General features: G+C 46.6%; 2 protein-coding genes across 2 annotated transcripts; one reads left to right on the forward strand and one right to left on the reverse strand.

Moving 5' to 3' along the window:
- Positions 1 to 5,763: 5,763 nt before the first annotated feature.
- On the reverse strand, positions 5,764 to 16,238 carry ZGPAT (zinc finger CCCH-type and G-patch domain containing). Its single transcript, XM_033153796.1, has 6 exons — positions 15,559 to 16,238; positions 14,638 to 14,771; positions 11,092 to 11,250; positions 9,475 to 9,606; positions 7,377 to 7,794; positions 5,764 to 6,006 (listed from the first exon to the last, which is right to left on the reverse strand). Exons 1-6 carry the CDS (start codon positions 16,134 to 16,136, stop codon positions 5,868 to 5,870), a joined length of 1,560 nt encoding a protein of 519 aa, XP_033009687.1. The 5' UTR covers positions 16,137 to 16,238; the 3' UTR covers positions 5,764 to 5,867.
- A 2,127-nt stretch (positions 16,239 to 18,365) lies between these two features.
- On the forward strand, positions 18,366 to 36,850 carry ARFRP1 (ADP ribosylation factor related protein 1). Its single transcript, XM_033153797.1, has 8 exons — positions 18,366 to 18,436; positions 22,166 to 22,265; positions 23,739 to 23,826; positions 24,632 to 24,714; positions 26,204 to 26,285; positions 28,557 to 28,627; positions 34,047 to 34,147; positions 35,847 to 36,850. Exons 2-8 carry the CDS (start codon positions 22,173 to 22,175, stop codon positions 35,932 to 35,934), a joined length of 606 nt encoding a protein of 201 aa, XP_033009688.1. The 5' UTR covers positions 18,366 to 18,436; positions 22,166 to 22,172; the 3' UTR covers positions 35,935 to 36,850.
- The last annotated feature ends 34,456 nt before the right edge of the window (positions 36,851 to 71,306 follow it).

Below are 71,306 nucleotides of genomic sequence, written 5' to 3' on the forward strand. Positions count from 1 at the left end.
ATTTTCCGCACCGGGTACCAACTGACCTTCCTACGCCTCTGGCTGGCAGACTGGCCGGCTGGGCTCCCTCAGCCGCTTGCTTGCTTACTCTGAGGCTGCCTCAGCTCCTGGTAACCAGCACCCACTGACCAGCCCCAGAGGCAACATTCGCACGCGGAGCTTGTAGCCAGGGCTGCTGCAACAAACAGCTGTGCAAGGCAGAGTCGCGAGAGGGCATCAGAGGAGGGACGGAAGGAAAGAGGGACAGAGGCCAGTGTTGCCCGCAGCACCCCTGACCATCATTCAAGGCACCCCAGGGTGCCACGGCACACGGGTTGAAAACCACTGACGTAACTAAACTGGCCCGTTTCCGAAGATAAACCCACTCAGTCTTGCCACAGCCCGATGGTTATCAGCTTGCGGTGACACAGAGGCGGAATTTTTCATTGCTTGCCCCGGCGTTACAAAATGCAGTCCCTGCTCCATCAGTTTGGGTCGTTTTGATGGTTTTGAAGACTTACCTGCTTACGGAAATTCCCTTGCTTTCTCAACCCAAGTCTCCTGTTTTAATAGCTGCGTTTTAAAGGGATTGTCTTACTGCACGTTCCAATTGCAGATGCTTCTGTTTAGTGTTTGTGTAACTGGTTTTTGCACTTTGAAAACCACTGGGAAGCCCCCCCCCTTTTTTACACCGAACACCACATTTTTTATTTTATTTTCTTGACCTTGCCTTTTTGTTGTTGTTAGCAGCTGAGAAAATACTTTTGGAAAAGGAAAGGAAGATGGTGAAGTCAAATGAATTTTAAAAATGCAGTTACGAGGGTTAGTATCGCAGGATGTTGATGACCAAAAACTGGAGCCTGAAGCAGCCCTGGTCCCAACACAAGTCTCCCATCGACTCATCTCCTCCTAACAAAACGAAGTCACAGTCGCTGCCCCTCATGAAGATGCTGGGGTTGGACTAGATGACCCTTTGGATCCCTTCTAACTCTACAATTCCGACATTAAATCAGACTGGATAATCCAACCTCTCGTCCATAGAGACTCAAGATCAAGAAACATTTATTGACCGGAATTGTGTTGATAGAACACGAGGCTCTTAATCGCAAGGCTGTGGGTTCGAGCCCAGCATTGGGCGAAAGATTCCTGCACTGCACATGGTTGGACTAGATGAGCCTTGTGGTCCCTTCCAAGTGTAATTCTATAGTTCTATGATATCCCTCCACCTCCCTTCTTATAAAAAAGCTAATGGGACATAAGTGATTCATCCCCTCATTTTAGCCTCACAGCAGGATTTAAAGCCTCAAAGAGCATAAATTTAGGGCACTTCTCTGACTCTAAAGCAGCTCTTGCCAACCTGGTGCCCTCCAGATGTTTTCCGACTGCAGTTCCTGTCATCCTCAGTCACAGGGTTGTCATGGCTGGTGAGCACTGGAAGCCCAAAACATCTGGGGGGTGTTAGAGGATGCTCTAAAACATTGCCGCCAATTTGGACATTGATGTATTTATGGCATTTATATCTCACTCCCCCCGCAATGAGGAACTTAAGATGGCAACATAGCTCCTGCCCTCCTCATTTGGTCCCCACAGCAACCCTGTGAAAGGCAGGGGCCAGGGCCCCCCACAAGGTCACCTACTGAGCTTCATGGCCGAGTGGGGATTTGAACCCTGGTCTCCCAGGTCCTAGACCGGCACTCTTGGTACACCACACTGGCTCTCCTGAGCTCTTCGCTCCCTCCGCTGCCAAGTCCTGCTTACAAAAGCAGAGAGCCACCTCTGAAAACGTAACATGTTAAATGCATTGCCTGGCCCATAACTGGACAGGTGCTTTGGGCAACTGCAGCAGCATTTCAGCCATTTCATAGAATCCTAGAGTTGGAAGAGACCACCAGGGCCATCCAGTCCAACCCCCTGCCAAGCAGGAAACACCATCAAAGCATTCCTGACAGATGGCTGTCAAGCCTCCGCTTAAAGACCTCCAAAGGAGGAGACTCCACCACACTCCTTGGCAGCAAATTCCACTGTCGAACAGCTCTCACTGTCAGGAAGTTCTTCCTAATGTTTAGGTGGAATCTTCTTTCTTGCAGTTTGAATCCATTGCCCCGTGTCCGCTTCTCTGGAGCAGCAGAAAACAACCTTTCTGCCTCCTCTATATGACATCCTTTTATATATTTGAACATGGCCATCATATCACCCCTTAACCTTCTCTCCTCCAGGCTAAACATACCCAGCTCCCTAAGCCGTTCCTCATTAGGCATTGTTTCCAGGTGGTCCCTACAAGTTTCCATGGAAATAAATCCCCTGGGATGCTCATCCCAAGCCAAGCGTGCCTAGGGCCGCAGCCTTAGACAACTTTTAGAGGCGTGGAGAACCGCCACAGTTCAGGAGGTTACTTGTGAAGGTCACTTACTTTAGCAGTGCAGGAAGTGGGGGGAACAGAGCATCTCTGCAATCTGCCCCAGCGATTGGAATCCCTTGATCGTTTGGGCTTGGCCTCACCGTCTTCTAGAATAAAATGTCAGGTCCTGGCTTTCTGGGTGGCTGCAAGCAGCTCTATCGCACGGCTGACTTTCCCAGGGTGGGTGGCTGCCTCTGAGCGGAGGCCACACGCACCCTGTGGCAGAGCCTGCTTCCTGCCCGCATCGCCCAACGGCACATTGCTTTTCAAAACCAAAAAATGAAAAGCAAAAGTACCAGCGGCAGGTAGATGCGACCAGAAGTGTGCTCCGCTCCCCCCCCCTTTGTGGAACATCTCAGCAGGGCCTCATCCCCTTGGGCGGTAGGTTTATCAACGGCCGAGGTAGCTGAATGGAACTTCCATGTGCAGCAGCAGTGTATCTCTGAAAGTCGGCTGCTGTGAAGGGCTGGGTGTTGTTCCTCCCCACCATGCCTATGTGCTTCCCAGAAGCGGCTGGCCAATATAAAAAACAAGATGCTGTGTTATGTGGACACGTGGTATGACCCAGCAATTGTGAGTTAAATTAAGAGTTCTGTGCAAGTAACCTCATCCTATTTCAGGCCAGAGGAAGAGCAGATCATTTCACTGAGGTTCTCACGGGAGAAGAGAAACGCTCCCATGCTTTCTGGGGCCAAAGAGGGGCCCAGTTTTATTCGGTGGGAAGGAGAAGGCTCCGATATGAAAACCTTTCCCAAATATTATCAGAGAATCACCAATCACCTTTTAAAACATGTTATCTACCACACATAAATGTAGCCTGCAAAATTTATTTTGGATGCAAAATATGAGGCTCCTTTCCAGAACTCAGTTCTTCTTTTGTAAGGCATAGATAACTAACAGACAGACAAAGTAACCTTTAGTTCCCACTTACTAAGGGTAGCAAGCGAGGGTGGTCTAAGGAGTGAATTATGACTGGCACAAAACCTGGGGAATCAGGAATCTTGCATCCATTCCCCAGTTGGGAGCTTTGTCTGGCTTGTCTTCCCCATGAGAACTAGAAACCTGCTCAGCATTTAAGAGCAGGAGAAGCTGGTGCTTCTAACCTTCCATGACGCTTCAGGCATAGCATGTGGACCCAGAAGTAGAACCTGCTGTCATGTACACATCTGTACTGCCCGATCCTGAGCACATTTACTTAGAATAAGCACCACTGGATTGAGTGGTTCTTAGTCCTAGATTTTTTTTTAAAAAAAGCAAAACAAGCATTACAGCCTTAAACAAGAACGCCGGTGTGTTGAAGAACCTGAAAAGACCCAGTGACCCTAGCAAAGTAGTAGCTTTTTCAGATTAAATGAGGATAACATCCCCCGCCCTCTTTTAAACAGAGGGCTGAACAGGCTGGGATTTGGCACCTAGCACAACTACAGCATATTTAGTGGGCACAGATTAGGAGAGACTTCCTTACGTTTGTCTCTATGTCACTGTTCCTCCTTTACTTTACCAAAGGTGTCATGGGCTTTGAAGACGCTCAAACTCGGGACGCAAGGGAGAAACGTGCTAAGAGGAAGGCACGCTTGGCAAATCCACACTGTGATCAACTCCCGTCCGAAAACCTATGTCCCCACTGTGGAAGGACGTGTGGATCCAGAATTGGCCTCCACAGTCATTTATGGGCTCATTGTTAAGACCGTGTTTATGGAAGACAATCTTACTCGGCTACAAGTGATTGCCATAGATTGCTCCTTTAGAAGGAGAGCAAGATGCCTTTCTAACAGAATTCAAGGGTGTGGGGGGAGGGATGTAACAGGAATTTAAACCGTGTGGCTGCTCCTCTTCTGGCCCCCAGTGCTTTTTACAGGGTAGATTTATCTCTATTAGGTGGCCCAAACACAGCTGAAGAATACCAGACCACTGCCTTGCTGGGGAATTATATTTTGCAAGCCCGACTGCAAACGAAGATGCACCGTATATCATACATTCAAAAGCACACACACTATAACCTGAGCTACGTAAAAAGTCCCAAGACCCAGAAAGCAAAGGAGCCAGCATGACAATTGTTCCTTTTAACTCAAAATAATCTTTACAAACCTGAAAGGAAACGTGCACAGGAAGCTACACAGATGTCTAAGCCTGCCCCGAAACACAGAACCCACCATTGCTCTTCACCACCACATACCTCAGCAGAGCATTCTTCCCGAGACCAAACAGTTTACCCACTTCTCTGATGCTATCTCTCCTGTAGGGCTGCAGGGGTGAGCAAGAATGATCGTGGCTTTTCTCTGCTCTGCCGTCAGTTCTGACGGGAGGAAGGCAGATGCTTCAGAAGGGGGTTGCATGAACACAGTTGTTGTTTGGGGGTGGGGGTAGACGTCACCTGAAAGCCTCTTGCACGCCTTCCTCCACCCCGCCCGTAGGATTTCAGGCTAGATTTTGGAGCGTGGCATTGCAAGCTCAGCATGCGCCTGGAGGCCACACGCGGCCAGCTTTGCACACCGTTTCAGACTGCAAAGCACGTGGCTGTCCCCATGTTGTTGGGACTCCAACTCCCATCAGTGGCAGCCAGTGGTCAAGGATGATGGGAGCTAGAGTGCCAACAACATGGGGAGGGCTGCAGATTTCCCCACCTCTGCCTTCAAACTTGCCGGGATTTGATGGGACAGAGCACAGGGACTATAGGCCAAGAATCCTCAAAGAGCTGAACTGCTGCTCATGTGGGCCAGCGAGAATGGCCAGCCTTCCTCCAAGCTTCTTTTCACATGGCTTTTATACCCTCCCTGCCCAGGAGTTGCACAGGAAGGCCACACTTCTAGCACCTGACTATTGGTGCGGATGCCGTGCACGAGACTGCAGCAGTTCCTTCCGCCAAGTCAGGAGGACCGCACAGGGGCTAGAGAACCCGGCACAGCACCGCCTTACCTCTTCCTTCTTCTCGTGGTGCTTTTCTCTGTTGTAAGATGGATTGGGAGATCACCCACCACCAAGACGTTGCCAAGGAATCCTGGCAGGCAGGGAGGGTGAGAGCCGGAGACAGACAAGGAAATGGCCAGCAGGGCAGGAATCTGCTAGCGGCTCCCATGCCTGATTAACGGTCTCTGCAGCGCCATGTAGGTTCATCACCTTGTAGCTTTTCTCTTTAGAAAGCCAATTATGCGTAACAAAAGAGAGGCAACTCTCTGGATGTTGCCAAGCTGCCAACACTCATCAGGCCCTGTCAGGGATGATAGGAGCTCGAGTCCAGAGACACCGAGAATACCCCACGCTGGCTACCTTTGCATTAAGGTGTCCACAGCTTTGGGCTGCCCACCTAGTCCTCAGCACCTGCCTTTCAGCCCTGCTGTGCAGCCAGGACAAAGGAAGAGCAAGGCTAGCTTGTCTGCCAGCTCCTGAGACAGCAAGGTCTCCCTCCCTCCACACCTGTAGAATAGCATGGCTGCTTCCAGACCAGCGAAAATGGCCCGGCCTGACGAAGGGCAGGAGAGAAGAAGAGAGGCTAGAACTCGGTCATTTTCTTGTGCGTGTTGGCTTTCTTCTGCTCTCGCTGGAGACTGGCCTCCTGAGCCCGCAGCTCGCTCAGTCTCTTGTGGGCTCCGGCAAGCTTCTCCTCCAGCTGAGCTGCGGCAACCGTGTGCCTGAAAGCCCCAAACCCAGAGAATTAGAAGGATGTCCTGAGAAGAGGAAAGGAACATGCACAGGGAGGTGCCTACTCTATTCCCCCTCCATCCTTACATCAAACCAATTTCTGGGCAACACAATTTAAGGATACTGACAAGCTGGAACGTGTGCAGAGGAGGGCAACCAAGATAATCAAGGGTCTAGAAGCCAAGCCTTATGAGGAACGGTTGAAGGAGCTGGGTATGTTTACCTGGTTAAGAGGAGACTGGAAGGAGATATGATAGCCATCTTCAATTACCTCAATGGCCGTCCCATGGAAGAGGGAGCAAACTGGTTTTCTCCTGCTCCGGAGGGTAGGACTCGAACCCATGGCTTCAAGTTACAAGAAAGGAGATTCCAACACCAGGGACAACTTTCTGACAGTAAGAGCTGTTGGACAGTGGAACGGTCTCCCTTGGGAGATTGTGGACTCTCCCTTCCTTGGAGGTTTTTAAGCAGAGGTGGGATGGCCATCTGTCATGGATGCTTTAGCTGAGACTCCTGCAAGGCAGGGGGTTGGACTAGATGGCCCTTGGGGCAGGGGGCGGCAAGCCCAGCGGCACCCATAGGGGCGGGGCGTCGCTCCGTGCGCATGACGTCATGACGCATGCGCACGGAACAACGCCTCCGCGCGGGCCAGTTGGCCCACCCCTCTCCCGCTGCGCTCCGTGAGCAGAGCCGTCCCAGGGAAAGGAGAGGGGGTGGGCCAGCAAGGGGGGTGTCATTCCCCTCGCTGGCCTGCCCCTGTCCTTTCCCCCCGGGCTCCGCTCCCTGAGCCCAACGGGCAGGGAGTGGAGCGGCGGCGCGTGGGAGTGGCGGGAGGGGCCGCCGCTTGTCACCTCACGTGCCGCCGTTCGTTCCGTCGCCCCGGGAGCAGCAGCACCGCACACACTGTGCGCTGCTGCTCCCACGGCGACGGAGCGAGCGGCGGTGCGTGGGGGTGACAAGCGCCGGCCCCTCCCACCACTCCCCACGCACCACCGGTCACCCCGGGAGGAGCAGCGCTGCTGCTCCCGGGGTGACGGAGGGAGCGGTGGCGCGTGGGAGTGGCGGGAGGGGCCGCCGCTTGTCACCCCACCCACCGCTTGTCACCATGTCACTGGGGGCATACCGCCCCTACCGCCCCTCCCCAGCGGCGCCCCTGCCTTGGGGGTCCCTTCTAACTCTATAGTTCTGTGATTCTGTAATGCAAGAGCCTGGTGTTCTTCCGGATGTTTTGGACAACTCCCATGAGCCCCAGCCAGCACTACTGAAATATTTCCAGCTAAGCCAGAAATACTGGGAAGCCAAAACCCACGGTCTCCATTCTAGATCAGATGCCACTTGCAGAATCGGAAGGTCTCATTACCTCCCAATGTTGCGTGCCAAGGCTTCCTGGATCCCTCGGATGTCCTTCTGGGTTTGGTCAATTTTCTCCACCGTCTGGAAGAGGCGGACGCTCAGAGCCTTCTTCGTGCTCTTGCTGGCGTGGTAGATCTCCTTGCTGCTCCTCTCTAGGGGCGCCAGACCTGCCTCCTGCTCACCGAGGTCCTGGCCCTGAAGCTTCTCATTCAGGAAGTCAAAGACATTTCGGGAGGGCTTTGGGCCCTGCCGAGTAGCCCGGGAAGCTCGGTTGCCTTTCGTCCGCCGTTTTCTGGGCTTGGCTGGATCAGCCTTCCCCTCCCTCTTCTTCTGGAGGATCTCGGCACACTCGTCCAAGGACTTGCCTTTGGGCAGCACGACTGCTAAGACCGGCTCCACTCTGCCCTCCGAATTCTTCCCCAAACCTGAAGCAGGAGGAGAGTCATGGATGGAGGACTTGACCTGGCATGTGTAACAGAGACTTGGTTGGTTGAAACAGATGGGCCTGTCCTTGCCACTGCTTGTCCACCAGGTTTCTCTTACGCACAGCAACCGAGGTCATATGGGTGGGTGGGGGGTTTGCAGTGATTTTTAGGAAGTCATTAGCTTGCATCAGGTGTCCTACTCATTAACTACTCCTAGTCATTAGTTTGAATCAGGCGTCCCTACTGGGAGTCATTTTGTACTCACAGCTGTCCATGGAGGCACAGGTCAATTCCATGCCCAGGGCAGCTGTCTACCAGCTCCATCTGGTATGCAGGATGAGACCCTACCTGCCCACAGACTGTTTTGCCAGAGTGGTGCATGCTCTGGTTATCTCCCGCTTGGACTACTGCAATGTGTTCTACGTGGGGCTACCTTTGAAGGTGACCCAGAAACTGCAACTAATCCAGACTGCGGCAGCTAGACTGGTGACTGGGAGCGGCTGCCGAGACCATACAACACTGGTCCTGAAAGACCTATATTGGCTCCCAGTAAGTTTCCAAGCACAATTCAAAGTGTTGGTGCTGATCTTCAAAGCTTTAAATGGCTTCGGCTCAGTATTCCTAAAGGAGTGTCTCCAACTCCGTCGTTCAGCCTGGACACTGAGGTCTGGCTCCGAGGGCCTTCTGGCGATTCCCTCCTTGTGAGAAGTGAGGTTATAGGGAACCAGGCAGAGGGCCTTCTCGGTAGTGGCACTTGCCCTGTAGAATGCCCTCCCATCAGATGTCAAGGAAATAAACAACTCTCTGACTTTTAGAAGACATCTGAAGGCAGCCCTGTTTAGTGAAGTTTTTAATGTTTGATGTTTTATTGTGTTTTTAGTGTTCTGTTGGAAGCCACCTAGAGTGGTTGGGGAGGCCTGGCCAGATGGGTGGGGTATAAGTAATAAATTATTAGTATTATATTACTATTATTACTATAGTGGTACCTTGGTTTAAGAACAGCTTAGTTTATGAACAACTTGGATTAAGAATGCTGCAAACCCAGAAGTAGGTGTTTTGGTTTGTGAATTTTGCCTTGAAAGCAGTGTGTTCCATTTGTATATCGAGTCCTCTGGTGCTATGGGAAAGCACGCCTTGATTTAAGAACGGACTTCTGGAACGGATTAAGTTTGTAAACCAAGGTACCACTGTATTATTAATTATTATTATTATTATTATTATTATTATTATTATTATTATTATTATTGGCACAAGCAGAGAAATTACTTGGAGAAGTTGCAGAGATAAACACCTTTTAAAGGTAAAGGGACCCCTGACCATTAGGTCCAGTCGTGTCCGACTTCGAGGTTGCGGCACTCATCTCGCTTTACTGGCCGAGGGAGCTGGCGTACAGCTTCCGGGTCATGTGGCCAGCAAGACTAAACCGCTTCTGGTGAACAAGAGCAGCGCACAGAAACGCCATTTACCGTCCCGCCGGAGCGATACCTATTTATCTACTTGCACTTTGACGCGCTTTCGAACTGCTAGGTTGGCAGGAGCTGGGACCGAGCAACAGGAGCCCACCCCACTGTGGGGATTCGAACCACCGACCTTCCGATCGGCAAGCCCTAGGCTCTGTGGTTTAACCCACAGCGCCACCCGCATCCCCTAAACACCTTTTGCACAAATGCAAATACTTACCTTTGCCAAACTCATACCCCATCTGAGCAAGGAGTTTGGAGCCAATGCCACGAGTATGCGCCTCCCAGCTGCCGAAGGAGGAACTGCAAGAGGAGGGTCCTTCCCCGTTCTCAGGGGTGCTGGAGTCAATAACTGTGAGGGCACAAGAGGAGGTTTAAGTGGGGGAGGGCAGCAGCACTGGCAAAACCAAGCAGGGTGGGATACCTAATGCAGAATCTTGGAAGCAGGAAGAACAACTGGCTTCCCTCTCAACTTTTTGCTGCCTTGGTGACTAGAGTTTGTTAACTACCCCAATCATTCGAGCCAGTGTGGTGTAGTAAGGAGGATGTCAGATTAGGACCTGGGAGGTAAGGTAAAGGTTAAGGGACCCCTGACCATCAGGTCCAGTCATGTCTGACTCTAGGGTTGCGCACTCATCTCGCTCTATAGGCCGAGGGAGCTGGTGTTTGTCCGCAGACAGCTTCCGGGTCATGTGGCCAGCATGACTAAGCCGCTTCTGGAGAACCAGAGCAGCGCACGGAAACGCCATTTACCTTCCCGCTGGAGCGGTACCTATTTATCTACTTGCACTTTGACGTGCTTTTGAACTGCTAGGTGGGCAGGAGCTGGGACCGAGCAATGGGAGCTCACCCCGTCGCAGGGATTCGAACCGCCAACCTTCTGATCAGCAAGCCCTAGGCTCTGTGGTTTAACCCACAGCGCCACCTGGGTCCCATAGGATCTGGGAGACCAGGGTTCAAATCCCCACTCAGCCATGAACCTCACTGGGTGACCCTGGGCCAGTCACATTCTCTCAGACTACACAACAGGGCTGTTTGGGGGAATAAAATGGGGAAGAGGAGAACCATGTATTCCACCTTAAGCTCCTTACATAAATTGCATTTATCATTACATGTATATGGTTTGGCTTTCTGGCTACCAGAAGCAGCTGCCGGCTTGCAGACAGCTTTTATATTACTGCCTGTCACTTACTCTTCAATTTATATGCAGGAGATCCCAGGTTCAATCCCTAGTAAGACCGGGAAAACACTTAACTCTGAAATCCTAGAGAGTCGCTGAGCTAGATGGACAAAGAAAACTTCCTATATTCCCCCCCCTTTTAACAATATTTCCTTCCCCTTGCAAACTTATTTCTATGGGAGTGCTGGCAGAGCATTTTCAGCCTCTTCATAAAACCACAGTTCCCTGGTGTCTTTGGGGCACATGCATTTTTAAAGTTTCCCTAAGTTTACAGCGCAGACACGGCACTACGTTCCAATGATCTTTGAACACCCTTTGCCGTTTCTTCGAAGTCACACTCAAATTTCCTGGAGTTCATTTGCTCCAGAGATTGCTTTGGTTCTTTTTTTAAAGACTGGCTGTGCGCGGAACAAACCTTTACTGTTTTTGAGGGGCAGGTGACCTTGGCTAAAGTGAGCCACTTTGCATATAAAAACGGCACGCAAATCTCCAGCATTCCAACACGTCCACAAGTAGCGGGCCCAAGATGATGGAGACAATCCTTTCCCCGAGAGATTAAAGAGTGCAGTTACACTAAGTGAAAGCAGAAGTTCAGAGCGAAAGGGGAAGCTCCCCCACCAAGAAGCCCTGTGAGGCTTGAATGCCCACACCTTATACCTTTGGCATATCCGGCATCATCCAGTTCACCCCCTTCCGACTCCGATGAGGATGAGCTCTCCTCGCCACGGAGGGGAGGCATAATGCCGTCTCCCTCCACAACCGCTTCTTTCAGGAGCAGCGAATCAAATTTCACCGTGTAGTAACCGCTGTCAATGTCTGAGGAAGGGAAAGCGAAATGGTAAGGCTGCAATTCAGTGCGCCAACCGGGGTACCCATGTGCAATTAGGAGAAACGTTTCCCCCCCATAAAGCTCAAATGTCAAGACACGCATCCCTCACAACTCCTCAGCAAGAGGTGTGTGCAAGAAACCGTTTCAGATCAATACCTTTTGCTGCAACATTGGTCTGGGAGTAAACTCCATTGAACTCAGTAGACCTTGCTTCTGGATAGACGTGAACAAGATTGAACTGTACATTCTGAGTGCTACATTGATTTATACATCCACTATGTACATGAAATGGTATAGCATTGTGACTTTGTTTCCCCAGTTCCTGATGGGGTATTTTAATATCCATTACTTTTTATTTGTTGGAAGCCGCCCAGAGTGGCTGGGGAGACCCAGCCAGATGGGCGGGGTACAAATAATAAATTTATTATTATTATTAGGTATGATATTAAATGCATCCTTAAAGTACAGGAGGCATTTTTTTTTTGGGGGGGGGAACCCCATATACATTGGGAAAAGCACTTTGGTGGAGCAAGTGCACTGCATACGAAATCGTTCAGGTCCCAGTTCTCCAGTTAAAAAGGACTGTGGGTAGAAAGGCCAAAGAAAGAAACACGCACTTTTGCCTGAAATCCTGGAAAGCTGTTGCCAATCAGAGAAAATAAACTGGCTTAGATGGACCAATGAACAAGCTTGGAATAATGCAGCTTAGTTACTACACGTGGAGTAGCAACTGAAACATTTGCAGGCAGCTAAAGTTTGGATTTCTTTGCAAGAGTGCATCATGCAGACACCTGCATCAGAGGGGCCACTGATAGTTCAGGTATGTCTTAGGGTCCCCTCATGCCAGACAGGTATCTTGCCTACCCCATCTGCACTAATGTAAGGACGTTCAGTGGTTGCTCATGAGAAATCAGCCGAACGCAGAACTTCTAAAAACTAAGTTCTTTATTGTGCAGATATTTACAGTGGAGCAAAAGTTCAAACGTTCATCTCATCCCTCCGCAGAGTCCAGGAATGACCCCTTCCGGTTCTTAGTCCAGCAAAAGAGGCGCGGGATTCTGAACCCCCGCCTCCCCCTTCCACGTCTTTCCTTTTTTTTTTAAACAGAATTTATTGACATTTTCACAAAATAACACAAACCCAACCCCCACACCTACAAATATCAAAACAAATACAAATACACATACACATAATGTCAGGATTCTTCTTCTTATCTGTATACCTTACTGAAAAAAAAAATAATTCTAGTTCCAAATCTTGACGTTTGACTTCCCCCGCCTATACACCTTCGGTTTTAAAACAAAACACTATTTCCTTAACAACTTTTCTCTATAAAAATTTAACTTTACTTAAACAAGCAAAAACACCTTTGTCTTAATCTTTGCATTGTAACCTAAAACTTAACCAAATATTCTTACAGCTAAACTTATTTCTTCTATCATTTATCATGCTGCTTTTGACTTAAATTCAATATCTCCTTACTTATATAAAATAAACTTGTAATTAACAGACTTCACACTCCGATCTCGGATGCCATGGCAGACCATCTATATTATACATTGATTAGTTCAACCCACTCCCCTTCTGTCCATTATCTTCTCCTGTCTTTCACCAGAACCGGATCTCCTGTTATATTCTTCTGAATGTCCACAGATCCAGGTTGCAACCACAACAAACCCTGCATCGAGCTCCAAGATGTTCATCCTCTCCATTCTGAGTTTCTCCGTGCCTTTGTGCCATACTTCTTCTTCTTGTAGAAATCTTAATTCTGTGTCCCTCGACCCCGGGCTGCCACCTCGGGGTCTGGATATTAAAAATCTTTCCGTTCCAGGGCTGCTGCCACCCCCTGAAATCGGCCCCTGTTCTATTCGGATTTGCTCAGCCATCTCAAACCATCCTTCCAACACATCTTCCAGCTGTTTGCAAAAGTCTGTTTCCATTGAATGAAACTTTCGAAAAGCCTCCTCTGTGGAAAACAAATTCTTTCCATTTATAATCGCACTCAAGGCTCTTAGTTTTCGATCAAGCAGTTCCAGTTGAAAGACAGTAAGCTTTTCCTCATCCTCCCATTCCTTCAATGCCAACGTAAGCGCATAGCCCAACATCTTCGGGGGGAGGTGGGTATCAAGTTACGTTTCCTGTCTTTCCTTCCTTTGTCTCAATTTTTTCCTACGCAAGTCCAAATCGCCGCCATTTCTTCCGAAGCCGGGGTATAAAGACCAAAACTTCAAATGGAGATATTTTTTCCTCAGTTAACCCCCAAAAGGAGATCTCAACAGACTCAACTTTCAAATTCCAAATACTTTCAATTGATTATTGTAGCAGCAGTCACTTAAAGGGTTAATTTCTTTCACCGCCCGAAGGGAGAGAGGCGGGCTGCCTGTTCTTCTTAATCCCAGAGCTTTCCCGGAATACAAAGAGTCAATCAATTACTCACAGCTTCTGGTTTCTTAGCAACTCCTTAATGACAGGTAGAACAGAGACGCTCATCAGGGACTTTGCCGCCGCATGTAAACATCCCGGTTGGGGCATTTCCCCTGAAGCCCGACTCCGTGGTCCCTTCACCCCCACTCCCCCTTTACAGGGGGCGCGGGGGAAGGGTTCGGAGCGCAACGGGCACTGCCGGGGAGCCCAGGGCACGGGACGCTCTTCCCGCGCCCCAACCGAAGCCCCGCTATGCGGCTGCAGGGCTTCTGACCCCCGGGATGAACTGGGTGCTTCGCAGCCGAAGCAGCCCACGACCATCCATCATGGCGCCAGCCGCCGGAAGCCCTTCCACGTCTTTCCTGTCTGCGAACTCAGGGCGCGGGAACCTGTCCCTGTTCCCCGCTCTCCCCATGGTGTTCAGCTCTGCTATCCCTTCACAGCCCCTGCGCCAACTTCTTCCCTCCAACTCCCCCTCCCCACTGGAGGAATGGTCGCTTCCTCCTGAGGAGGGGGATGATGAGTTGGTGAACAAAGGGGGCGGTTCCCTGTACTGCAAGCGATCCTGGGCTGCTACCTGCCGTGGGGAGGGGGGTTTCCTGACAACTAACAATAATAATAATAATAATAATTTATTATTTATACCCTGCCCATCTGTCTGGGTTTCCCCAGCCACTCTGGGCAGCTTCCAACAAAATATTAAAATACAACAATCCATCAAACATTAAAAGCTTCCCTAAACAGGGCTGCCTTCAAATGTATTCTAAAAGTCTGGTAGTTGTTGTTCTCTTTGACATCTGGTGGGAGGGCGTTCCACAGGGCGGGCGCCACTACCGAGAAGGTCCTCTGCCTGGTTCCCTGTAACTTGGCTTCTCGCATAAGTCAAGTTAGAAATAGGCATAAACCACCCTCCAACCTCACAGCAAACGTGCAAAGTGAAACGAACTCACCTGTGATTTTAGCAGCATACCAGATCCCATCCTGATGCCTTGCCAAGCAAGCTGAGCCCACAGCAAGGCAGCCGAGGTCGGGCTCCTCAAAGGGACGCAGCTCCTCCACAGATACAACTTGCCCATGGGAGAATCTGTCGGAGGGGGGGGGGCAACACAAGGACAATGAATCACGAGCGCCAGCTGCTGGGAATCACAAACGGGGAGAGGACTGCTGCACTCAGGTGCTGTTTTCAGGCATCCCAGTGGGATCTGACTGGCCACTGTGGGAACAGGATTCTAGGCTACCTGGTTGGAGCAAGCAGGGCTCTCCTTATATTCTTATTCAGGACTGTCTATGAGAAACATTTGGCCCACCAGATGTTGATGAACTACGGCTGCCTTCATCCCTGGCCATTGGCCATTTGTGCTGAGGCTCATCGGAGGGCCAAAGGTTCCCTGCACCTGAACTGCAAGCTTCCAAGCTGCACAAAGGATACTGCAAAATTAAACTGCAGAGATGCTGCAGTGCCTTCCAAGTATTGTGGCCTACATAGCCCATTTCTCTAACAGCTGGTCATGCTGGCTGGGGCTCACGGGAGCTGTACTACCAGATATCTAGAGCAGGGTTTCCCAAACTTGAGTCTCCCTCTGTTTCTGGACTACAATTCCCATCGTCCCTGACCACTGGGCCCTGCCAGCTAGGGATGATGGGAGTTGTAGTGCAAAACTGGGGAACAAGTTTGGGAAATCCTGGTGTAGAGGGCAGCAGGTTGGAGAAAGCTGCCCAAAATGAAAGGGGGTATAGGGAATGCAAGCTTGGCATAGCATCCAGGTCCTTGGTGGAGGAGAGGAGGGTGAGGGCAATATTATGAAGACTTCCCTGACTTGTTGGGAACCCCATCCCTATCCCTTACCCAACCCAAGAGTAATCCTAATTACCTGCAATTCTCTTTAAACCGACACTTGTCATCCAGGAAGAAGGGGCATGGCTTCAAGGATTTGTGGGTGGGGTAGAGATAGAGCACTCTGACCCCACGGCTTCCATCTTCCAAAGATTCACTCCCCACAATCATGGCATTATGGTACTCAAGGGTGCCCCAAGAACTGTAGTATGGGGCTTTCACTTTCATCCCACTGGCTTCCTCCTCCTCCTCCTCCTCCTCCTCTCCTTCTTGCTCCACATCTTGAGCGTCTGGGGACTCATCCTCTCCACCCATTTCAGCAATGGCTTCCTTAAAAGCGGCATATTCATCATCTGTGCTCAGCGGAGTGTCTGGCTGGAGAGGATTGGATGAAGATATGGAGAGTGTCCCTGGGTCCAAAGATGCACAGAGCTTGCTCTTTTTCACAGAAACCAGGCTGGATTCTGTCAGCTCTATCAGCTGCTTTAAATCCGCCTGCAGCTGGATCAGGTCAGGTTCCTGTGTTGGGTCCGGCACAGCTCCCAAAGCCAGCTCCACTTGCTGCAGCTGGGCATTATAGGTCTGGATTGCTGCTTCCAAACTCTCTTCATCCATCGCTGCAGAATGAAGAGGTCCCTGCCCCCTTTTGGGCTTCAGCACATCTTCAGCTTGACAGGTAGCAGGAAAGCTCAATGGCAAGATCTTCTCAGCTGTCCAGCAATTCCCTCTCTGTTATCAACCAGGCACACAAACTTCACTGCAGCAAAGGTGGGTTAGTTAAGGTTACAAAGGGTTAGAAATAAGACCACAATATTAAAAACCAGCCCCTAGAAGTTATTCAATAGATCACTTAAGGCAAGGCAGTCATTATTCCACTCTTTCAATGGGTGCAAACTTGCAGCAAAGTATACCCCACAATTACAGCCTCTGCTCTGAGGAAACAATTCACTGGAGCAGCCAGCGTTGCCACCTTTCTTTTACTGGTTTTGCTCCTGTGCCGTTAATGGCAACCTGACTGTAGAAATGAAGCAAGCAAAGCTTTTCCCATCCCTGCCTTGTGGCCTCTAATGTGGAGCCCATAGTAACCACAGCACTCCCAGCCCCCTCTTGACACTCTCCAGGGCAGCCTTTCTCAACCTTGGGTCCCCATATGTTGTTGTACTACAACTCCCATCATCCCTGACCACTGGTCCTGCTAGCTAGGGATGATGGGAGTTGTAGTACAACAACATATGGGGACTTGAGGTTGAGAAGGGCTGCTCCAGGGCCTCCTGCTGCTGCCGCAACATTCAATAGGTACTGTAAGCAGAGCAAGACACCATTCCCTTGTGTCACACGATCAAAGCAGGCTAAAATAAAAATAAAAAACCCTTCCTTTGGGGGGGGGGCGACTTTTCAAACAGGGAAAAAATACATACATAAACACACACACACACTTTAATCTTTACCCTGTGGCAAATTCTTAAAAATCAGTTGTTTTGCTTTACTGTATTCATTTTTCTTTAGACCTGCTTTGGGGCGTCGTCCTGGAGAGCAGGATCTAAACACTCCCCTGAAGTGAAGTAATTATGTTGTGTACCTCCTGGCAAATAGAAGGGGAAGAAATGGAGGCAGTGAGAGATTTTACTTTCTTGGGTTCCATGATCACTGCAGATGGTGACAGCAGTCACGAAATTAGAAGACGCCTGCTTCTTGGGAGAAAAGCAATGACAAACCTAGACAGCATCTTAAAAAGCAGAGACATCACCTTGCAGACAAAGATCTGCATAGTTAAAGCTATAGTTTTCCCAGTAGTAATGTACGGAAGTGAGAGCTGGACCATAAAGAAGGCTGATCGCCGAAGAATTGATGCTTTTGAATTATGGTGCTGGAGGAGACTCTTGAGAGTCCCATGGACTGCAAGAAGATCAAACCTATCCATTCTGAAGGAAATCAGCCCTGAGTGCTCACTGGAAGGACAGATCCTGAAGCTCAGGCTCCAATACTTTGGCTACCTCATGAGAAGAGAAGAAAAGACTCCCTGGAAAAGACCCTGATGTTGGGGAAGATGGAGGGCACAAGGAGAAGGGGACGACAGAGGATGAGATGGTTGGACAGTGTTCTTGAAGCGACTGGCATGAGTTTGGCCAAACTGTGGGAGGCAGGGCAGTGCAGTGGAGGATAGGGGTGCCTGGCGTACTCTGGTCCATGGGATCACGAAGAGTCGGACACGACTGAACAACTGAAGAACAATAATGCTTGCTAGGCTGAAAACCTTTTTGGAGGCGGAGGCTCCATCCCTGCGACAGCCGCTCTCTTCCCTCACCAGGCCCCGTCCCTGCCAAAACCTCCCCGAGAGACCCGGCAACGCCCCCCCCCCACAGGTGGCCTACCTCGCAGGGTTGCTTGCAAGGGTGGCTGGAGTTACAAAAGGTGCAGCTCCTTGAACACCGACGCCAGGCTACGAATGTTCGACGACGGTAGGCCTCGCGCAGATTCCGCCTCCGTGGCCCCGCCAAGCTCCCTCTCAGCCCCCGAGACCCCGGCGACACCAACCACACAGAGGAGGGAAGACCCAACTCTATGCCCGGAAGCCGGAAGTCGCACGAGAGTCGAGCGCCGCCATCTTGGGTCCTCCAGCCTTTCCATTTCCGCTCTCTCTCTCTCTCAGAGGGTGCCCGGCGCGGACGTTGGGGCTTGTGCGCCGTTTATGCGCGTTTTCGCGCGCGATGAACGCTGGGTATTGTAGTGCTGGGCTGGCGGACTACCTCGAAAGCCGCCGCGTCGCGCGGGGGAGAGGAGGACTGCGTTTCCCAGGGTGCTCTGCGCGGGGCGGACTTTACCACAGCTGCAGGAGGAGGAGGAGGAGGAAGAGGAGGGGGGTATGAGGAAGGCGGGCAACAGCCGTTGAAGTCGGCTTGGCTGAGGTGGCTCAGGTAAGTCGTACGTACGGCCTTCCACCGACTCACCTGGGCAGGTGAGCCTGCCCCGCCCCCGCCCCCTCGACCGTTACTCTTCGGCGGCAGCAGATGGAAAGAGGTCCCGGGGCTCACGCCCCAGCCGAGCTGCCTGGAATTGCTCAAACGGGGGCGCGGGGAAGCGCCTTCTGCGCGTGCTCGGGTCCATTCAGGGGGGAAACACTTCGCACATGCTCAGAGGCCCCTCCTTGTCGACGTAAGAAGAGCTCTGCAGGATGAGGCCAGTGGCCCGCCTCTCGTTCCAGCCTCCTGTTCTCACGGTGGTCGACCAGATGCCCATTATGGGGAACCAGCAAGCAGGATCCGAGCCCAAGAGCAGCCCTCTCCCCTCCTGTGGTTTCCACCAACTGGTACTCAGAAGCATGGAGGCAGAGAGCATCATGGCCAGCCGCCTTCGACGACCCCCTCCTCCATGGATTTATCTAATCCTCTTTAAAAGCCGTCCAATTTGGTGGCCACCCGTGCCCCCTGTGGGAGGGAGTTCCACGGTTTAACTTTAGTGGAGTGCTTTTAAGAATCTGCCCTGAACATTACCACACTCGGCTTCCCTGGGCGCCTGCGAGTTCGAGTGTCACAAGAGAGGGAGAAAACCATTTTTTCCCCTCTGTCCACTGTGTCCATCCTATGCATAGTTTTATAAACTTCTATCCTGTTGCCTCTTGTTCACCTTTCCTCTAAGCTGAAAAGTCTGAAACCTTTCTTCATAGGTTAGTTGCTCCATCCCCTTGATCATTTTGGCATCCCTTTTCTGGTTCTTTTCCAACCTTACAATAGCCTTTCTGAGCTTGGGGGGACCAAAGCTGTACACAGTACTCCAATTAAGTTTGCTCTGTAAATTTGTATAACAGCATTATGATACTGGCAGTTTTATTTTCAGTTCTTTTCCTATTCCTAGCATGGAATTTGCCTTTTTCATGACCAATGCACACTGGGTCAACATCTTTATGTATATCACACAAGTACAAGTATGTAAAAAGTGAAATGTAAATTCCTCCATTCCCCACTTTGTTGCTTCACATTTGTTACAGTGCCATGATTTTTATTTAATATATTTGTCACCATTCATCCAAAGATCACAGAGCGTCTGTTATAAAAAGTGTATATGAGAGAGAGAGAGGTCCTGCCTCAAGGAGCTTACAGCCTTAAAATGTATTGCAGGGCTGATAAAGAGGAAATGTGAGGGTAGATGGTCATGCAGAATTCAGTTCATCTTGTGGTGCTGGAAAACAAACTCTGGGTCTGAGTCGTGCATCAAGTTAAGTTCTGGTTGAGCTTAGAGGAGCTGACCAGGGGTGGGAAGCTTCAATATGCCTTGGACCTAGAGGGAGAAAATCCAATTAGCGTTGTCCATGCTAAATCACTTAAATTAACTGACAAATTATTTACATAATTGAAAATTCAGCCCTTTTTAATGGACCGGGGAAGCCCTTTGTCCCACCTCACTAAATATTTGTTCCACCTGAGACCTTAACCCAGATGGAGATAACTTAGCACAGGCATCCCCAAACTCGGCACTCCAGATGTTTTGGGACTACAATTCCCATCATCCCTGACCACTGGTCCTGTTATCTAGGGATGATGGGAGTTGTAGTCCCAAAATATCTGGAGGGCCGAGTTTGGGGGTGCCTGGCTTAGCATCAATTGCAAGTGCTCTGGTAACCTCCCATTCAGGCAATATAGATTTCCAGTCTCCTTAGGATCACCTGTCTCACTGCATGTTTCCTGCAGTGTGGCTCAGCTGCCGTACCTGTGAAAACAAGATTCTGTACAGGGATTGTATTATCATGGTGACTATAAGTTATCAGTGCTTTAATGCACCGTGGGCACTATTCCTCAGGGGGCGATAAATTGTGATGTAAATGAGAGAACAGCCTTGCAAATAATTCAGCAGAAGTTACCAGCCTGCAAAAAGATACCTCCTTGCTTGCTCTGACACAAGCACACTCACTCACTCTTTGCACAGCACCCCCCCCCCCCCGTGGCTACCACAGCATTTCTGTGCACTCTGGTTTCCATCACAGCATCCTGTTGTGCCAGAAGCAGTTTAGTCATGCTGGCCACATACCTGGAAAGCTGTCTGCAGACAAACGCTGACTCCCTCAGCCTGAAAGCGGAGATGAGCGCTAGTCCCCATAGTCGAATTTGACTAGTCTTAACAGTCCAGGGGTCCTTTACCTTTTACCTTTACCTTGAAGCTAGTGCTTCAAGGCTGTGATACAAAGTGGACAACTTGCACTTTATAGAAATGTTTTAAATGCAACTTGCACGTTTCAAGTTTGCAGTCAGCACCTGTAATTAAAACATGATACTTCAGTGACTGCTCAATCATGTACTTGTATTCATGAAATGATCTCACACCTAAAATAATGAATGATTTAATTGCTTTCTCTGTGGTATAGTGATCAAGAGCAGTGGACTCATAATCTGGTGAACCAGGTTCGATTCCCCGCTCCTCCACATGCAGCTGCTGGGTGACTTTGGGCTAGTCACACTTCTCTGAAGTCTCTCATCCCCACTCACCTCACAGAGTGTTTGTTGTGGGGGAGGAAGGGAAAGAAGATTGTTAGCCACTTTGAGACTTCTTAGGGTAGTGATAAAGCGGGATATCAAATCCAAATGTGTATGTAATTAAATACAAATTCTTGCAAAGCAAATCTAGGAATATATGTACTCTTTTCACTAGATGCTAAATATAGTTACATGTATGAAAGAGACCACTTAGGCTTATCTGCCTTGGTTCAGAAGGCTGATGTTATCTTTTTCAAATAGGCTATATATGTTCATGGGGGAAATGCACCACCTGCAGCTGGTTCTTTTTTCTTTGTGTTTTTATTTTCTAGCCGACACTGGTTTTGAAACATCCTCCTACCTACACCACAAGAACATTGGTGTTGTACTCAGATGAGGCTTACTGTAGCTGGGGGTTAAAATGGCCAGGTAGTTGTAAGCGCAACGTTGGTGCTCTCCCTGCAGCACTGGTTGCCTTCCTTCCAGCAGGCAGGTGGCAGCTGACTTGACTGCAGTCTGCATGATTGGCCCCTGCTCACATCAGTGTTTCCCCAAGGTGCAGAAAAGTAGCTCTTATGTTGTTTGGGCAGCATGCATAGGGCCGCAAGTCACGTCCTCCTGAGAGGGCTCAGGAACATAATGTGCTTGTAGGGGAAGGGCACGTTTCTGTTGTTGTTCAGTTGTTCAGTCGTGTCCGACTCTTCGTGACCCCATGGACCAGAGCACGCCAGGCACTCCTGTCTTCCAATGCCTCCCACAGTTTGGCCAAACTCATGCCAGTCGCTTCGAGAACACTGTCCAACCATCTCATCCTCTGTCATCCCCCTCTCCTTGTGCCCTCCATCTTTCCCAACATCAGGGTCTTTTCCAAGGAGTCTTCTCTTCTCATGAGGTGGCCAAAGTACTGGAGCCTCAGCTTCAGGATCTGCCCTTCCAGTGAGCACTCAGGGCTGATTTCTTTAAGGATGGATAAATTTGATCTTCTTGCAGTCCATGGGACTCTCAAGAGTCTCCTCCAGCACCATAATTCAAAAGCATCAATTCTTCGGTGATCAATCTTCTTTATGGTCCAGCTCTCACTTCCATACATTACTACTGGGAAAACCATAGCTTTAACTATACGGACCTTTGTTTCTAGCACATTTCTAGCAATCTAATATTTGATATTTTTGCTTGTAGGGTCAGGATGTATACTCTGCTATCTGGGCTTTACAAGTATATGTTCCGAAGGGATGAATACTGCATCTTGATCCTCGGACTGGACAATGCTGGTAAAACGGTGTGTTCCAATGCTTGTTTGGTGGAGAAGGAAAGAGAACCCTTCTCCTCTTCCTCACTACCTTGTCTGGTTTCATGTATCATGTAGTAATTTCCAAGGTGCTAGGTAAGATGAGTTAATCCCAAATTCTCATTTTAGGAGGATAAATCCTTCAGTCAGAGAGCACACAATTAGCATCATTAGGTCAGCTGTTCACCCGCCCCCCAAGCTCTTCATTGGTTTGAGTTTCTAGTAATTTTCTTGCATAATAATATTTTTGAGAGCCAGTGTGGTGTAGTGGTTAAGAGTGGTAGACTCGTTATCTGGGGAACCGGGTTCGCGTCTCCACTCCTCCACATGCAGCTGCTGGGTGACCTTGGGCTAGTCACACTTCTTTGAAGTCTCTCAGCCCCACTCACCTCACAGAGTGTTTGTTGTGGGGGAGGAAGGGAAAGGAGAATGTTAGCCGCTTTGAGACTCCTTCGGGTAGTGAAAAGCGGGATATCAAATCCAAACTCTTCTTCTTCTTCTTCTTTGCTGCAAGCGGATATAAAATTAAGGGTCTCAATCCTCTTGGGTTTTGCTGGGTAAAAGTTTGCTCAGAATTCCTGTAGCAAAGGAATCCAGTGTTCCAAGAACAGAAGGCAAGAAAGACCTACTGAACACTGTGGACTGTTTCATACAGGACTGCAGTAGAAGGCAGGGGGAAATTGCTTGAACTTGGGTTGAGTCTGTTATGCCTGATTTTGGGTGATTGCCCCCTCATCCACCCACTGCAGTCCCATCCAACATGGCCCATGATGTTTTGTTGGTTTCACCAACCGGCTGAAGAGGCGGGGGGGGGGGGGGGAAAGGCAGGGGAAAATGAGGGGAAATGATAGATCCATTGCATGAACTTGCTTTCTGCTCATGCAGTGTTGGAGTAAAAAATAAGGTGTCTAAGGACTGCCAAACTCTGGCCTGGTTTGAAATGGAAATGGCTTTGCACAAGCTCTGGAAGAGGAAGTTGTAGCTGCCTTTCTCCTTGGTCGTTCTGCTGTGTGCTGAGCTCAGTCAAGGTGTGGCTTAGCATGCCATTTGAATCTGGGCTCATGGTTTACAGACAAACTGTAAGACAAACCATGGCTTAGCTCAGAGAAGCAGCAGAATGATGGTTAGGGTGGGTTGTGAGATTGCACACCTCTGTCTTATTAATACTTTATTCTGTCCCCGGGTTCTTGGTTCTGGATCACTGCTACTATTCCCAGTTTAAATGTTAAACCTCCATAATATTCCATAAAAAGGAAATTCTGATTTCAGTGGAGATTATGTAAGATTGCTAATTTGTCACATAATTTTTTGTTGTTAGCTAGCAGCAGCTAGATTTGATTGATTGATTGCAGAGCTATAAATCTTGGAATTCCAATTTTATAATAAAAATTTCCTGTGTCCCAGAAAGCACTTAGTTTAACAACCTGCTTTCCTTCTCCCTCCCCTGCTTCCATTTTCCCCCAGACCTTCCTTGAACAGACTAAAACAAGATTTAACAGGAACTACAAAGGAATGAGTTTATCCAAAATCACAACTACTGTGGGCTTGAACAGTAAGTGAATCTAGTTTGGTGAAGTGAAAATAAGGTTTAAGATAATAAGAGTTTACCTTGACAGGATGAGTTGGGGAACTACCGGTATTTAGAAAAGTTTAAAAAAGGAAGTTCAAGCAGCTGCTTGAAGTATCCAAGGCCATGATATACATTCAAGATGACAGTGTTTCTCTTAAGATTGCCAGGGGAAAAGGATACAGTCGTACCTCTTGTTACGAATGCTTCAGGATGCGTACAACACGGGTTACGAACGTGCTGAACCTGGAAATAACGGAATGCGTTACTTCCGGGTCGGCGGTTCGCACATGCGCAGATGCATCAAATGACGTCATGTGCATGCGCAGAAGACCGAATCATGTCGCGCACATGCGCAGACGCGGCGCTTCAGGTTACGCACGTCACGGGTTACGAACGGGACTCCGGAATGAATCCCGTTTGTAACCAGAGGTACCACTGTACAGCTGTCTATTCACAGAGCTTTCTAGCCTATCCGATTTAATTAATGACTCTGCACTTTAACAATTTTTTCCCCATTGTGGGCACTGTCAACTCTCCCTCATTGCTTGCCCCCTATTCCTGCTTCAGGTTTCAAGTGTTTTTCATTGGCTTTGGAGCAGTGGTTTTCAAAACCTCTCTTCAGGAAATAAATCAAACTTCTATCTCCCATTGAGGGACCTTTGCATCTTGTGGAGGATTCCGGGTAGTTTTCCAGTGGTGGCTCTTGACAAACATCACCTCTGGGGCACTTTTGGATTTCTCTTTGTACAAAAAAGAGGCTCATATTGGGATATTATCTGTCTTCTAGTTGGCACTATAGATGTGGGCAAAGCCAGGCTAATGTTCTGGGATCTTGGAGGACAAGAGGAGCTTCAATCTCTCTGGGATAAGGTAGGGATGACGGCTGTATGTTCAGAAATGCCTTGCCATCTTAATAATGGTCCCTTTGAAATTTGTAGCAAGAGAGCTCCCCAGTCAGTATGGGCAGCACACAAGGAGTTGCATCCAGATTAAGTTTATTGAACTTGGTCCTCACCGAAACCCAATAGGACAAGTTAATCATGACTTGACTTTTGATTTAATGGGGAATGAAGATCCACAAAGTCCGGATTCAACCCAAAGTGTGTTGGGACCATCAGACAAGACTCATGCAAGGATATAAACTATGCAAATGAAATGTCTTCTCTGTGCAATCCCACTAATTTCTTTATAATAGTGTGGTTTTCTGGCAGTTGAGGACTCTTTCATCATAGTATTTATGTGAGCTTCAACAGTACAGCTGTGCCAGTGTTGCCTAGTGGTTAGGATGTTGGACTAGCACTGGGGAAACCTGGGTTCATATCTTCACTTAGCCATGGGCTAGTCACGACCTGTCAGCCTAACCTACCTGATAGTTACTTGTGAGGATATCCCACACTGAGTTTGGGAAGGGAAAAGGCTGGATATAAATGAAGTAACTGTGTAATTGTAGCATAGAATCAGAGCCTAGTTCAGGTAAGAGCTTTGTAAGAACAATAAATAGCTTTTATCCAGGCTATCAAATATTGAAAATGTAGTGTTGCATTTTTCCTAATAAAAGTAATGTTTTACTGCCCCCATGGTTTTGTTTTAATGACCCAGGAGAGCTTTATGTTTTTGCTCTGAAAAAAGTCAGTAGCCTTGTTGATGTCCATTGGTATGTACCTGTATATATGTATTTATTTTTTTGTTTAACAAACTGTAAAGACTGCTTAATTCTGGGAATTTAACATCTGATTGTTATGTGCAGCTAGTTTGCTTTCTGTGAGCCATTTATAGCTGCATACTTTGTTGCACACTTTTGGCATATGTCTCTGGGGCGTTATGGCGCTCCTTTGGCTTTGCTTGTAGCGCAGAGCGTTCTGAAAGGGCTGTGCTTGCTAATTTGTAGGGAGTTATTTGTGCAGGCGAGGGACCCAGGTGGCGCTGTGGGTTAAACCACAGAGCCTAGGGCTTGCTGATCAGAAGGTTGGCAGTTCGAATCCCCGCGACGGGGTGAGCTCCTGTTGCTCGGTCCCTGCTCCTGCCAACCTAGCAGTTCGAAAGCACCTCAAAGTGCAAGTAAATAAATAGGTACCACTCCGGCGGGAAGGTAAACGGCGTTTCCGTGCGCTGCTCTGGTTCACCAGAAGCGGCTTAGTCATGCTGGCCACATGACCCAGAAGCTGTATGCTGGCTCCCTCGGCCAGTAACACAAGATGAGCGCCACAACCCAGAGGGGTCCCTTTACCTTTACCTTATTTGTGCAGGCAAATGTGAGCGGCAAACAGCTGGGCAGGATGAGGGTTTAGTTTCTTCTGACCCTGCAGTCCCCTGAAATACGTGAGAACAACTTTGTTTAGCTCCTATGTTGTGTTTTCAGTATTATGCAGAGTCCCATGGCGTCATCTACATTATCGACTCCACCGATGAAGAAAGGCTTTCGGAATCAAAACGAGCTTTTGGTGAGCATGTGGGGAGTTTTCCTGGAATTTGTCTGTTTAGGGTGGGAGGGGCTTAAAACAAGCAGAATATTCCTATGACTTTGCCAACTGCAAAGCAAAAGCTGAAGGCCCAAATTAAGTCCAGAGATGTCAAAGCAAAGATATGTGTTTTTCCTCTCTTTCTTCTTGCAGCATAACGTCATTTTAAAGGTCAGTGCAGCTAGCTGGTTACATGATTGGCCTTTTCAACATAGGTTTCCAAATAAGCAGACTCTCTATCATTTATTTATTTAAGAAATCTGTATATATTGCCATTCATCAAAAGGTCACTGGCGCTTTACAATACACATAATAAATTACTAATAAACACATAATGTAATATTTGTACAATACAAAAACCTAAAGCAGTAATATAAATAAAATTCAGAGGGTGGAATTCAGTTTGCAAGCCCCACCACCCCACACAAAGACTTCTGTGTTGCAACAGGACTTTCTCCCTTGCACATTGCTTCCCAAAATTGGCTCTTGGGGTGGGAAAACACCTAGAGCAGCATGTGGGGGAAGGAGAGGGCAGATTGTTCCATGAGACAAGCAGAAATGGACCAGTCTGCTTGGCACTACATGGACTTCTTCCCAGCAGCAGTCCACCCGACAATAAATTCCACAGCTTACCCCCTGTGAAAAAAGACAGTCTGATAACTTCAGTTATTATCTACTCATTTCTGATGAAACTATAAAACAGAACACTTGTTTAACAGCAGTTTTATGAAAAATAGCAGGGTGGGGGAGAGAATCTGCAGCAGGTTACCTAAAGAGCCGAAACAGCGTGCAAACTCCCAGAGTTGCTAGTTTTTCTGGAACCCCTCATTTAACTTTTTTGCTCCAGATGTTCCCCTCGGCTGTGCATAGGCTACAGTTTAGTTGCAGACAATTGGATCAAAAGTGTGCTATGAATGTGTAGGAATATCTAGGTTCCCTTACTGGAAGCCAATAATAGCAAGGCAATGAATCAATAAGCATTTGTTTGCACGTTCAAGGTGGCAGCCCCAATGCAGAAGTCACTCCAAGGGTTCGAATGTAATACAAGGATAGGATAGGATAATCTTTATTGTCATTGTCCAATGCAGAACAACGAAACTGAACATCTACATCAAACTTACGACAACCATCAACCTGCTATCCCCACCCATCCCACCTCTGCATAATATCCCCCTAAAAACTCTGATACCTCCCCTAATTTACCCCTAAAACTCTGATACCCCATATCTGAGTACAGACCCTCCCTCACAGACTGCCTTTCCTTGTATTCAGAACAGAAATCATTCTTGGATAGAAGCTATTTCTCAGGCGGCTGGTCCTGGTCTTTATGACCCTATACCTCCTTCCAGAAGGCAGAAGCTGAAAAAGATCATTTCTGGGGTGCACTCTATCCTGCACAATATCTGTTGCTGTCTTATAGCACCTGGAGGCATAAATTTGGTCCAAAGTGGGAAGAGTGCACCCAATTATCCTCTCCGCTGTCTTTACAACCCTGGACAGCGCTGTTCTTTCCCGGAGGATTCTCACCAAGTATAGCCTCTGCTGTGCTCTCTTCATCTTTACTATTTGCTCCCCACATTAGATCATCTCTCAACTCCGTTCCCAGAAAGCAAAACACCAAGACTTGTTCCACACACTTCCCCTCGATACAGCAGGGTAAAATAATCAAACCCACTTTTTAAGAACACAGTCTTAAAGCATCATTTCAGGAACACTAACCAATTAGCAGCTTGTACCTTTTTATATGCACATTTGCTTCCCTTTGTTGCTACCCTATTTTACACAGCTTTGCAGAAGGGCATAATCTGCCATTTTCATCGAAGCTTCTAAAGCAAGATTTGTTGCATTCTCCTACCTTCTGATGTCTGCAAATGTTTTTCTTATCTGTAACATAGCTTGATCGCTCCCTTTCAACCCTGTCAAATATGGCCTTGTTTTCTTTCCGCCTAGCAGTTTCTCTTCAATACAGTTTAACTAAATGATTTAACTATTTCATTCCCTACAAATGTCCTCTTGTCACTGGGTCCTCAGTGCAAAAGTGTTTTCATTCTGACATACACAGGATCTCCTGTTAATGGCCTGTTCCAGAGAGGAGCTTGTAATCATTTTATTCGTCCCTGGTCTTCTTTTACTCCCATACTTCACTGAGCTAAGCCCAGGTTCGGCTTAACTTGCCATCCAAATGTATGTTTGTGGTTAAGCTGTGGCCAAGGATATAACCCAGTTCTCTTCTCCCTTTCATCTTCCTCACAGAGAAGATGGTAACTAGTGAAGTCCTGGAAGGTGTTCCATTGTTGGTTCTAGCGAACAAGCAAGACGTGGAGGTGAGATCATTATTTGTTTCAAAATAGTTCCCAGTTAGTGGTGTTTTAAAATTTCTAATTAGTATTTCAGGACTACTTTTCTATTGCCCTCTAAAGTAACTAGCAAAGTTGAGCACAGCTAAAATGTAAAAGCAACAATAAGGGGGAACAGAATGGCATCAGAACTTAGCAGCAAAAAAAAATCTATAAAATGGAACAGAAACTAGGTCCCGCTTTCCATAAGGATGCATATGTCTTTTCACTGATACATAATTGGTAACCTCAGCCTTTCCCTCTCTGGCTGCTTCTGTGACTTTCTAGTTACCATAGTTGCCGTGAGCTACACATTTCAGTAACCTCCAGGAAATGTGACCTGAAAATTTTCTGTCCTTTCCTGTGCATTCTGTATAAACTGTGGTTATTGGATGTTTGTTGTGGTCTTATGTCAGGTGACCTCAAACCAGGAGAGGTGGTCTGTGGTGCAAAAAGCAACAACAATGTATTTTCTTGGAGGGGAGCTATCCTGGTCTGTCTTGCTCTTCCCATTGCCTCCAGAAAGTAGGGCCAAATACAGCTTTTTCTGTCTCCTTCCATGGGGAGGAGTTCATGCGCTGGGATTGTATGTGTTTGCCTGGCAAGAGTGTTTTTGGTGACATAGGTATCAGTTTACTGCCCCATGACACAGGAAGCCAGCCCTCCAGTGGTGAGCATAAAAGCAGGTGCATTCAGAGCAAAGTCTTAGGGAGGGAGAAACTGCTGCCCTCCAGTGTTGCTGGATCTGCACTCTAATCCCTCACCCGGAAGCTCAAATCTATCCCAAAGCTGATCTTCTGTTTTGGCTGTAGTGAATGAATATGCAAGAAAAGAAGCGTTGCATGCTAGGGGCAAAAGATATCATACTCTCTGATGCCCTGGCTGTGGTATCCAGTGTACTAGGAATTCTGACGTAGCCTGTCTTCCCTCCCCAAGGCTGTGCTGGTAGGGGATGATGGGAGTTGTAGTTCACAATATCTGGAAGGCACGAGGTTGGGGGAAGACCGGCACTGTAGCTTTTTTAAATCCCAACAGCTGCATTGCCGGCATGCTGTCCTCTAGGGGGAGCCAGTTACTCGTTGAAAACGGGACAGACCCTACAGTTCCGTTAACCTTGAATGTCCTCTCTGACTCTGTGAACATGCGCACACATAATTTGTGCCGGCGGATGCTCACAGTAATCCAGCTGAGACTCTCACTTCATGCACTTGATGGTTTGCAATCCACAAGAGCTTTGGCCAAATAAACATGTCACCCAATTTAATGTGGCAACTAAAGGTCTTCAGAGTTCCCCTGCAGAAACTTTAATGCATACAGAAGTAAAATGTGCATATCGGAAGCTCCGGGATGAAATGCATCTATCATCGAAACAAGGAACAGCAGTCTCCTTATTCACTGTAGATCAAAGATTCTCAGCAGCTTTGGCAGACGGAGAAAACCCTTTTTGGAATTTCCTCTCAGAAGGGTGGTGGCGATTACTGACATACAAACAAAGGAAATGCTATGTTTCTGGCACCATTTTTTTCTGGCATTCCGCTTTCCAAATGCCTTTTGTCTAAAGGTTGTAGCTTGACTCAGCGGCAGTACTAGGTGGGTGCTGCCCAAAGAAGGTGCCTTGCACAGTCTGGAATATGGAAGTGAAAATTAAACAAAGAACTGGGTCATGCTTATGAATTCTTTCGTGCTTGCGTCAGATGTTCCACTCCGGTTTATGTTACGCACGCTTCTGTAACGAATTGGCGAAAATGTTGCAATGAGTGCCTGCGAGGGATGAATTCTGGTGATTTGTCCAAAAAACCAAGAGCATGTGAAGCTGAGGAAGACTGGGTGAAATAGTTTTGGTTTTGGTTTTTTTTACACATTGAGGTTGATGTTAGCTAAAGAGTTGACCTGCTACATACTTAACAAAGCAACCTTTCTTAAACAACAACAAAAAAGCCAGTTATATTTTTTTAAAGAGCAGTCTTCCTTTATTTATGATTTGTCTTCATGTTTTGGAAAGTAAGTAAGTAAGAAAAAACAACCGTAGCCCTGACGGTGCTTTTCCAGGACGGGAGTCAAAAACAACAAAAGAACGAGGAATAAACAAATGAAATCATAAGCTGCGTTTGTCTCGAAGAAATTCCCAGTGAGCCATAAGTTGATTTTATTAGGATCAACCAAAATAGTGCTGAATAATAGTGAGCAAGTTCCTCTGAATTCTTCTTCCTATTGGTGGTTTGCTGGGGGAGGGAGAAGCACAGCAACCCTTCCCAGTAGGTCTTGCCCGAATGAGGCAATTCGAGGACTGAAGGTCTGTTTCTTCCCACTGCTCCCTAAGACTCCTCTTCCCCCAGGTCCTTCCTAAGCAATCTCTGGCTCCGTCATCTAGTCCCTCGTTGCTCTGCCCTCTTCATTCCTCTACTTGTTCTGGGAGACCAGCGGGGAGCGGGGCGGAGAGAAGCTGGTCGCAGCAGGAGGGGAAGATTCCCTGGATTCTTCAGCATCCTGTCTCATCTCTGTCTCCTGGCCTTCCTCCTCTCCTGCCTCTGGGTCTAGACTACCCTCTGGCATAGCCTCCTCCTGTTCACTAAACCCTATTACCTTTTCAGCTTCTGACACTTCCTCCTCCCAGTCTGCTCCCTCTTCTCCATTTGACCGCTCAATGTCGTCCCACCACCACCGATCCCCTGGCTCTGAGCCTTCCCTTGGGGGTTCCCCAGCTGCTGCATCCCAGCACTCCCCTTCGTCCAGCCAGTCCATAACAATTGTCCAGTTACTCCTCTGTAACGGTTGCTTTGGGGAGTGCCAGAACCTCCTCTGAAGACAATTCCTTCAGGCAGTTAAAGATGCTGTAAATGATGCGCTAATCTCCTTTGGAAGGTTCCGTCTGCTATCTTGGTTCAAAATGGTGTCAATGGAGCAAAACATAGACCCAGACGTGCTCCTCGATCTTAGGATCCGTATCGTGCAAAGTTTGCTGACAATATATTAACAGTTGTCTGAATGTATAGAGCAGGGGTTGGCAAACTAAGGCCCATGGGCCGGATCAGGCCCATTTGCCCTCTGGATCCGGCCCACAGACGGTCCTGGAATCACTGCTTGGATTGGCGTGATCGTTTGGGTTGCACCAATTTATTTGCAATTTTTTTACAGGCGCCATTTTTTTGCAGTTCCATCCCTTCCTCCCTCACACACACCGCGGCGGCGCCTCCTCCCTCCTCCCTCCCTCCTCATGGCTTCTCCCTCCCCTGTGGAGGAAGGGAGTTGGGCTTTGATTGGTGCCAGCCAATCCGAAGCCTCGCTGCCTGCGCGCTGAGGCGTGACCCAGACTCGCCACCCACCCGCCGGCCTCTCCGTCCATGGCTGCGCTGTGGGCATTGTGATGGATGTGTTGCGGGGCTTCGGGTGGAGCTTGGCGCGCCTGCTGGCCCCACGCCTGGTGCCCGGGAAAGCTGGCCTGGAAAGGAGAGGTGCCCCCACCGGCCTGCCACAAGGTCTGAGGGACGGTGAACCGGCCCCCTCCTAAAAAAGTTTGCTGACCCATGGTATAGAGAACAGACGGACAAACAACTTTCTGAGCTTAGAGATTTAGTACTGTTGAGTCTAGAAACCCACAGGCACACGGCTGACTGTGTTAATGGATCTGTCTGGAAAAGGTTTCGTTGGCGTGTTTCCTAAGAAATGTGCGACGTCTAATATGCAGCATGCTGGTTCTTTTACAGGGACACCTTTGTTCTCTTGAGTACTTATTGTTATAACGTCATGCTGCTCCATTAGCTAAGTGGGGCCGGTTCCAATCCCTTTGTCCTTAGATGACCTGGAGGCTTTTACGGGAAGAAATGTTTTAGACTTGAGTTCCAAGCATTCTGTGTCAACCAGCCCACCACCCCAGCACACAAACACTACAAAGATGATATCCACAATGCCACACACAGACTTAAGAGACGGACACAGGAGCCTATCCGGTCTCCTTTGGCATTCAGAGTTCCAGTTCTGACTTTTAAAAAAAGCCAAGCTGTTCAGTATCCATATACCTATGTTGTTGTTTAGTCGTTTAGTCGTGTCCGACTCTTTGTGACCCCATGGACCAGAGCATGCCAGGCACTCCTGTCTTCCACTGCCTCCCGCAGTTTGGTCAGACTCATGTTAGTAGCTTCGAGAACACTGAACAACCATCTCATCCTCTGTCGTCCCCTTCTTCTTGTGCCCTCCATCTTTCCCAACATCAGGGTCTTTTCGAGGGAGTCTTCTCTTCTCATGAGGTGGCCAAAGTATTGGAACCTCAGCTTCAGGATCTGTCCTTCCAGTGAGCACTCAGGGCTGTTTCCTTAACAATTGATAGGTTTGATCTTATTGCAGTCCATGGGACTCTCAAGTGTCTCCTCCAGCACCATAATTAAAAAGCATCAATTCTTTGGCGATCAGCCTTCTTTATGGTCCAGCTCTCACTTCCATACCTCACTACTGGGAAAACCATAGCTTTAACTATACGGACCTTTGTCGGTAAGGTGATGTCTCTGCTTTTTAAGATGCTGTCTAGGTTTGTCGTTGCTTTTCTCCAAAGAAGCAGGTGACTTTTAATTTCGTCTTATTTGCCAAAATAAAATTGCATTAAAAGGTTGGCACACACATTTGCAATGTGCACTGACAGGGTTCTAGGCTATTAAGAAACCTGAAAATGCAGAGTTCCCAGTTGCATGGCACTCCAGTGCCACATGTGCATTTGTTTACAGATGTCCTTGTTTCTGCAGAGAATAGCCTTAATGACTAAAAGGGGCTTGGCATTGCAATGCCTCCTAAATATGAACAGACTCATGCTTTGGCTAGGCTTCTGAGTAAAGTAAAGGTAAAGGTAAAGGGACCCCTGACCATTAGGTCCAGTCGCGGACGACTCTGGGGTTGCGGCGCTCATCTCACTTTATTAGCCAAGGGAGATGGCGTACAGATTCCGGGTCATTTGGCCAGCATGACTAAGCTGCTTCTGGCGAACCAGAGCAACACACAGAAACGCTGTTTACCTTCCCGCTGGAGCGGTACCTATGTATCTACTTGCATTTTGACGTGCTTTCAAACTGCTAGGTGGGCAGGAGCTGGGACCGAGCAACAGGAGCTCACCCTGTCGTGGGGATTCGAACCGCCGACCTTCTGATCGGCAAGCCCTAGGCTCTGTGGTTTAACCCACAGCGCCACCCATGTCCCGCTTCTGAGTAAAGTAGAGTTGCACAATTCTCTCTGTGGCTTGTGTCTGGCAGTGAGTGTGGGCTAGATGAATTTCAGGGTCCTTAGAGTTTGGCTCAGTGCATAAGCTGATCCAATATATCTTGCCCTGGCTTACAAGTCCAGGGAGACTCGCTGTAGGTGAGCGAAGGAGGTGCTTTGTAAAAGGACAAATCTCTGACAGTTACTCCCTCGTTTACTCCTCCAGAGTTGCCTGTCGATCCCTGACATCAAAACGGCTTTTAGCGACTGCATCAACAAAATCGGGAAGAGAGACTGCCTGACCCAAGCCTGCTCTGCTCTGACAGGGTAAGTGGAGAAGGGCAGCCTGTCCGTGCTCTGTTGCAAAGCAGCGACAAAGGTGGATGCCGTCATAGGCTGAAGAAGTACAAAGCCAGAATCCTTCCACTCATATCATGGTATAGAGAGGAATCACCAGCCCTGGCCTGTGGTTGCACTGTCTGCCCTTGAGGTAGAGGGGGGAGGCCTGTTGCCAGATTGCCTTCTGACCACACCAAAAGAGATGGCTTACATGGGAGGCTGCCTCCTTGAGGCTGCTGAGGCATAGTGGCTGAAGCTGCACCCAATCTCAGCCACAAATTCACTAGCTGGCCCTTAAGATCGCCGAGCGACCGATGTGAGCTGGCAAGGAATGGCTGTGCTGAGCTACAACAACAGCTGGGAGGCAAACACTGGCAAAGAACAAAGGAGTGATTAAGCCAGGCTTATGAACAAGCTCACAAAAGTGGGAAGCCCACAAAGATACTGACTAGCCTGCATTTGTGTGCCGGCTGCAGAGAAGGAGAAGCCAGCACTGACGCACCATCGGGGTGCCTCTGGCAAAGGGCCAAAGGGTTCCATCTCCTTCGCCACCAGCCTGCTAGTTGCGGAATATTAAACCTCCCTTCCTCCATGGCTCACAATGGAAACCTAGAGGGCTGGCAGGGAAGGAAGAGGGAAACCTGGGCCTCCTTCACCCACTCCTGCCCTCACCTGCACTGACTTCCTGGCCACCTGTGGCTACCCAGCAAGGTGACCTCGAATAAAAATGGCCCAGCCTGTGTTATGCAACCTTTTACATTGCATGACCTGGAGCATCAGGAGCCCCTGTGTGATGTTATCCTATTATTATTATTATTATTATTATTATTATTATTATTATTTATTAATATAGCATGTTTGCTCTCAAAATGCACCCTCCTACAGCATAGATGTAGACAGCAGGAGATGGGAAAGGGAAGGGGCTATGGGGAGACCCTAGACCAGGAGTCAGCAACCTTTTGCAGCCGTGGGCCGGTCCACCGTCCCTCAGACCATGTGGTGGGCCGGACTACATTTTGAAAAAAATAATAATGAACGAATTCCTATTCCCCACAAATAACCCAGAGATGCATTTAAAATAAAAGCACACATTCTACTCATGTAAAAACACCAGGCAGGCCCCACAAATAACCCAGAGATGCATTTAAAATAAAAGGACACATTCTGCTCATGTAAAAACATGCTGATTCCCGGACTGTCCGCAGGCTGGATTTAGAAGGCAATTGGGCCGCATCCGGCCCCTGGGCCTTAGGTTGCCTACCACTGCCCTAGACCCATGATTCCCAAATTGGGAGGTACTGGGGGGGGGGGTTCCCTCTAGGGGAGTGCTGGAAGTGTAAATGACAACCAGACTTTGAAAAGCTGGTATCAAGTTTACCGGTTTTGTTAAATGAATAAAACTGAATTATTTTAATTGGATTTTGAATAAATATGCGATGAGTTGTTACTGTTTTGAATTTTAAAGTGTTGTCAGCTTCCTGAGTGCGTCATGCAAACCTGCTATTCTGAATAATGCTTTTTTATAGGGTGAGGGGGGATGAATTTATGGAACCAAGGGGGTGGTAGCATCAAAAGGTTTGGCCTCACTGCCCTAGAGGGTGATGGGAAGGATTTCTGAGGGCAGAAGGAACACTGCAAAGATGGGGATGATAATGGGTGGCCCTGCTCTTTTTTTGTGTGTCCTCAGGAAAGGGGTGAACGAAGGGATCGAATGGATGGTGAAGTGCGTAGTGAGAAATATCCATCGCCCCCCCAGGCAGAAGGACATCACGTAAAGGACCACTGAGGAACTGAGCACTGGACACCTTTGTCCCGCACAGACTCGCTGCTCTTTCTCTTCCTTTCTCCCTCCCTACCCTCTCTCTCCCACCCCCAAAGAGATCTGGCCTGGGCTCAAGGCACGAATGTCCTCTTTCAGTGTCTCACAAGAGAACTCCTTGGCGGGAGAAGTCAGACCGAAGTCTTTACCTTGTGCTCTCTCCTGAGCTCTTAAGGGGTGTGACCATCATCAGCTGTGCTTGTTCACCTGCTCACTGTAAGAGCGCAGGCCTTGAGCTCCTTCTGTATCGCTTTAACCTGTGGAATCGACGGAAGGTCCTCGCGATGGCTAATCAGATGGAAATCGGTGTTTGGATTCGATTGGGGGCGGGGAGGGGCAGGGACTCAAATCCCTATTTGCTGTTGGAAGTTGCCTTCCAAAATCCAGAATTGCATTAAGGGCCGATGCCCAAGAGTGTTTGTAAGGCAAAGAGGGGGTTGGCGTGGGAGATGACGGTTCCTTTGTAACAAAGAGAACATGTCACAAATCCTATGGTGGGACTGAGGCATCGTTGGGGCTAACGGGGAGTTGTGGTCCACAATATCTGAAGGGCACCAGCTTGGCTGAAGCTGCTGTATAGGGTCAAAATTGATCTTTTGGGTCTTCTATTTCCAGTTGGTTTTGCTGATTTGATCTGCAGCATTGCAGAGACCAAAAGCCAAAGCCTGCCCTGTGATGTTGTGCTCCCACAGTTGTCATTGCTAGAGGGAAGCTGCCTTCAGAAGACATTTTGTCTCTTGTCTCAGTTAAATGAGGAAAATTGTGATTCTTCTGTATCTGGCTGGCACTGAGATGCTCTGTGCATTTCCCCGGGGGTCCAGGGAGACCATACAGGGATCCTTGTTTCAATAAAGGTTTCATATTCCTCTGTACAACTTTGCAGAATTCATGGCTACCTCTCTCTGGCAGAGGAGCTGCTCAAGTATCCCTTCTTACGAATGAAAGTTGCTCACCCCAACCTTTGCAGCTTCTGACTCCTGCTTCACCTGGATTATTCATTCGTGATGCAAATGGCCTCTGAAATGCCCTCTCTCTAGGGCAACTTTTGCCAAGCTGGCTTGGCCTGGTGGAAGCTTTAGTCAATGTGAAGCATCTGGGCGGTGCTAGCTTGGCATAGGCGGCCCCAGAGGCACAACTGGTGCCAGCGTTGTCATCATTTTGGTGTCAGGTGGAACCTTTTCGAGTGGGCAGGGAAGAATTTCCATCATGTCTGCAAATGAGGAGCTGTGATTGTAGCTCTGACTGTGTCCCTCCCCCCCCCAACACACACACACAAATGCTGTATCTGCTTTCATAATTTTTGGTTTTACTCTGCTGCAACCCACCCTGAGAGCGTCAGATGATGCAAGGAGAAGGGGCCTAGAAATTACCTTATAAATAAAGTGCGTTTAAATTGTCTTTCTCCTGCTCTTCCGCCAAAAAGAAACAGCTCCCAGGGCAGGTTACAGATCAATACAAACAAGATAAGTCCTTGCCTTCAGGCTTACAGTAATAATAGTATTTTTTTAATAAAAAAAACCACGGCACACAAGGAAAATGGGTTGGGGAGGAGGAGGAAAGAAGCAAACTCAGGTTGAACCTCCTGGTTGCCAGTTCTTTAATGATCAGCCTGCGTCAGCCTGTCCATCCCTCCTTGAACTCTATGCCAGTGCGGCCCCCACTTGAGCCACTCCTACAAAGTAAAATAACTGATTTCTTCACGGGGTCCTCTCAGCCTCCTAAGGACACTACCTTTCCCCCTAAATGACAGTCAACTAGCTTGCAAAAGAGGACACTCTCCTTTGTATCATGGAATGTAGCCGGTATTAAATCTAAGCTTATGGACCCGTCTTTCGTTGACTACGTAAAAGGCAGCCAGATTTTGCTATTCCAAGAGTCATGGGCCGATGAGGACATCTACCTATCAGGATACAAAGGCTTCTACCTGAGTGCAATACGGAATCCCTTATCACCTGGTAGACCGCAAGGTGGCTTGGCCACCTTTGTTTCTCTGGCCTTTAACCTACAGGCCGAAAAAATAGATATTCAGTCTGCACTCATGCTAGCTATAAAGTTACATACAACAGAGGAAACAATAGTGGTGATTAACGTATATTTACGCCCAATTTATCAGAAAAACCTGATCGACCAGAGATGGAATGAAATTCAAAGGACACTTGAAATGCTTATTGAACAATACTCTGAAGCCACCTTTGTGATGGCGGGAGACTTTAATGGTCGCCTTGCACATACTGATCAAATCCTTTTTAATAAATTCAACAATTACCCCTCAACATCTCTGATAACTACTGAGCTTCTACCTAGAAATTTTAAAGATAGCGTTGCTACATACGCTGGTTTTAAATGCAGGCAAACCTTGTCGGCTCTTCACCTATTCCTTCTAAATGGGGCAGTTAAGTCTGACTACCCAGCTGAATTTACTTACTGGACTGGGCTACGGGCCTCCACTATTGACTTTATTTGGATCTCCCCAGAGCTGATTCCAAAGATATCCAGCTTCAAGGTGGCAACGAGGGTAGAGAGTGATCATTTCCCGATAGAACTTTCTTTGACTCTGGCAGATGAATTGGACAGATACGCTTCCGTGCACTTAACAAACGATCATCTACAGATAGGACCCACAGCACTAAAATGGTCTGACAATGTGGCACAACACTTGAATGTGCTTCTTTGGTCCGACCAGCTGAAAAGGACAAGAGATTCCCTTATCATGGCAGAAGATCCGCTACCAATGTATGATAATTTACTTGAAACGTTAAAACCAATATTGGCGCGGACCCCTACAAGGAATAGCAAGCTTTACCACAGAAAATGGTTCGATGAGGAATGTAAGAACCTCAAGAGATACCTGTACAGTGAATACCTGGCTTATAGAGCATCAAACGACCCTGTACCTAACAACCACCTCCTGATCCTTAGGAAGAAATATAAAAACCTATTAAAAGAAAAGAAACACGCAGCTGAAAGGAATAATTGGAGTAAACTGTTGGTAGCAGCGGAAAATAAAAACCAATCTGCTTTTTGGCACCTAATTGCTGGTTACCTGGGCAGGCCATTAGCCAGGATTGAACCACAAATCCCTGCAGATACCTGGGAAAAATACTTCTTTGATCTATACGCAGACCATACTGAAGGTGATGAAATGGTGAATCAGGAACCTTTGCCGGACTGGGAGCCAGTCACCTGCCCCGAAGTTGAAACCCTCATAGATCAATTTAAAACGGGCAAGGCTCCTGGAGACGATCTTATATCTATCGATGCCATTAAAGCTAACAAAGATTGGTGGATTCCACCCTTAGCGGCCCTCTTTACATATATAAACACCACAACAAAATTCCCCCCAAGTTGGAACTCTGCCTTGATTGTATTAATCCATAAGAAAGGACCACGTACAGAGCCAAGCAATTTTAGACCGATTAGCCTGTTAAATGTCATCGGGAAGATCTATGCTAGATACCTGCTAACCAAGCTTTTAAACTGGATGGAGAGTAACAATATTATTGCTGATGAACAGGCAGGTTTTCGCCCTGGAAGATCCACAACTGACCAGATATTAATATTGAACCACCTAGCTGAAAAGTACGCAGACAAAACTCCTAAAAACCCTGCATGTGGCCTTTATTGACTTTAAACAGGCCTTTGATCGGATTTCCAGGAAAAAGCTATGGACAAAACTGGCTGCTACAACAATTGATCGTCGTCTTCTCCTTCTGATAATTAATCTCCACTCGAACACCTTCCTGAGAGTCAGGATAGATAACAAGGGTTTAGTTTCTAACCCTATTGCCACCTCCAGGGGAGTAAGACAGGGCTGCCTTTTGGCCCCTGCTCTATTCAACTTTTATCTTAATTCATTGGTGGCCCATATGGCCAACAATGCTTACCATCCTCCCAAATTAGCTGGCCGGCCTCTAAATGTCCTCCTGTACGCAGATGATGCCGCACTTTTGGCTAGATCCCCGATTGGGTTGAGGAGAATGTTAGTAGCACTTCATGAATACTGTGTACAACATGAGCTGCAACTAAATTATGCTAAGACTAAGGTTATGGTTTGCTCTGCTCGACCAAAATTGCTCTCGTGGTCGATGAATGGTGTTACACTGGAACAGGTTAACAGCTTTAAATATTTGGGCCAAGTGATCCGATCAAATAGGTCCTTTGTAGCTCATAAAGAGTATATATTTGCTAATGCCTCTAAAGCAGCCATGATGATCAGATCTTTATATGCTAAGAACCAGGCCCAATCTGTGAAAGTTGCCTTGAGGCTCTTTCAAATGAAAGTTCTCCCTCTTATGTTGGCGGGCATATCTTTGGGAACACGCAGGGACTTTCTTAGATTGGAAGCTGTCCAAACTCGATTTCTCAGAGCTATTCTCAGGATTCCCCCGTCTGTAGCGGGTGCAGTCATGAGATTAGAAGTGGGTTGGCAAGCCTTTCGATATGTGGCCCTAAAGACCAAGCTTTGGTTATGGCTTAAACTTTGTTTTAACCCGGTAGGTGTAGTGGTGTAGTGGTTAAGAGTGGTAGACTCGTTATCTGGGGAACCGGGTTCGCGTCTCCACTCCTCCACATGCAGCTGCTGGGTGACCTTGGGCTAGTCACACTTCTCTGAAGTCTCTCAGCCCCACTCACCTCACAGAGTGTTTGTTGTGGGGGAGGAAGGGAAAGGAGAATGTTAGCCGCTTTGAGACTCCTTCGGGTAGTGAAAAGCGGGATATCAAATCCAAACTCTTCTTCTTCTTCTTCTTATGTGGGAAAAAGAGATTTTAAACGAAGTGCAGACTTGCGGACTGTCACAGCTCTTTCTGGAGTCCATGACATTCTCTCATGCCAAAGCTGTGATCTCTCAAAGACTGAGGGACATTGCAAGACAAGAGGACATTGCTTGTGTGAAACCAGGGATGTTTTTGGGGGAGCAGATCTTCCGGAATTCACCAGCCCCTTACCTGGTGGAAATCCAATATGTAGAATATCGCAGACTCCTCACAGCAGCAAGATTAAACGTCCTGGAAACAGAGGTCCTGTTGGGAAGATATAAGGGAGTCCCATATGCTCTGAGGGTCTGTCCCTGTGCCTCGGGAAAGGTTGAATCAACCGAACACATTCTCCTGACCTGCCCATTTTATGTTGCTCTTAGACAGAAACTGATAGCTCCACTCTTAGGCCACCTTAGCCTGGTAGATGGAGAATGTCAGGTTTCGTTTTTGCTGAATAATTTTACTGGCACCACAACTTTTGAGGTGGCCAAATTTCTTTTTTTGGCCCTTAAACAGCGTAAGGTCAAAATCGATGGTATCGATATGGGTTTTTATGTATAATTTACTTTTACTGTATGTTTTAGTGTAAACCCCTCTGAGTTGTCTCAGGTTTTTAAAATTTGTATGGATGATTGTGTTCTGACTGACGGTCGAATAAATTGTTATTGATTGATTAATGATCAGCTGGGGTGGATGAGTTCAAGGAGTTGGTGGTCTCTGCTGCAACAGAGTGCTTGCTTCCTATGGTTTTTCTCCTGCTGTAACCTGAGGTGAGAGCTGACAACAGGCAGAGCCTTTGTTTTCAACAGAGCTGGAGATGCTACTGAGCTGGAAAGCTGCTGTCAGTCACCTCTCTGACCTAAAGCCTCTGCTCCTCCTGTTTTGTCAGCTGTGGGTTACCTTTTCCAGGTGGCCCAACAAGCATCTGCCATAATTCTATTTGCTCAGATCCAAATTACTGATTTGGATACGGTGTCATTCATATTTTTTATAAATATTCCTCTCATGAGATGTTGAAACCAGTTCTGTGCTGGCCCCGGGGGTTTGTCCGTGAAGCGAGGTCCAAGTCCAGTCCTGGGTCTAGGGGTCCAAAGGAGGTCAGTCCGGCGGGGAGCGAGGCAGAGAGCAGGTCGAGGTCCAAGGCAGGTTCAGGCACAAGGTTGCAGGTTGAGCACACGCATGCAACTAAGTTGCTCACGCAACTTGGGCTGGGTCTGGCTGGCTTTTATCTGGCCCTATGCTTAGGGCGGCCCCGATCCTCCGGAGACTCGCCTCTCCTCCGGGCCTGGAGGCGAGCACTCCTCCTGTAGGCACTTAACTCCCTTCGCCTCTCTGACCTGAGCCTCTGTAGCTCAGGAGAGGCTGGTGGGTTACTGGACCCAGGGGATGCCTCAGCTTCCTCTGAAGAGGCTGGGAGTGGAGCACCTGCAGGCAATGGGTCCTCCCTCCCATCAGGAGCCAGAGCAGACTCTGCTGATGCCTGCACCTGGGGATCCAGCACAGGTGGGGATCCTTCAGGCTCAAGCCCTGGCCCCGGCTCAGCTGGTTCTGGAGGCGGGGAATCCTGTGCAGGCTGGGATCCCTCAGGTTCAGCATCAGAGTCTGACTCCCAGGCCATCACAAGTTCAGACTCAACCTTGCTATTTTTGAAACCCTACTCTGAAGCAGATTTGCCGTTCCAAATATTTCCCCCCCCCCCAGTAATTTGTACACGCATTCGTGTTTAGAACACAAAGAGCGTTTCTTGCCAGGCTTGGTTGTGCAGAGAGCCTCGTTTTTATAGTATCGCAAGAAGCCCCAAATTGAGTTGCTTCCAGCTGGATTGCGAGAAGAGGGTGGGCAGCAGGGAGTTTGGTTTTTTTTTCTTGATCACGATTTCTCTCGAAAGTGGCTGAGTAAGGTTTACCGGCAACGCTACACACCCTTCTTTCTCTAATGAAAATTATGCATACTGTAGTTGAAAAGCAGATCCCCCCCCCCAAATTTTTTTTTTACTTTTAAAAGACCTTTGGGATTTATTTTTAGTAAGGGGAAGAGGTTGGTGGAGAACAAAACGGGAAAGAAAGTCATTGGTGAGATCAGGGCCAGGAGAGGAATAGCTCTTGGCGATGGAGAGCATTCTACATGCTCCCAGGAGAAGATGATGCAGGAACATAATGTAAAAGTGCTGTCTAAAATATTACTGGAATGGGAGACAAAGGATGAGCAAGTAAAACCCTCAGTGATACATTGGGCAATAGATATTGGTCATAATATAAACATGGAGGCATAGGAACGAATGTGTAATATGGATATAAAATTTACAGCATGTTATGGTCTAAGAGAAAATTATATGAAAATCATATATCGTTGGTATCTAACACCGAGTAAATTGCCAAAAATGTATAAATCTAAATCAAATAAGTGCTGGAAACGTAAAGAGAAAGAAGGTTCTTTTTATCATATGTGGTGGTCTTGTAGTAAGGTTAAAGCTTACTGGGAAATGATATATTACGAATTGGAAAGGATGTTTAAAATAACCTTTGTAAAAAAAAAAAGAAGAAGCTTTTCTTTTGGGAATTATAGGGACAGAACTACCAAATCTGTATAGAAATTTATTCATGTATGCTACTACAGCAGCAAGAATGCTACTTGCCGCAAAGTGGGAAGAAGCAGAAGTCCCAGCAAAGGAAGAATGGATACAAATACTTACGGAATATGCAGAAATGGCAAAACTTACTGGAAGATTAGAAATCAAGATAATTTTTTAAATAAAAGAATGAAAATGGTTTATTGCATACTTACAGATAAATTGTAAACAGATAAGAACATTGGCAGGATTATTGTAATAACCCGCAGTTTCATAAGAGTATATGTGTAAAGTAGATAATTAAATGAACAAATTAAATGAATTTGGATATGCAGAAGATATTAAAAAATAAATTGAAAGAACCACTGAAAGAGGAGGAAGGAAGTCAAGTTTCGAAATGTCAAAACGATGGTAAAATTAGTGAAATGTATAAACTTGAAAAGTATAAATGAAAAATTTAAAGAGAGAGAAGATGATGCAGCGAGGACATGAGCCCAGTTGGCCAGTAGCAGCTGTTTGCAGCCTTGCTGCCTGCTGCCAATCAAGTGAGCATGTGGGTCTATTGTTCCCTCTAAATCAGGGGTCAGCAAACTTTTAGCAGGTCCCTCAGACCTTGGGGGGGGGCGGGCTGGACTATATCTTGACATTATTATGACCCACATTTTTTGCAAAAACCCTTATTTGGGCCAACCCCAATGTTGCCCAAATGTGATTTTGGGGGGGGGGGTGTTCCCTTATACGCCCACGCTGCTTCCTTTGCGTTTTACGCGTTGACAGTTATTTCTCTTGTAAGGCGGGGTGAGGGGTGGGGGGCTGAGGTAAGCGCGCCATTCCTGTCAGCCCTGGAGAGCGTGTGCGCATGCGTGGGTGAAGGGAAAATCAATTGGCCACGCTAAGTCAGGCCGGCGCCACTCCCCATGTGAAGGAAGACGGCAGTAGCAGTGGCTTTTTACCTTTCCATGGCTCGCACCATGTAGCTAACATGCGGCCTCCCCAGCAGAGCGCAGAATTGCTTTGGAGTGCAACCGCCCAGACGTTCCCCGCTTCCTCAGACGGGGAGCACCGCTGCCACAGACACCGGTGGGTGTCGCTCCTGAGGCGCCTCCGAGCCCCTGCCACCGCAATTGCCCTTCCTGAGGTCAGTCGCCGGCAGCTCCATGGTGGAAATCTGAACTGTGGCTCCTTTTCCCTCTTCCCCACCCTGGAAGAAAAGATTGCTGTGCGCACGATGGATGGAGAAGGAGCTTGTACAAGCAGCCGCCCGCCTCACTTTTGACCCCCCCAAGCCTGGCTGAGTTGCAAAAACCATAGAATCCTAGAGTTGGAAGAGACCACAAGGGCCATCCAGTCCAACCCCCTGCCAAGCAGGAAACACCATCAAAGCATTCCTGACAGACGGCTGTCAAGCCTCCGCTTAAAGACCTCCAAAGAAGGAGACTCCACCACACTCCTTGGTAGCAAATTCCACTGTCCAACAGCTCTCACTGTCAGGAAGTTCTTCCTAATGTTTAGGCGGAATCTTCTTTCTTGTAGTTTGAATCCATTGCTCCATGTCCGCTTCTCTGGAGCAGCAGAAAACAACCTTTCACCCTCCTCTATATGACATCCTTTTATATATTTGAACATGGCTATCATGTCACCCCTTAACCTTCTCTTCTCCAGGCTAAACATACCCAGCTCCCTAAGCCGTTCCTCATAAGGCATCGTTTCCAGGCCTTGGACCATTTTGGTTGCCCTCCTCTGGATACGTTCCAGCTTGTCAGTATCCTTCTTGAACTGGGGTGCCCAGAACTGGACACAGTATTCCAGGTGAGGTCTGACCAGAGCGGAATACAGTGGTACTATTACTTCCCTTGATCTAGATGCTATACTCCTATGGATGCAGCCCAGAATTGCATTGGCTTTTTTAGCTGCTGCATCACACTGTTGACTCATGTCAAGTTTATGGTCTACCATCACGCGTGTGCGCGCTATGCCGGCTGCCTGGATTCCCAGACCGTCCACGGGCCAGATGTAGAAGGCATTTGGGCCTATTGATTTGGGGAAAACCATACAATTAGAACAATTGGAAAAATTATGGAAAGAAAGATGGAAATTTACAGCCTCTGAGGGGATTAAAGAAAATATTAAAATGTTCTATAAATGGTATATTACTCCAGTTAAACTACATAAAATGTATAAAACAAAAGATAATTTATGTTGGAGATGCGGAAAGGGAGATAGGGACATTCATATGTGGTGGCACTGTGAGAAAATGTAAAAAAAATTGGAATCAGATTTTTGAAGAAAAATAGTTAAATATAATATTAAGAAAAATCCAGAAGCCTTTTTATTAGGGATATTAGATGAGGGAATAAATAAAGTGGATGAGAAATTATTTCTCTATGCAGTGGTTGCGGCAAGAATATTAATTGCTATGTACCAGAAGAAACAAGAAATCCCAAATATTAGAGAATGGCTAGAGAAATTATTTAGTTATTTGGATTTGGCCAAATTAACACAGTTAGAGGAGGAAGTAATCAAAAATTCCACCAATGTTGGGAGAACATGAAAAAAACAGTGCCCCACCTTAAAAACTTGGATTCATTTCTAATACTTCATATCGATAAAAAAGATAGGAGGATATTAAATAAAATAACTTATACAGTATATAGTTCAGTGGTGAGGGAAAGCAGTAATGAAATGGTTTAATCAAATAACCCGAGAGGACGACAAGTGGAAGTCTGAGAAATGGATAGGACTGAGTGTTGAATGTATGTATGTTTATTTGTTTTGGTGGATTTGTTTGTATTTATTTGTTTTTGTTAAATTGATCGAATGCTTATGATTTATTTTAATGCATTTTGTTTAGTCTGTGTTTGTTATTAGCATGTTGGTTTTTATTTGTATGTTGTGAGATAATTTTCAATAAAGATTATTACAATAGAAAAATAGAAGGCAATTGGGCCTGATCCGGCCTGTGGGCCTTAGTTTGCCGACCGGTGTTCTAAATTACTGGAAGCCTGCAAGGCTCTCTGTGCAGCCGAAGGGAAATATCTGCTCAGGCAATCTAGGAGCTTCCTTGTAAACATGCAAGGCCTTTCCCAAGACCCTTACGATTTATCAGGGATACCTTTGGCCCTCCAGATGTTGTTGTTATTGTTCATTCGTTCAGTCGTGTCCGACTCTTCGTGACCCCATGGACCAGAGCACGCCAGGCACCCCTATCCTCCACTGCCTCCCGCAGTTTGGCCAAACTCATGCCAGTCGCTTCAAGAACACTGTCCAACCATCTCCTCCTCTGTCGTCCCCTTCTCCTTGTGCCCTCCATCTTTCCCAACATCAGGGCCTTTTCCAGGGAGTCTTCTCTTCTCATGAGGCGGCCAAAGTACTGGAGCCTCAACTTCAGGATCTGTCCTTCCAGTGAGCACTCAGGACGGATTTCCTTAAGGATGGATGAGTTTGATCTTTTTGCAGTCTAGATATTGCTGAACCACAACTCCCATTATCCCCAGCAAGCGTTGCCCAGTGGTGATGAGAATCGCAATTCAGAAACAACCCCACCTCTGGTACATCAGAAGGGGTCGTGCAGCTTCTGGCAATGTTAACAGGAATTGCAACACTCTGCCTGAAGCACAGCTTTTGACAAAGAGTTGCTCCTTAACTCCCAAATAAACCTTGCAGTCATGGAAAATGTGGCCTTTTATGAAATCGACAATTGGCAAAAGAACAGGAAGCAGAGAGTAGGAATAAATGGAGCATTCTTGCCATGGAGGGTTGTAAGAAGGGTCACAAAGGAGAACTGAACCACCCCGAGACCTCCGGGTATATATAAATTCAATAATAATAATAATAGCTATGTGAGTATTTGTCACTCAAAGTGGGGCAGAGCAGTTTTAAGTTCTTCCAGGATTCAGTTCTGGAATGTATGAAGCAGTATTGCAAAGGAAATATGTATAAGCTGATTCACAGCTAAGCACAATCGACCTTGTACACAGAAATCATTAAAATGCAAGAGGAAGTAGAAGCTTGTTAAACCCCATTCTGTGGTTAAAAAGATACGTTTTCATCAGGATGTGTTAGTCATATGTCCACACTCATCACATTCATAGTCGTGAAGCGGGATGGGCCGGGAGACAGCATCTGGCCCAAGGCCATCAACCTTTAAGGAACGGAAATGGATTGGAGCTCAAGCCTGCTTTTGATCCCAGGTCACTCGCATCTTGCGCTTTTCTTTTCTTTCTTTTTTTGAAATCCTTTTTATTTGGTTTTACAAATGTAAATTTACAGGTGAATCTCGAAAAATTAAAATATCGTGGCAAAGTCCATTTATGTAAGCAATTGTCTTCATTAGCTACTGGAGTTTAATATATGAGATAGACCCATGACATGCAAAGAGAGATTTGTCAAGCCTTTGTTTGTTACAATTGTAATGATTATGGCGTACAGCTGATGAAAACCCCAAAGTTGAAATTGTTAATTTGGGGTTCTCATCAGCTGTACGCCATAATTGACATATCTCGCTTTGCATGTCATGAGTCTATCTCATATATTAGTTTCACCTTTTGAATTACTGAAAGAAATGAACCTTTCCACGATATTCTAATTTTTTGAGTTTCACCTGTATAACAATACCAAATGCACACCCAAAAATAGAGATTTCTCTGAATCTCAAGACTTTCCACCATTCCTTCCATGGGTCTTACTGTCAACATTTTCAACTGCATATTATTTCCTAATCCTATGTTTTGTATCCGTACATATTGTCCAAAGGGTTTGTTACGTTACAAGCGATATTAAAATCCTGCTATTGTTTTCATCTGCTTACAGTGGTCTCCTAAATAAATTATCTTTTTTCCCCATTCTTTCTTAAAGTTTTTGTCTTCTTGGTTCCTGAGCTTTCTGGTCAGTTTTGCCATTTCAGTGTAGTCCAACAGCTTGATTTGCCATTCTTCTCTGGTAGGGACTCTTCCTTCTTTCCATCTTTGGGCTAGTAGCATCCATGTTGTCGCGTACATGAAAAGTATTTTGTGCTCCTAATAAAATTCCTAATAAAAAAGCTTCTGGTTGTTGTTGTTTTTTTTACAAATGTTATTTTAAACATTTTTTTCAATTCATTATATATCATTTCCCATAAGGCTTTTATTACCTTACACGACCACCACATACGATAGAAGGTATCTTCTCTTTCTTTACATTTCTAGCAGGTATTTGTACTTGCTTTATACATCTTTGCTAACTTACTAGGAGTCAAATACCACCGGAACATCATTTTCATATAGTTTCCTTTCACCGTTCAACATGCTGAGAATTTCAAGTCTGTTTTCCATAACCTTTCCCGATTTGAAAGTTGAATATTATGCCCCAAATCCCTTGCCCAGTGTATCATTACTGATTTAACCTGTTCATCTTTGGTATACTGTTCCAATAGCAATTTATATGTTTTTGACAGTAATTTTATATTGTTTTCTAACAAATCTTTTTGAAATCTTGAGGTCTCATAACTAAAACCTTTTTTTTTTGTCTGTCTTGAAACTAAAGACATCTTGCACTTATTTAGCTTTCATGGTCGCAACTTTGCACGGCTGCGGTGGTGGGCTTACCCAACTTTTGGAAGGTAGCATAAGGGCTCTGGCATTATTCCAGACCCAAGTCTTGCCTCTTTGCCAAAGCCGGGCCAAAGCAGCCCTCCACGTTGCAGGGGAGATGTTCCTGGCTTTATGCGTCTTTGCATATCTGTGTGGACCCCTGGAACCCAAGGCCCTCATGTAAAATGTGAGTTACCTGGAATGAACTCTGGCTGTGAGAAACAAGAAACGGGGAAGGAGAGAGCTGGATCGCCGCCATCCAGAGATTTTTTGAGCCTACAGGTAAAGGGTGGAGTTGCTGCAGAAGGTAAGCAGACATTGGCATGAAGCACACACCGCAGGAGCCTGGGGGGGAAGGAAGGTGGCAGCTCTCTGTGCATTGCTGGAAGGGGGCAAATGAATCACCTGCTGAGCTGTGAGCAAGCGGAATAAGTGCATGGAGGGTGTGGTAGGGAAACGAATGAGCCCCCAACATGCCTGAAAAGCATCCCGGTGTGTGCTTCTTGGCAGTGTTTTGAAAAAATAAAAAGGTTCTGACCTCCTTTGCCTGGTCCTCGGACCCTAAGTCAGCACAAAGAGTCCTTGAAAAAGAGTACTTTGCAGAATGCTGCTTTTAGTACAAAAACAAAAACTTCTCCAACCACGACCAACAGCTTTTCACATCAAACACAACCAGCTTTCTACCATCCTACCAACCAACCCAACCACAAACACCCAAACAGATCGTCCTATACAGGTGAAACTCAAAAAATTATAATATCGTGGAAAGGTTCATTTCTTTCAGTAGTTCAACTTAAAAGGTGAAACTAATATATGAGATAGACTCATGACATGCAAAGCGAGATATGCCAAGCCTTTGTTTGCTATAATTGTGATGATTATGGCGTACAGCTGATGAAAACCCCAAAGCTGAGATTGTTAATTTAGGGTTCTCATCCGCTGTACACCATAATCATCACAATTATAACAAATAAAGGCTTGACATATCTCGCTTTGCATGTCATGAGTCTATCTCATATATTAGTTTCACCTTTTAAGTTGAACTACTGAAAGAAATGAACCTTTCCACGATCTTATAATTTTTTGAGTTCCACCTGTATATACACAAACGTATTTGGGAGAAAGGTTTCATGAGTCATGCAGGCTTTGCCGATTCATTGTAGGCCGCTGACTCATGCTGACTCAGTTCATTTTGTATTAAAGAAACAGCGGCTGGTTTTTAAGCCGTGGCACCTCTAATCCCCTGCTTGCATCATTAATTTGGGGAGACAGCAAGTCATCTCCTTTGCCTGCCTTCCTGGCTGTTTATAAGCAGCCCTGAGCCCCGAATCAGATCTACAAAAACCCACTAGGAGAGGGGAGACTTTCACTTTCTTCAGGTGGCCTGTCCAACCAAGTCCTGATAAACAGGTGGAACGTGTGCTTGCTTCCCATCCCACGCTGTCGGTCCTGAATTCAAGGAAACGGGCAGGGCTTGTTTACACTGCTACGATGCTTTTTGTTTCATTTTCTAGCCCACAAATAGGTCTTTGCAGGTGTGCATCAGAGCAATATGTATGCTTAAGAATTTAAGAAAATCCCCTCCTGGCTCACACCACGGATCTGATTTCATCCAGCATCCTGTCCCCACTGGGACCAGTCATGTGCCGATGAATTGCTCCCCAGGAATTCCTCTCAGCTGCACTGCTTCTCATGATGGCTATTTACCTAATAGCTCCTGATATGAGTGTACATAAGCTCCTTATTAAGCCACTAAAAATTTCATATGCTGCAACATTTCTCCGATGAAAATCTGGACATCCTTAATACTAATAATAATAATAATAATATAATGTCTCAACGACTAAAATTGATCTGTAAAAATGTTTTATGGAAAAATACGAGAGACATTATATACACTTTGTAAAACAAGAAAGTCTTTAATATAATAATAATAATAATAATAATAATAATAACAACAACAACAACAATAATAATTTTGTTGTTGTTGTTCAGTCGTTCAGTCGTGTCCGACTCTTCGTGACCCCATGGACCAGAGCACGCCAGGCACGCCTATCCTCCACTGCCTCCCGCACTTTGGCCAAACTCATGTTAGTAGCTTCGAGAACACTGTCCAACCATCTCATCCTCTGTCGTCCCCTTCTCCTTGTGCCCTCCATTTTCCCCAACATCAGGGTCTTTTCCAGGGAGTCTTCTCTTCTCATGAGGTGGCCAAAGTGTTGGAGCCTCAGCTTCAGGATCTGTCCTTCTAGTGAGTACTCAGGGCTGATTTCTTTGAGAATGGATAGGTTTGATCTTCTTGCAGTCCATGAGACTCTCAAGAGTCTCCTCCAGCACCATAATTCAAAAGCATCAATTCTTCAGCGATCAGCCTTCTTGATGGTCCAGCTCTCACTTCCGTACACTACTACTGGGAAAACCATAGCTTTAACTATACGGACCTTTGTTGGCAAGGTGATGTCTCTGCTTTTTAAGATGCTGTCTAGGTTTGTCATTGCTTTTCTCCCAAGAAGCAGGCGTCTTTTAATTTCGTGACTGCTGTCACCATCTGCAGTGATCATGGAACCCAAGAAAGTAAAATCTCTCACTGCCTCCATTTCTTCCCCTTCTATTTGCCAGGAGGTGATGGGACCAGTGGCCATGAATAATAATAATAATTAATTAATATGTTGTCGGGGTTTGGGTGCTGGAGCTCCTCGTGCACGGCCTTGGACTGGTTATGCACGAGGTACCAGTTGCGGGGAAAGCGGCCAGCGTTCCGCGCGCTTTTGAGCACGGTCGCCGGCCAAGTCTCACAGTCTGAAGGAAGTTGAGTAAGCCAATTGATGACTCCGAAGGTGTGTGAGTTCCTAATTGCCTTCTTTAATGAAAAGTTGCCTCGTGAAATAAAATATATACCCTGACTCTGAATAGACGGACCAACTTATAGAAATTAAAATTTTTACTTTACTCCCCCTTTTAACCCCAAAGGAAGACAGACACCGGTTGTATCTTTAGTGGCTTCGGCAGAACCCGCATAGGCTCGTCCCCTAAGCTAAGTTCTCCTAAGCTTAAAGTCCCTGCGCGCCCAATCTTCCGCGAGGCTAACTAAATAAAACTAAAACCGTAATATCTTCCGCGGGCCTAACCCTAGGCTAACCTAAAGGAACCTATCTAAAACTAAAACTGAATGATCTTCCGCGATCTAACTCTAACTAAAGAAAAACCCATCCAACCCGTCCAGTCCGCTCCTAATCCCTTAAACTAAACTTGACTTCAACTAAAACCCAACTAAAACGAAACGGAAAGAATGCACGAACGAACGTGCCTAACCCAAACTGAACGTGCCTAAGCGGGGTGCCTCTGCCTTTTATTAGGGAACAAACGTGACATCATCATCAATGCCTCAACCAATAAAATCACTGTTGCTGCCTTCCAAAAAGGCAGGAAGCAAGTTTAACGCTCATTAACAACTTTGAACATGACCGGAACTATAAAATAAAGGCGGATTAATCTCATAAGTGAACCACACTATTCATTCATGCTTTCACTTTCACTTTTGTGCGTAGTTATACCAAAAATAGATCTCGAAAACCCTCATTAAATAACTACATAAATATGAATCCATGGCGGATCCGTGAAACGTATTCCGACATATCATCTTTCTTTTTTTGTTTTAAATTAAATTATTTTTGTTTTAGTTATATAAAAAAAGAAAAGTTAAAGACGTCATAAGCATTTATCCTGACATAAACATTACCATTTGTTTTGATATAGACTTTGATATAAACACTACCAACATTATCAACATTCACCTTTTCATAGGAGGAAATACTTGTACAATAATGTAGCAATAAAGTCATGAAAATAACAAACCACTGGCTGAACATAAAAAGTGATCGATCCGATACATTATAAACCTTTTAGGCATACATATCATGCAGCATAAAACAACAAATCACCTCATAAGCATATATACTTTCGCGTGCAGCGTAAAACAACAAATTACTCCCCAAACACAAGAGAGGGCCTGATACAGGTCCAAAATTAAAAATAACGGATAACGACTGCCCAAACATAAGAGAGGTCCCGATCCGGGACCCAAAATAAAATATAACTAGAGCTGGGGCTTATTGCCTACCCAGACCCCTCCCCCATTTTTTTAATTTTTATTTGGAAAACTGAGGAAAAATGGATAAGGTAACAGAAAAGGGTTGTGGCACTGAGGCTACAGAATCGAGGGAACTTTCAGGAAGGTAGATTCTGGACTTACCACAGCGACCACAGGTAACGGGGAACTAGGGTCCGATTCCAGAGAGGGGATTTAAGCCACCTAAGTAATGGCTTTCCAGCCGTGAGTTGGGATTTAAGCCACCTAAGTAAAGGTCTCCCAACCATGAGGAAGGATTTAAGCCATCTACGCAAGGGTTTCCAGCAAAAACGAGATGGGATTTAAACCACCTACATAAGGGTCTCCCATCAACAGCAGGAAACAGAGTGAAGGGAAAAGCTGGGAACCTGGTTTACTGCCAAAGGTAGCATATAGAGGGGGATTTTTTAAAGAAAAAGGGGTACCAAGAGGGTAGGATGTCACCAGACTTGACATATATACTTTGAACAAATCCGAGAATGACCAATTCTTTGACCAAAAGAAAGCATTTCAAATAAGGTATACAAGCATTAAGACGCACATTTTGAACTACAACTTTTGTAAGCACAACGTGGAGATTTAAGATTCTTGAAATGAAGCATATATGCATGAATATGTCTATGACTAGAACTGCACAAAGACGATACTTTGACCTTACATAAACATTTCCACATCATCAAAATTGTGACGCTCTAAATGGAAACCGTTGCAGAAAAGCTTTGTATACATAAACACCCATATTATTAATTACCAAGCTATAAGGAAAACACATGTAACACGCGAGGCGGATATTTCAAGAAGCATACAAAATTGAATATGCAAATTTTTGTAAATACAACAAAAGTACAGGACAGTTTTAGAACTGCAAAATACACTGGAGAGGAAAATGAAGACGATGAATGAGTTGCCGGTCGTCTTCTACTCAGGTATATACGATCCTGGAAGTCAGGAAAAGTTCATGGAACACAGGAAAAGTTCCTGAATAAAGTTCTGCATACGAGGGATACAGGAACACCTGTAGAGGAAAGAAGGTTAAGCAAGCAAATCATAGCGATCTGCTAGTGAGTGTGAGAAAGAGTGAAACTGGAACAAATCCAGGCAGCCAGGAACCAGAGGCCGCCCAGAAGCAAACAAAAGGCCTAGGCAGTAGGAGGATAAAGCAAACTGCCCAGAACTCAACTGGTGCTGTTTGTTGAGCACTTTTGAAGAGTTGCTGCACTTGGCAAGAAGTTGAGAAGTTAGCGAGTAGCTAACAACCAGAGTTAGACATCACGGCTTGCGATGAAAAGGGAGTATCGAATTTCACGCAAAGTTTGTCCAGCGTGTTTCTTGAGTGAAGAATGGAGTTGAACACACAAACAGGTGTGGGAAATAGGGGTTCTTTCCGCAGAAGCAAGGATAGTCCTCCGCTGAGAAGGATTAAGCAACAAGGGGCTACCGTTGAAGATGCAGGTTGGCAAGTACCACGCAAGGGTTACCTGACTTGACTTTTAGATGAAGAATTCCTTGCGGAAGACAGTACTCCTGAGCACAAGGAGGAACCGCCTGAAGAGCCTGTAGTAGAGTTCTTGGCTGATGCAGGAAAAGATACTCCAGAAGAATACCTGGGGAGATGCGGAGCATATTTGCAATCAGGTAGAGAGCAACAGAAAGCAGGTGAAAAGGGTTTGCGGTTTTGGTTGGAAACAGGTATGCTGCAAGAAGTGATGGCAGCAATCTGTAGACACGGTGAGTACCATTCAAAATCAGCCAACAGAATGCCCATGCGAAAGACAGCACGGAACATAGCAAGGAACGTCCCATGGTTGGCGATTGGATCACTGAAACAAAGGAAAGCTTCAACGGCGTGAGAGTGCTTGAAGATGCTGCTGAACAGAACTTGTAGACAGGAGAATTCACCTTACCAAGCAGTGAAACTCTCCAGGAGAACTTTGCAATAGGCTCTCTGCAAAGGACAGTTTTAAGACTATCAAGGGAACGCTCTAAGGTCAATGACTGTGGAGCTTTATCCATGAGGTACTGACGGAGAGTAAAGGGTTGCATACGATCCTGGTGTAGCAGCTCTTTGATTAGGGCCTCTGCTGCAGCGAGCTTTTCTGACGTCAGCGCCCATTGGTCGACCCATACAGGGGGTCCTTCCTTCCATGTGAGTGGAAGAGCATGTACTGGCGCTGATGCAAAGGCCCACATCAAAAATGTGTATGGACAACAGTTCTTGCTTTAGACAATAAGTCTCTACCCCAAAGGGTGATAGGCACATCCATAACAAGTGGACGGAGCTGCACCATGGAGCCTGAGTCTGACTGGAAGGTAATCGGATGCACGCTCTGGTGGGCGGGTTCGAAACCTCCGACTCCGAAGACTTCCTGGGTGACAGTCGTTGCCCACTGGTCAGGCCAATCCTTTCTGGCGATCACTGTGACATCTGTGCCTGTATCAAGAAGACCCTTGATCTTTCGTCCACCCATTTCTAAGACGAGATGAGGGCGTTCTTCTGTAATCTTGATTAGCGCCATTGCTGCCTGAGGAGGCAAAGAGTCTACAGGAGCTGTAGGCGTAGAAGTAAGCAAATAGAGTCTGGCAATCTCCAAACCTTTTGTTAGGACACAAGGAACAGTTGAAAATCCTGGAATCAGCAACTGCGATGAATCTGTGATTCAAACTAGGCCTGCAGTCAGTGTGACTGTGGCAGGGAGGCGATCCATCCTAGGCAGAATAAGGCAAATCGAAGTGTCTGGGAATGGACCACGAATAGATGTTGGCAATTGCTGAGCAAACCATGGATTTGAAAAGTAACAGTCCTCTGTTAAGAAGAGTGGTATACCTGGGACAGAAGAAGCTTCTTGTTCTTCATTGGCAGTGTCTGAAGACATCTTTTTGGCTTCGGGTTTTTTGCACTGCTGGAGTTGGCAACTTTGAAGCTGCTTTGCGTTGAGTTGGCAAACTTGAGGTTCTTCTGTTGGTAAGAGTTGCTGATGCTGTTGAACCTGCTGGCATTCAGTCAGTTGTGCATCAAACTGGCAGGATGGAACTTCTTCTTTTACACAAGGCAGTCGAAGTTTTTGTTCATGATAATTGTTTGGTTGTGGCGGGCTGAGCTTAAAAGCTGGAGGTGACACAAAGGTGTGGACATTGTTAACTGGAGTGATGTTTAAGCTTCCACAAGAGGGAGCTGGCTCACTCACTTGTATTCTTTGGCCACATGGAAAGTGATCATCAGCTGGGTTGCAACTTGAACACTGCTGTTTCACCAAGGGCAAATGTTCTTCAACGATAGGTTGACCTTGATTTGAAGGTGAATAAAGCTCAGGTGCTGCAAGGTTGACTTCAGTAGGATGTTTTCTCAACGTTGAAGGCAATTCTGCGATCAGAGACTTGATTGTGATTGCTTGCTGTGAAGCGGGGGTAACGTCAGTAGGAACTGAAGGGCGGTTAGCAGGAGGTGAACTGAATGCTGTGTTCTCTACTGGAACCCTTTGAATAGGTAAGGCAGACGATGAAACCTCTGGAACCTGAATGTTTGATGAGGTCACATCTTTTCTCTGGACATCTGAAGAGTAGACATCTCTCTGGATCACTCTCTTTTCTTGATGACCTGGATAAGGAGTAGCGTTGTTCATCTTTCTGGGATGGTTGACCTTCATGATGTTCTTGAGCTTGCACCCTATTGTTTTACCGGGGCCGGGGCGCGGCCCGCAGAACCGTTTCCCTGAACTGGAGATGAGGTAGGTGATGTATTTTGTGGATTCAAACGACAATCATTCGCCCAATGAAATCCTTTTTGACAGATGGGACATCTCTCTGGTGGCTTGGCAGAAGGCCTTGGTGTTGCCGTGCATTGCGACCTGAAATGCTCATCGCCTCCACACCCATAGCACTTCTTGACTGGCGTAGAGCTGTCTTGACGTGGCATCTGTACCGCAGCTGCCAAGAGTTGTGCTTTGTAGGAGTGGGTACCAACATTCTGGCAGACGCGTAGCATCTCAGTCAATGTGGCATCTGGACGAGCTGCAACTGCTGTTAGGGCATTCTTGCAGTCATCGTTGGCATTTTCAAAGGCGAGTTGTTTTGTCAGCATGTTTCTGGCATGACGATCTTCTATCTGGCGTTCCACTGCAACAATCAGGCGATCCACGAAGTCCCCATAAGGCTCTTTTGGACCTTGCCTAACTGCAGCGAATCCTGATACTGAGCTGGCATCTGTGCGATTGGGTAATCTGCGCCAAGCTTTGACTACGATGTCTGCTATGGTGACGAGTGCAGCATCAGGTATGGCTAGCTGTTGATTGAGATTGGAGTAATGTCCTGATCCTGTGAGCATATCTTCTGTGGCGAGTGGCGTTGCACGTCTGGCTGCTACTTCTTTCCACTCTTGCAGGCACAGAAGAGCATCTGTAGGCGACAGGAAGGTGCGAAGTATCAACTTCCAATCAGATGGCAGAAGTCTACTAGTGGACAGTCCTTCAAGTAAACTTCTAGTATAAGGAGCTTGAAGTCCATTTTCGCGTATGGCTTTTCGCAGTTCACGTAGTGTTTCAAAAGGGATGGCTTGATATCTTGCAGGTTGTCCTCCATTGGCACGAATCACTGGAAAGATGTGCATTGGATCAGCACTAAAGTCTATTTGTCCCAAAGCTGCTTCCAAAGCTTGAGTTCTGCAGATGGGTTGCATTGCTGTTGGATCTGTAGGTGGCATCAGTGAGTTTAAATCTTCTTGATGCTTTCCAAATGATGAGCCACTAGATGGTGCTAAAGAGTCTTTAACATCTGGATGCCTTGAAGATGGCTGACTATGAAGACAAGATGGCTGACTTGAAGTTGGATGAAGACAAGATGGCTGACTTGAAGTTGGATGAAGACAAGATGGCTGACTTGAAGTTGGATGAAGACAAGATGGCTGACTTGAAGTTGGAGCATAAGGTTGTTGGCTCTGTACTGCAAGTCCTGGCATCTGGATCATCATTGTTTGGCTTTGTTCTTGTCTTGGAATTTGCATTGGCATCGGAGGTGCTGAAGGGTTGGTAAATTGCTGTTGTGCTGCTTGCATTGAAGCTTGGATTGCTGTTGATTGGAAATCAGCTTGCTGCAAAACTGGAGCTGCTGGCTTGAGCGCGGCCTGCAGGGCAGCAGGGTTTGCTGGCAAAAAGGCTGCTTGCTGCTGCTGCTGGATCGCTGGCAAAAGCGCGGCTTGCGATGGAGGAAGCGGGACCGTTGCTTGGAGCGAGGTCCGCGGCTGCTGCTGACTTGAGATCGCTGGCTGGTAAAAGGCCTGCGATGACTGCTGAGCGACTGGCGGTGGGGCAGTCCGCGGCGGGGCTTGAAAGGCCGACGGCGTCTGCTGCACCGGCACAGGCGGCAATGAATCTGGCAATGACAAATTGGACAAGGGCGAGTGCGTGTACGACAACGGGGCCTGAACTGGCTGCTGCGAGGGGGCCGAAAATGGCACAACCGCAAGCGGCAGCACAGGGGCACTATTAAGAGCAGTATTTCCTAAATTCACTGTTCCATTAAGCAAAACATTTCTTGGAGCGATTTGTTGAAAGCAGTTTCTTACTTTGCTCCATACCAATTGTACAGGAATTCCGATTTTCGGGTTGGCCATAAATTCTAACCCGATCCTTTCCCATGAAGCTAGATCTTTCGTTCCCTCCTTAGGGACCCAAGGGCAAACTTCCCCAATAGTTTTAACTAAAAGCTCTACTTCTGATTCAGAGACAGGGTGACCATTTCTTTTCAAAAGGTACAATAAATCTTCACAAAATTTAATTTGAGCAGTTGAGAGTGAGGAGCCCATTTTTAACACTTTTCCAAAACTTTTCCTCCCCCACCCGTAGGCTTCTACTAGGGGACACCGGTTCTACCCGTAGGCTTTAACCGAAAAACCTGGCACCCGTAGGCTTTCGCCAGAAAACCTCCACCCCCACCCGTGGGCTTCTACTAGGGGCTACCGGCCCTACCCGTAGGCTTTGACCGAAAAACCTGGCACCCGTAGGCTTTTGCCAGAAAACCTTTCCCTCCCACCCGTAGGCTTTTTCGGGAGACACCGGCCCTACCCGTAGGCTTTGACCGAAAAACCCTGGCACCCGTAGGCTTTTGCCAGAAACCCTTTCCCTCCCACCCGTAGGCTTTTTCGGGAGACACCGGCCCTACCCGTAGGCTTTGACCGAAAAACCCTGGCACCCGTAGGCTTTTGCCAGAAACCCTTCCCACCCGTAGGCTTTTTCGGGAAGACCTTACCCTGCCCGTAGGCTTACACTAAACTCCTTGCCGCTCTACCCGGGGACCCCTTGGGGCAAATTTTACTCTATTTTGGGCAAGCGGTGGATTCGCGCTACTGCAGCGAAATCCTGGAGAAACCGGGCCGTTATACCTCACCTCTCAACGTCTGTTTCCGAGCCACTTCCGATATGTTGCCTTTAACCGGAGTCTTCGTGGAAGCGATTTTCGACTACGCTTTGCCTCACACGGGGCACCACTTGTCGGGGTTTGGGTGCTGGAGCTCCTCGTGCACGGCCTTGGACTGGTTATGCACGAGGTACCAGTTGCGGGGAAAGCGGCCAGCGTTCCGCGCGCTTTTGAGCACGGTCGCCGGCCAAGTCTCACAGTCTGAAGGAAGTTGAGTAAGCCAATTGATGACTCCGAAGGTGTGTGAGTTCCTAATTGCCTTCTTTAATGAAAAGTTGCCTCGTGAAATAAAATATATACCCTGACTCTGAATAGACGGACCAACTTATAGAAATTAAAATTTTTACTTTACTCCCCCTTTTAACCCCAAAGGAAGACAGACACCGGTTGTATCTTTAGTGGCTTCGGCAGAACCCGCATAGGCTCGTCCCCTAAGCTAAGTTCTCCTAAGCTTAAAGTCCCTGCGCGCCCAATCTTCCGCGAGGCTAACTAAATAAAACTAAAACCGTAATATCTTCCGCGGGCCTAACCCTAGGCTAACCTAAAGGAACCTATCTAAAACTAAAACCGAATGATCTTCCGCGATCTAACTCTAACTAAAGAAAAACCCATCCAACCCGTCCAGTCCGCTCCTAATCCCTTAAACTAAACTTGACTTCAACTAAAACCCAACTAAAACGAAACGGAAAGAATGCACGAACGAACGTGCCTAACCCAAACTGAACGTGCCTAAGCGGGGTGCCTCTGCCTTTTATTAGGGAACAAACGTGACATCATCATCAATGCCTCAACCAATAAAATTCCAAAAAGGCGGGAAGCAAGTTTAACGCTCATTAACAACTTTGAACATGACCGGAACTATAAAATAAAGGCGGATTAATCTCATAAGTGAACCACACTATTCATTCATGCTTTCACTTTCACTTTTGTGCGTAGTTATACCAAAAATAGATCTCGAAAACCCTCATTAAATAACTACATAAATATGAATCCATGGCGGATCCGTGAAACGTATTCCGACAATATGTGTTTGGTCTATTAGTGAATTTTTGCTTTGGTAGATTTAGCTCATTGCTACAAGGAACACATGGTTTGTTTACAGAAGATTTGGTATTCAATCCATTTCCTGGCCTGGAAGCCAAATAGACCAACCATCTGAATGCATGGATGGATGTCTTCATGACTCAGTTGATAATTAATAGTGATCTGATGAATCAAACCAGTAATTCCTTGAAATGCAAACCAGGTTGGAAGAAAGGGTACTTTTTATTTTACTACTACTACTATTATTATTATTATTATTATTATTATTATTATTATTATTATTATTATATCATTTATTTAATTTATATACCGCCCTATACCCAGAGGTCTCAGGGCGGTTCACAGAAGATAATCAAAATATAAAACCACAAAATACATAATCAAAATAAAAAGAACTACCCAATATCATCCCCCCCAAAAAACCCCACACTTTAAAAGGGCATAGGATTTTAGTCGGTTTAGATTTCCTGAAGGCACAAAATGAACCATTACATTCCTTCCTTCTAATTAACTGAGTCATCTCAGGAACTTCCACACTCCTGTTTAATATGTTATCCAGGTGGACTTATTTAACTAGGAGGGGAAAGCTTTCAAACAGTGAAACAGCTACACAAAAGCAAGGAAGTTGTTTCTGTTTGGGCGGGAGACTTTCAAGGTTTTCAGAAGTGTGTAGCTGTTCTTTAAAAAAAAAAAAAAAAATCCACCACAACTTCCTATTCTCATGGCTATTCTTGGATTGAATCTTCTTACGTTCCAAAGTCATATCTAACCACACATTTGTTGTTGTTCAGTCGTGTCCGACTCTTCGTGACCCCATGGACCAGAGCACGCCAGGCACACCTATTTTTCACTGCCTCCCGCAGTTTGGCCAAACTCATGCTAGTCGCTTCGAGAACACTGTCCAACCATCTCATTCTCTGTCATCCTGGCAACTATGTCTCCGCTTGGTTCTTTGTTCTGCCGTGCTATAAAATGTTTTAGCTACTCAATGAAGTCTTTAAACAATTTAAAAAAATAACAACCACCACAATAGCCTGATAACCCCCTGTGTCCCTACAGAATGCTGATGGCAGTGAAACCGAAGGGGGGGGGACTAGACTTCATCCAGATTGTGCAAGTTTTATCAGCTAAAATCTATGACTAGGAGCATCTGAGGCACAAAACATTGAACATAAGAGTATCAGTTGAAAATAACCTCCTGAGGCTGCTGTATATCTTGCTGTCTGAGTCTTCTACGGCCTGAGGGTATGCGGCAGTGCTTTTTCCCTTAAAAATGTTTAGGGTACTCTCATTTACCTACTCATATAGAAATACTGCCCCTCAATGAGGCCAAACTTAGATTCACAAAATGTTTAGGGTATGCGTACCCCTGCGTCCTGCCAGAAAGAAAGCACTGGTATGTGGTCAGGTCCATCTTAAGTAAATCCGGCGCCGTGGCGCGAAGATCCCTCCGGCGCCCCTCGCGCTCCGCCGGGCAGGGCCAGGCGCAGCGGGCAGCGGGCAGCCGGAGGGTGCAGAGGGGCGGGTGGGGCCGCTGCCAGTTGTGCTCCACCTACGCCTCTGCCTGCTCGGCCAAAGCGGCGGCACGGCGCTGCCATCCAGGGAGCCCGGGCTGCAGTGCCCACGGGAGGCTCGCCGACAGCTTCCCCGCATCCGCAGCCCGAGAAGAGGTGGGCGAGAGCGGCGCTGCCAGTGGGGCTGGAGGGCACAGGCGCCCTCCTCAGGCCGTGGCACCATGGCGCCTTGCACCAGTAGCCTCAATGGCTAAGACGTCCCTGTATGTGGTAACATTTTGCTGCCGGTTCCGTTTGCAAATGTGCGCGTGTTGCAAGCTTGTGGCTTGCACATTCCTGGAAATGAATTGTTTCAGCGCCAGGTGTCTTTACCTAACCTCGTATCTTATCTCGAAACATGTAGGAGTAAATTTACCTGGGGCTGCAATTTGACGTGAGCCCCACTGAACTTGGCAGGGCTCGCTTCTGTGTAAAATACGCGTAATATCATCTGGTGCCCTTGCTCACTAGGTGATGTCTGACGCATCCATTAGGATAAGTATCTGTTTAGCAAGCTCCGCTCCACTTACAGTTACAGAAAACGAAACTGTGCATAAAGCTTGCTTTTATACAGCTGTTTTGTACTACAACAGCCTCTGTCAGCTGAGCCATTGATGGATCTGACTGGTGGGAGTTGTAGTTCAAAGAACTGGAGGGCACCAGGTAGGGGAACGTTGGTCTAAGACAAACCCAATATAGAAGCAAGTTTTTTGGACAGCTTCCTTTTTTGTTGCTATAGAAAGGATGTTAGCAAGAGTAAGCCACAAACTATTCTGGAAGACATATGTGATTTATTTCTCTAAACATTTTGTACACCGTATCCCATTACGAAGTGAGCCCAGAGAGGTTTCGATGTCTCAACAACAATCTGTTTAAATAAGAAGAAGAAGCAAATTTCATGTTTCACGTAGTTTATAAATGTTTGGGCCATAGGTCATTCACATATAAGATAAATAAGTACAGTACAGAACCCAGCAGTTCAAAATACTCCATAAAACCATACTGCTGCCTAGACTCATACACAAAACCTTCGTCTTTAAAATACTACGTAAATCACATGATCATGATGATGTTGATAATTTTATTATTTATACCCTGCCCATCCGGCTGGATTTCCCCAGCCACATATATAGAATTTACAAATTGAAAAGGTAAGATTTAATACAGATTAAAAAATCAATTTTTCAAAGATATTATGGTTAAATAAGTAGTTGACTGCAATCTGCTTAATAATTCTTGCCTGGATTTTCTTTGTTGCTAGCGAGAAAGAGAGACCTTGTGGGAATAAAAGAATTTCACCAGTAATAAACAAACACAGGCAGCCTGCTGCATTTCCATGCTAGCTGTGGAAGAGAGGAGTCTTCTTCCCCATATACCAGCATAGAAACCAGCCTGTTTACTTCCATGGGATCTATACTGCAAACTCAAAGTAGGGTCAGGCAAGCTCTTCAGATCTTGCGAATAGCTCATCGTGTGATTCAGAGCAAACTTGAAGAGAACAGAGTCCAAATGATGATTGCCTACTTCCTGGAGCAAATAATTAGACTAAGACACAGAGATGGGGGCTGAGGGTGGGAAAACCTCTTTCTGATCTTTCCTGCCCCTGCTGCCTGAGTCGATGATACCATGAGCGGTTTCTGAGGTCTGGCTGGTGTGACTGAAAGCTTAGTCAAAGTATCTGCAGCTCATTGCCCCCTGGAAGGAACATGGTGAGCTCTGTGTTGTGCTAACCAATTGGGGGTGTGTGGAAGGATGGATGGATTGTATTTCTGTGCCGGTCTAAGACGTTTTGGCACCTGAGGTGAACCACGGCCTCCCTACCCATTTAGTGAGATTGAGGTGATGGTACAGGGGGGAAAGTACAAAACCAGACTTCTAAACACAACTCCAATACACACTGCTCTGTAGTCCCCACACAATGAAGTCCAGAAAATTCAAGTTGCGGTGCCTTGTGCCCTCTGGAACTCTCAAGAGGTTACACACTTCCAGCATTCCTGTTTCAATGCCAAGGATCATTGTTTGAGCTCTGTGTTGCCCCCATTCTGCCTGCCCAATGAACACAGCAATGCATTGATATCTATCAGGTTCAAATCCCAGTTTCCCCATAAACCACATGTGACCATCTTGAGACAATTACAAGATAGTTGCGAGGAGAAAAATGTGTGTGGAAAGGGATTGTGTACAATACCTTCAACAGCTACAGTAAATGGAAATAAAATTTTAGCTGTAGGCTGCCTTGAGTTCCTGTCAGGGAAAAAGGTGGGATATCTATCATTCATTCGATTTCTATTCATTCAAAGCACTTTGGCCCTCCGTACTTTCAGCTCCCCAAAACTCCAAACCTTGTAACTTGCCTCATGAGGGAGTGGTTCTGACTGCCTTGATCCATTTGGTTGTCCTTTTCTGAACCTTTCCCAGTTCTGTGGTATCCTGTTCAAGGTGAGGTAACCAGAAGTCATGGTTGTGTGATAGATGTGCACAAAGGCATTGTGAAACACTGACCCTTTAATTTTCACCATGTGACAGCCTTCCCGCTCCACACTGGGTCAACATCTCCAGGGAGTCATCAACCACAACCTCAAGATCCCTCGGGAGTTCATGATTGCTGTGAGAGCCATGACGCTTTCTAAATCCAATGTCAGCAGCTCAAATGTAGACTCAGGGTCATGCCCTAGACCTGACATTCTCGACCAGGCAGAGAGGTGATGGGGAAATTCTTGGGAATTCATTCGTCATGGGTGGGTCAGTTCCTGGTGAGGTTTATGCCCTTTGTGGGTAGACTGTCCCAAGAAGCTGATGAATCCAGATGGATTCTGAATGGCTCTGAGGGGATTTCCATTCCACATGACTGGTGCTCCTGTTGAAACCCTGCGGAGCACTGAGTTTGACCCAGACACTGGATTTTATCACTTCCAACATCCTCCCACTGATTCCAGGTCTGCCAGACCATTCATACACCAGGGAGCTGGGGTTTATGGAACCGCAATAGGGAAACAAATAAAGGCAGATGTGGGCTACATCTGACTGAACGCAAGTCAGGTCCCACTCTAGGGCCCATCATGGGGTGGTAATGGTTTGGAAGCTCAGTTCCAGCCATTCTTACTTCATTGTGGTTTCTGATCTAGAAGCAAAATAGCCTTGGTCACCTTGATGGGTGACTTGTACGAGATGATGCAGCTTAAAGCATTTACAAATGTTTCAGGACCCCGGAGAGCTCCGAGTGAAGCAAGGCCTGGAGACCAAATGAGGCCTCTTATTCTCAGTCCAGACTTTCCTTCATCTCCTCTCCAATACAATCTGATTCGTTGCCTGCACAAACGATCCAGTGTTGAGGAGCGTTCATCCCACACCTGTCTTGGTGGACAGGATCTGGCTAGACCCAGTGTTGGTCTTCCATAATCTTCACTCCTAGTCCTGATCCAGGTCAAAGCTCAAACTGCTGCCCAGGAGAGGAATCAAGACATACAAAGTCATGGGTAGCCAATGTGGTGCCCTTCAGATGTTGATGGTTAAACTCGATGACTCTTGGGGCCCCTTCCAACTCTACAATTCTATGATTCTATGAATCCTCATTATCTCTGACCATTGAGAACACTGCCTGGGTCTGAAGGAGGCAGTAGGTTTCTGAACCCCAGTTGCTGGAGACCTCAGGAGAGAAAGGTGCTGTTGGGATTGAATTTCTGTTTGTATGCTTCTTTTGGGTCTATTTGGGGGCCACTGGGAGAACAGGATGTTGGACTAAATGGGAATCATTGGGCCGATGCTGCGGGTTTCTCCTTATGTTATTATTATGGGCTGCCTAGGAACATAAGAAGCTGCCTTATATTGAGCCAGAACATTGATCAATTTAGTGCAGTATTGTCTACACTGACTAGCAAAAGCTTTTGAGGGTTTCAGCCCTCACCTAAGTATTAAACCTTCATCCAAGATGTCGTTCTAGATATCCTCATCTTCTGAGATAAGGCAGCTGGGGAGAGGTCCTGTTCCACTAGTGGAACCCCTTAAGTGAAATGCTCTACCCCACCTCTCTTTGCTACATTTTATGCACAAAAGCAAAAACCTCATTTAATGTCCTGGTTTTGATTCTTTTTTAAAAAACAAAGAGCACATCTGTTTTTCTTTCTTGGTTGCAAAATTAACCCCCCCTCCGCTATTTTACTCATCTGCCTTGTCATTTGCTGACTCATCTCCTGTCCCATTGCTATTTTATGCTGTTTTTTGATTCATCATAACAAATCTCATTTTTATGTTTGTGTTTATAAATATATATATTTTTAAGAAGAAATATGTGTTCACGGCTTCAGAAACATTTGAAGTCCAAATGACTGCCAGGAATCCTTTAAATGGCTTTAGTAAATTAGTCATTCTCCTTGGTCAAGTGCTGTCAGGAATGGGTGCCAAGGGCAGGTCAGCAATAAATCACATGAAGTAAGTGAAGTTGACTTTTTATTAGAAGAAACAAGGTCTGCTCTGGAGTGCTGGGTCTAATGGGTGCAGCAATGCTTCTTGGTAGATCTTGCCCCTATGAGGCAATTCTGGAGGTTGAAGGAGGTCCCTCCTTCCCTCAGTTGCCTAAGTTGTCTCCTCTCCAAGGTCCTTTCTGTGGGAGAAGACAGGATCACACTTCAAAATGACCTTAACAGATAAGAGAACTGGGCCAAAGCAAACAAGATGAATTTTAACAGGGAGAAATGTAAAGTACTACACTTGGGCAAAAAAAATGAAAGGCACAAATACAGGATGGGTGACACCTGGCTTGAGAGCAGTACATGTGAAAAGGATCTAGGAGTCTTGGTAGACCATAAACTTGACATGAGTCAACAGTGTGATGCAGCAGCTAAAAAAAACAATGCAATTCTGGGCTGCATCAATAGGAGTATAGCATCTAGATCAAGGGAAGTAATAGTACCACTGTATTCCGCTCTGGTCAGACATCACCTGGAATACTGTGTCCAGTTCTGGGCACCACAGTTCAAGAAGGATACTGACAAGCTGGAACGTGTCCAGAGGAGGGCAACCAAAATGGTCAAAGGCCTGGAAACGATGCCTTATGAGGAATGGCTTAGGAGCTGGGTATGTTTAGCCTGGAGAAGAGAAGGTTAAGGGGTGATATGATAGCCATATTCAAATATATAAAAGGATGTCATCTAGAGGAGGGAGAAAGGTTGTTTTCTGCTGTTCCAGAGAAGCGGACACGGAGCAATGGATTCAAACTACAAGAAAGAAGATTCCACCTAAACATTAGGAAGAACTTCCTGACAGCAAGAGCTGTTCGACAGTGGGATTTGCTGCCAAGGAGTGTGGTGGAGTCTCCTTCTTTGGAGGTCTTTAAGTGGAGGCTTGACAGCCATCTGTCAGGAATGCTTTGATGGTGTTTCCTTCTTGGCAGGGGGTTGGACTGGATGGCCCTTGTGGTCTCTTCCAACTCTATGATTCTTTGATTCTATGTTATGGGAGGCAGGAGAGGATATGTTGTTTAATGATGTTCTATGTCTTAGCAGAGTTTAAACATTCCCCTTTAAACGCACAGCGGTTTGCTTGTTGCAGCTTCGTCTATATAAGATTCCTGGTAAGATCCCTTCTTGTCCCTCTTAAAAAGAATATACACGACAATCTTATTAAAGTGAATACAAAAGTAATTTACTAACATTCATTCAGTTCACGGTTAGATCCCTAAAGGCAGACTTAGGTTTACAAAAGTATATATACATGTGGGACTATCCCATAAGGGAGTTAGTCCCAAGTGACTGCAGACAGGCAGTCGCTTCTGCTCACACATAGAGAAAAACAAAATAGGGAACAGAGGAGCAAAAGAAGATGGAGTGCTCCTCTTTCCTAGATTAGCCCACACACACCCTCTAGTCACATGCAGAGGAAGTTTGTCCCAGCTCAGGAGGAAACAGGAAGTTTTCTCCTGGCTGGTCCAAAGCATCTCCTAGCATGTCCATTCTAGGAATGTTGTACTTCGCTGCTATGTGTTTCACATCCCACACTTTCCAAGCAATCTGAGACTCTGCGGCCACACCTGCCTCACCTACCTTTGTTCCTCCCTCTTCATACCTCTGGGAGACCAGGGGTAGGGGAGCTTGTCACAGCAGGATGGGGAGACACCCTGGCTTCTTCACCAGCTTGACTCATTCCTGCTTCTTGCCCTCCCTCCTCTCTTCTCCTGCTTCTGGTTCTGGTTCTGGACTTCTCTCTGCCACAGACTCTCCCTGCTCACTAAACCCTGTTACTTCTTCTGCTTCCGACACCTCCCCCCCCCAGGTCTGCTCTCTCTTCTCCCTCTGACCACTCAGCGTCGTCCCACCACCAACCCCCTGGCTCTGAGCCTTCGCCCCTTCGGGGTTCCCCAGCTGGTTCCTTCCAACATTCCTCTGAGTCCAGCCAGTCCAGGACACCTGCTGAGATTCTCCTTTCGATAGACTGTCTCTGACTGGCACTGCCTGTTTGTGGAAACCTTCAGAATTTCCTGCACCACATATATTGCTTGTGTCACCACAATGAAGTACTTCAAATCACATCATTTTAAATAAACAACAACAACTTCCTTAACTGCATAACTGTTTCCTGCCTCATTTTTGAGTAGTTTCAAAACCACAAGGCATTCCTCCCAGTTATGTTAACTGAGCGCCCATTGTTCCACTTTCTACAGAATGTGCAGCTCTTTGTCTTAGCAAAAATGAATTTTCTCAGAATTGCAGCAATAAAAGTCGGGAAGAGGTGAACGTCTAGCGGAAAATGTAAATGGAGGCAAATTGTTGCGGCATCCCAGAAAAACTCCCTGTTATAATAAACTCAGCTAATGCAGAGTAACAAGTTAGGGATCGAGATGGTATCCAACTACCGGTAACTCATTCCACCAGCACAAGGGTTTCTGCTCCCCACACCTCCTGCTGCATACCCCTAAATCTGCTCTGGGGTTTCTTCTAAACCTCCAGAGTATATTTGCAAAAGGTGGTGCCCAGAACTAGACACTCTAGGTGGGGACTAACCAAGACAGAATATAGCAGTACTTTAACTTCCTTTGATCTGGACACTAGATTTCTGTTGCTGCAACCGAGAATTGTATTAGCTTCTTTTTTATTTATTTTTCCTGCCGCCGCCGCATCATCTTCAGCTTGTGGTCTACGTAGACCCCTAGATCCTTTTCATGTGTACTGCTGCCAAGCCAGGTGTCCTCCCTCCTATATTTATGCAGAATCTTACCTAAGTGAAGAACCTTAAATAGTCATCACTATCCTTCTTAAGGGATGCGGGGGGCACTGTGGGTTAAACCACAGAACCTAGGGCTTGCCGATCAGAAGGTTGGCGGTTCGAATCCCTGTGACGGGGTGAGCTCCCGTTGCTCGGTAAGCAATTCAGCCCTCCAAATCTAGGTCAACTTCTAATGTTCTTCCAGAAGCTGCAGTTAGTGCAGGAGTCAGACCTTAGAATCATAGAATCATAGAGCTGGAAGAGACCACAAGGGCCATGCAGTCCATCCCCCTGCCAAGCAGGAAACACCATCAAAGCATTCCTGAAAGATGGCTGTCAAGCCTCCGCTTAAAGACCTCCAAAGAAGGAGACTCCACCACACTCCTTGGTAGCAAATTCCACTGCCGAACAGCTCTCACTGTCAGGAAGTTCTTCCTAATGTTTAGGTGCAATCTTCTTTCTTGTAGTTTGAATCCATTGCCCTGTGTCCGCTTCTCTGGAGCAGCAGAAAACAACCTTTCTCCCTCCTCTATATGGCATCCTTTTATATATTTGAACATGGCTATCATATCCCCCCTTAACCTTCTCTTCTCCAGGCTAAACATACCCAGCTCCCTAAGCCATTCCTCATAAGGCATCGTTTCCAGGCCTTTGACCATTTTGGTTGCCCTCCTCTGGACACGTTCCAGCTTGTCAGTATCCTTCTTGAACTGTGGTGCCCAGAACTGGACACAGTATTCCAGGTGAGGTCTGACCAGAGCGGCATAAACTCCTGTGCAGAAGCAGCAACAGTAGCAGCAGCCGCACAAATCATTAAAACAGAAAAATTCCTTCCTGTAGCACCTTAGAGACCAACTTTGTTCTTGTTATGAGCTTTCGTGTGCATGCACACTTCTTCAGATATCTGAAGAAGTGTGCATGCACACGAAATATCATACCAGGAACAAACTTAGTTGGTCTCTAAGGTGCTACTGGAAGGATTTTTTTTTATTTTTTATTTTTTTTTGACTATGGCAGACCAACACTGCTACCTACCTGTCATTAAAACAGAGACAACTTAGAATACCAACTGCAACTTCCTGCCTATTGACACCAGGCGGATGTCTTCACTGTACTCCTTTTGGTGTCTGCTGCATTTTTATTTAGAGAAGCCTAGCCATATACAGTGGTACGTCTGGTTAAGAACTTAATTTGTTCTGGAGGTTCGTTCTTAACCTGAGGTACCACTTTAGCTAATGGGGCCTCCCGCTGTTGCCACCGCACCGCCGCTGTGCGATTTCTGTTCTCATCCTGAAGCAAAGTTCTTAACCCGAGGTACTATTTCTGGGTTAGCGGAGTCTGTAACCTGAAGCATCAGTAACCCGAGGTACCACTGTATGTAGAACATTGGTGTGTGTTTTGAACTGATTATTGATTATTGATTTTTTTAATGTTATTACATAGCTGCATTTAAACTGTTCTGGGGTTTTGTGGTTGGATATATATTCTTTTATTCCTTAGAATTTTCTTTTCTTATGGTGGCTTCATATTATGTGGGTGAAAGGTGAAAAGGGTGCTAGTACCCGGTAGTTGAAAAGTGTAGGAGGAGGAAGATACGGGAAGTTAGCGTGGGGGTGGGTTGTCTGCTGCAGGCTTTGCACAAAAGGAGGAGGAAGGGGGAGAAATGGACATGGGAGAGGAGGTGCAAATAGGTGCAAATTGTGGCTGCCGAGAGAATTGACTTCGGAGATGGGGTTGGGTAAGTGTGGGTGTGGGTGTGCAATCTCATAAACCAAGTGGTTAATGTGAGTAACAACTGGCTATTGTGCACATTCACCAGGCCTCATGTGGAATATGCACATAATAATCCTTTCCGTGAAGAGGTAATTGTGCACATCTTCCAGCCATTATGCATAACCGCTAAGAGGTCTCAGGGAAATATGCACATCTTGGCTCCATTTTGTGTATTCTCTGGGAAATATGGATATTCTCTGAGATGCCTTTTCTTCTGTTTTGTGTTCAAAAGTGAGCAGTCTCTGCTCGTTCCCCCACCCCAGGCTGCTTCTGGCCTATTGCCTAATCTTATATGAGAAGGGGTGGGGTGTCTCCATATAAAGATCTACTT

Source organism: Lacerta agilis, chromosome 6 (assembly GCF_009819535.1).
Source record: "Lacerta agilis isolate rLacAgi1 chromosome 6, rLacAgi1.pri, whole genome shotgun sequence".
Taxonomy (NCBI): domain Eukaryota; kingdom Metazoa; phylum Chordata; class Lepidosauria; order Squamata; family Lacertidae; genus Lacerta; species Lacerta agilis.

Coding starts and splice junctions, on each gene's coding strand:
- ARFRP1 (XM_033153797.1), top strand. CDS start 22,173: ATGTATACTCTGCTATCTGGGCTTTACAAGTATATGTTCCGAAGGGAT. Junction 22,266..23,738: donor TGGACAATGCTGGTAAAACG/GTGTGTTCCAAT, acceptor ATTTTCCCCCAG/ACCTTCCTTGAACAGACTAA. Junction 28,628..34,046: donor CGAACAAGCAAGACGTGGAG/GTGAGATCATTA, acceptor TTACTCCTCCAG/AGTTGCCTGTCGATCCCTGA.
- ZGPAT (XM_033153796.1), bottom strand. CDS start 16,136: ATGGATGAAGAGAGTTTGGAAGCAGCAATCCAGACCTATAATGCCCAG. Junction 9,607..11,091: donor TGATGCCGGATATGCCAAAG/GTATAAGGTGTG, acceptor GTGCCCTCACAG/TTATTGACTCCAGCACCCCT. Junction 7,795..9,474: donor GGGGTATGAGTTTGGCAAAG/GTAAGTATTTGC, acceptor CTCCTGCTTCAG/GTTTGGGGAAGAATTCGGAG.